At 36.1% G+C, this 72,089-nt stretch overlaps 1 pseudogene; it reads left to right on the top strand.

Moving 5' to 3' along the window:
* Positions 1-15,483: 15,483 nt before the first annotated feature.
* Positions 15,484-44,085, top strand: LOC140502312 (histone PARylation factor 1 pseudogene; annotated as a pseudogene).
* Positions 44,086-72,089: the final 28,004 nt, after the last annotated feature.

The raw sequence follows: 72,089 nt of genomic DNA, 5'->3' as shown, positions 1-72,089 counted from the left end.
CACTGAGCCACCTCCTTGGCTTATTAAGAGGATTGCATGATATCATACCACCTGCTTCTCTGCACTACCTGGATGATGCAGGCAACATCAAGGAAAAAAAATCAGTTGAAGATCTTGTTCTCCATGTTATACAAAATAACCTTACTCTCTCCAAAATGTGGTGGATGGAGGCCATGTCTAGCTTGTGGATATGGGAGGTGGGGTAGAGGGAGCAACGAACACCTTATTTAATATATCCTCATGTCTTCACCTCTTTGCTAGCAGCTTTAACACCATGGAGACAATTCCACCCTGAGGCCCCATCTGACTTCACTCCCAGCTGGACTTACCTGAACTTCACCTGTTTGCTAACAACCTTGAGTCTGTGAGGACACCTTCCGCTCATTTATTTGAACTGTTTTGTTTACTTGTGGTTGTTTCCTTAGTGATTAACATAATGCCTGACATATATTAAGTACTTAATAAATGATTTATCTTTCTGTGAGTGTATATAACATACATGAATATATGTATATATGTTAGAAAATATGTATTTCCTTCACTTTCATGTCTCATATCCAATCAGTTACAAGTCATATCTGTTTTATTAGTGTGATAATTGTCAAATAGCGTGACATAATGGTTAGAGAACTGAATTCAGACTTCACAAAATTTGGTTAGAATCTGGGTTCAAATACTGACTAGCTTCATTAACCTGGCCAAGTCACTTTATACTCTCAGCCTATGTTTACCTCAACAGTAAATACTGACAGTTTTATCACTGAATTTAAGTATTATGATGATTAATTGAGATAATACACATAAAGGACTCAGAAAACATTAAAATTCCACACAAAAGTGGGTTATTTTATAGATTCATAGATTGTGAGATGGAATTAAACTGAGATAACATTGGGTTCAACTCCTTCATTTTACAGATAAGAAAAATAAGGTATAGATAGGCTAAGCAACTTTCCCAAGATCATATAGCTAATATTTGAGGGGGGATCTGAACACAGATTTTCTTGACTTTAAATCCACTATATAACTTGCTCCCCTCAAAGCCTTCGCATTTCAACTCTGCCTCTTATGATCACTGTCTGTTTTTAAGGTTTATTTCAAGTATGATCTCTTCAAGAGATAGTTTTTAATTCCCCTACCGTTAATGTGTCCCCCCAAAAAATACTGTATTTCTTTTGTATATATTCTGTATTTAGTTATTTGAGAATAGACCATATTGTCCCTATGAAAGTTCTTTGAAGGCAAAGATTTCTCATTTTTATGTTTGTATCAGCAGTGCTTACCATATAGTGCCTAGCCTAATAAAAGTCTGTAGATTCATTGATCACTTTCCCTTGAGCTGCAACTCCTGCAGGCAAAGACAACATAATATACAGAAAATGACCACATCATCATGGCTATTAGCAGCTGCAGCAGCCCCATCATCACTGTTACCACCACCACTAACACCATCATCACCATGACGCAGGAGCAGGAAACATCAACAGTAATAGCCAGCAAAGAAAACAATATACAGAAAATAATCACGTCCTCATGATTATTATCAGCATCAACACCACCACCACCATCATCATCCTCATCATCATCATTGTCAAGACCATCATCATTATCATCTGTAATACAGAACCTAACTGTTGTTGATCTCCTAAGCCCAGAAGAGCCAGTCCTTTCATAAATACTCAGGAACTACTAATCTGGATCTTGGTTCCTCCTAGAAGTGTAGGTCATGGACTTGGCATCTGGTATAGATTGAAGCCCCTGTAGAAAGGTGCTTTTTGTATCAGCAGTGGATAGAACACTGACCTGGAGTCAGGAAGACCTGAGTTCAAATATGGTCTCAGATACTAACTGTGTGACCCTGGGCAAGTCATTTAATCTCTATTTGCCTCAATTCTTCAGACACTAGATGGAAATGTAGATAAGAATAGTACTTACCTTACAATGTTCTTATGAGGTCCAAATGAGATATTTGTAAAAAATCAGTTAGTGAATGGAGGGTATTAGGTGTTATATAAATGCTACAAAAGCATTGCCGTATTTGATCTATTTTTGTTACAAGGAACTGAAATAATCCTTTCAGCTCCTTAAGTAAAAAGACCATGTCTTATCTATCTCTATGTCACCCACAGTTTTTAAGCAAAGTCTCACATTTGCAAGGTGCTCAGTATGTATTTCCTGATGTGATTTGCATTGATCTTATTTCTTCTGCAAAGCCCCCAGGCATGTTTGCAATGCCTCCATTAAGCAAGATATTCCCAGCCAGGAACAACACACAAGCCACACACAAAACATGCACTTTTTCCATCCCTTTCCTGGCTGAGAACAGCAGAGGTGTTAACCAGTCTGTAATCAGATCTTTTCTCCCTGGTTTTGGGACTCAGTTTTGACTAGGCTTGTTTCCCTCAGGATGACTAACCTGAAGCACTATTTCTTAAAAATTCTTTTCACATTCAATCTTTTTGTGTAAGCAGCCATGACTCCTCAGGAACATTCAGACACTGACTTTGCTTTTCAAGGTTTTGTTCTATTTTTCGAGAATCGTAGCCTTGCAAAGCCATTCTAAGAATTCTAGGGTTCATTAATTCATACAATTGTTGTCTTCCCTGGGTGTGCTATTGACACATCAAACTCAACACATCCATACTGAACTCATTATTCCTCTTACAGACTTGTCCCTCCTACCAAGATTCTGATTTCCATTCCTGGCCCTGTCAACCATCTATCCCCCCATTTCAAAGGCTTAGAGTCATACATTATTGCACCCTCTAACTCGTCTTCCACATCTGATCAACGTTCAGCTCTGTCACTGCAAACTCTTTATTATTTCTGATTCCTATCCCTCCCTTCAATTCCCATTGCCACTGGCCTAGTATGGGTCCTGATTACCTCTTATTTGGACTATTGTGATAGCCTACTATTTGGTATTCCTACTTCTAGTTTCATTTCATTCCAATCAGTCCTCCATGAATTCTTCCCATATCAAAGTCTATGCCAATCCCTCAATTAAATTGTCTACCAAAGAAAATACAAATTGACATTTAGCACCTGACATTCAAGGTCCTTCAAAAATCTGACCCCAACTTACCTTTCTAGCCTTATTTTAAACTGCATTCTGACCTAACCAGACCACTTACTATTCAATTATTCTTGACATATATTATTTTTCATATATACGTATATATATATATATATATGTACACACACACACACACATATTCTACTTTGTTACTTTTCAATAAGCAACCTGCCTCAGTACCTTACAATAATATACCCAAAAACACACAATCACACAAAGGTAAGGAGAAGAAATAACTATTGTAATAGAATAGTTTTTTGTCTTTTCTCTTCTTCTGGGTGTTGTATCATTTTGCATACAGCCTTTCACAGTTGGACTGGTGTCTCCCCCCCGCACACCCTACCACCTTCCCCAACTGTATCTCTGTCTACTGAAACTTCTCCTTTTCCTCAAAGGCCAACTCTTTCTTGAATTCTTCCCTGAGCCCACAGGTTAAATATCTCATGTTATCCTTGAGAGAGGCAACAGATTTGTAGTAAAAAAAAGAACAAGATTTCAATCTCTCTTCAGACACTAGCTTGGTAACTAAAGATAAATCACTTGACTCTCTGACTCTAAAATGGTGAGAATAACAAAGTACCTACCTCACAGTGTCAAAGGGAGACTCTAATCAGGAAATGGATGAAAAGAGTTTTAGAAACATTAAAATAATATGTAACATTGCTTTTCCATTTGGAATTGTTCTACATGCTTTTACAATAGAATTGCTGAATTAGGAGAGATCTCAGACATCAACCAGTCTAGCCTGACTTGGAATCTAACAGGCAGCTAGGTGGTACAGTGGGTGGTGGGTCATACCTGGAGCCAGGAAGATCTGAGTTCAAATCCATCTCAGGTACTTCCTTGCTATGTGATTCTGGACAGATCTCTTACTTCTGTCTGCCTGTTTCCTCATCAGTAAAATGAGGATAACAGTAGCACCTACCTCCCAAGATTGTTGTGAGGATAAAATGAGATAATATTTGTAAAGCACTTTGTAACCTTCAAACACTATAAAAATGCTAGCTATTATCATAATTACATCATTTTCAACAAGTAGACATTCTGCTCTTGCTAAAAAAAAGCCCCAGTAAGGTATCCCAAGGCGACCCATTTCATTTTGGAACAGTTATAATTGTTAGGAAGTTTTTCCTTACATAGAGCAGAAATTTGCCTCTCTGATACACATTTCTCTCAAACTTTTATCCATTTCTCCTGACTTTGCCCACTGGAGTCAAGAAAAAAGAAATCTATTCTGTCTTCTCCATGGTGTCCACTCTTTCTACAATATAAATATCTCTCAGTTTGTTAAACCAAAGCTATTATGGCATGAGGACAGTAGATCTCTCAGTGGATAGAGAATTGGGTCCAAAGTCAAGAAGACTCATCGTCATGACCTAAAGTCTGGCCTTAAACACATACTGGCTATGTGAACCTGGGCAAGCCACTTAACCCTGTTTGTCTCAGTTTCCTCATTTGTAAAATGATCTGGAGAAAGAAATGGTATACTTCAGTATTGTTACCAAGAAAACTCCAAATGTGGTCACAAAAAGTCATATATAACTGAAATGAATGAACAACAAAATTATGGCATGATCTCCAGTACTCTTTTCCCTGGAAGCAGTGTGACATAGTGGGTAAGTTGGAGTTAGAAAGATGTGACTGCCAATCTCACCTTCAACATTTGCTAGCGGTGTCTTGGTCACAACTTCTCTGTGACTGTTTCTTTGTCTGTAAAAGGAAGATCATGATATCTGAAGCATTGAACATGCAAACTAGTTTTGGGGAGAAAATATATAAGTACACTGCAAACCTTGAAAGTCTATGTAAATTTCTGTTTATTATTATAATTATCCATGTTAGTTTGTCATATAATTGTTAAAATTCAGCACCTAAAATGGAATGCTATATTTCACATGTAGATTGCCTAGGACAGAATACAAGATGGCTATATATAATCCTGGAGCAACATTCTAGAAGAACTAGCATGATAGGTGTCTGTGCATTCATCTTGCCCTCTTAGTAGATTCTTTGTTCCTTGAGGGCCTCCTAGACAGTGCATTCTTTTATCATTTTATCCTGCCTGGCACCAGGTACTTGTTAGGAGCTTAACAAATATTTATTGAAATGAATCCCCAGGACTACCATCTACAAAGGTAACAAAGTAGATAGCGTGCTAGGTTTGGAATCAGGAACATCAGAGTTCAAATCCTACCTGAGAAACTGATTAGATATGTGATCTTGGGCAAATCATTCTCTCTGCCTCAGTTTCCTCATCAGTAAAACTGGGATAATAGAAGCACCTACCTTCCAGGATTGTTATGAGGATGAGATGTGATAACATATGTATCGTAGTTTTCATATATTAATGTGACATATATGCTAACTATTGTTATTATTTTATAACAGCAAATGTAATAATGGGCAGCTAGGTGGTGCAATAGATCAAGTGCCAGGTCCAGAGTCAGGAAGACTTATCTTCAGACATTTACTAGCTACATGACCCTAGGCATGTCACTTAACCCTGTTGGACTTAATTACTCATCTGTAAAATGATCTGGAGAAGAAAATGGAAAACCAATTCAGTATCTTTGCCAAGAAAACCCCAAATGGGGACATGAAGAGCTGGATATGACTGACAAATGACTAAACAATAAAATGTAATGATACCATTATTATTACAATTACTATTAGTTGTATGACCTAGGAAGGCCACTTTTTTTTTATCTTATTTCTTTATCTGCAAAATAATGCCCATACTTCATATCTCCAAAGGGTTGTTGTGAGTATTAAAATAGAATATATATATATATATTATATATAAGTATATATGAAAGTTCTTTACAATTGTTAAACAAAGTATAAATGCAAGCTATCAGCTGTTATCGATATTTTGTGGATTAGATATTCCATTTTGTTGTGTCTAGTCCTTTTGTCATACTTTATTCTCAATGAGATTTTTAAGTAGTTTATTAGACTATAAAATATTTTCCCTCATTCAGTCTAGTTTCTTGCACCTCAAAAATGTAGCAGCAAACGCTGCCCTCCTCTGCATGCAAAAGTGAGAAAGAATCATTGTATCATAGAACTGGAAGAGGTCTTTGAAGTCAAGTCCAACTTCATCACTTTGCAGATGAGGAACTGAGGCCCAGAGAGGAAAGTAATGTATCTATGATCACACATGGGTAATGAAAAGAATAGTAAATATTTGAACTCAAGTGTTTTGATTTCAAACCCTATACCCTTTCAACTGAAGATACCATGCTACCTCCAGATCTTGGTTGGTAACTTTCTTAATATGCAATAAGGCAGCTTCACGCAGTCTAAGAGTGTCTGGATCTAGGACTCTGAGGTAACTGTTACCAGGTGACATATATTCTCAATCTTTCAAGTTGCTTCAGCCCCTGAGGAAATGGAACTTTGGAAGGTTAAGTAAGACTGAAAATTGACAGATACTGGAATGGGGATTGCTAGGAGAGATCGTAAAACTAGAGTTGAAAATGACCTTTTGTGTCATATATTTATATAACCTTTGCAAAGATGAAGAAAAAGAGGATGAGAGATTGACTAATCAGCCTAATAAGAGGGGGGGGAATTTGAATTTAAATCTTTTGCCTCCAAATCAAGCCTCCTTTCTTGTGTACCACACTGACTTTCTAGATCACATACAAAATTGATAAGATAACTGTACTAATCACTTCCAAAATGAGATTCTGTGATAATATGACTGCCAATAGACACTCTCTTGGCTTCTCAAAATGACATCTCTTTGTTAAGGGGTATCTTTGGAAATTCTAAAAATATATTTATGTTACTTGACTTGTAAAAACTAACACTGCTGGCTCTATAAAGTGTTTCCTGGACAGGCTTATTTGTTCCTCTGCACATGGCATAGGCACTTCACAGGAACCCCAGAGAACTGTTATAAAATTTACAGTGATATAAAGTAAAGCAATAACAAAGGATATCAGAATGTAGATAATTGTAATTACCAATCTTCACTGCATAGGACTGATGAAAAAAAGATTCTTCTCTCCTCTCTTTAGAGAGATGGGGGTCCACAGATGTGAAATGAGGCATGCACTGAAGCATACACATGATGAGACAGATATGGTCAAGTTGTTTTGTTTTTGATAAATTATATTTCATTGTTACAAAAGAAGTAGTTTTATGATAGATAGAGGAGATAGGAAAATAAGTAATGTTACAAAAAATAGCAATAATGAAATATTAAAAACAACCAGCAGCACCATGATTTCCAGGACCACAGGTTCCTGAAAACCCAAAGGTTCAAAATCAAACATTATTCTAAAATAGAACTTCTCCTGGAATCTAGAGAATGAAATGCATTTATCTGGGCATTGATGGAGAAGTGCAACCCAAGTCCTACTTCTACTGTTACATTATTCTATGTGTGTATTTTTTCAAGAGAATTCATTTAAGATAATGGATTTTGAACCTTCTGTTTCAGAATAATTTACATCATTTCTGAAGTAACTACTCCCTTGAGTACAAGTAAAATGAGACAGCCATTGCCTGGTGCCAGTAGGAGATGTGCTACTTTCTGTTTGAAGAAGGACAGGTTTCTTCACTTATTAAATATCATTAAATATGCTGTATCTTGAAGCTGGTAATTTTTTGTAACTCATGTACAGTGGCATAAAATGATGAATTCCCAGGCTGGCTATGTACAGACAAAGGGGAAGACAGAATTTGACCCTTTCCAGGTGCTTCATTCATTTAACCCATTTTTATTAGCTGACTTAATAGCTATATGACCTCAGTTAAGTGACTTCCATTATCTGACTTCCACGTGATGAGGTGAGGTAACTTGCCTATGATAACATGGCTAATGAGGGGTAAAGCTAATACTTGAACCAAGGGTTCCTGATTCAAAGTCCAGTTCTCACCACCCTGATGAAATTTATTCTGGGATTCCAAAGAGAGGCTACAGCAGGGGTCTGGGGATTTAAAGCTATTTAAAATCACAAGAGCTGTTCTCATGCCTGGGATAACCCATAGGTATTCATGCCTGAAGACAGGATAGCACAGATACTGCTGCCTATTGATTTGACAATTTCACCTTGCACTTAACTCTTCTGTTCCTAGGTTAAGAAGGGTTACTTGACTCATATAGAGACTGTTATCACTGTAGAGAGGGAGCATGCCCATCACATAGATTTCAGGGCTTAACAGTAGAAAAACTTGGATTTAAAATCTTCCCCCTTGAAGCTTACTTACTATGTTACCTACCTACTTTGGCAAATCAATTGATCTCTTTATGTCTCAAATGATTCCCTCATCTATTAAACTGTATATACTTTTCCATCTTTGGTTGGTGTTGGTAGTTTTCAGTTAGGTTAAATAATAGCTCTTTCCTAGATTCAAGTCTGAGTGGGTGAAGAAGTCCTCAATTCATTTTGTATGCTTTCTAATGCACCAAGTAAAAGAATAATTTTGTATTTTAGTTAGGGAGGCAGATTTCAGCTCTTGATCCCTGGATGGAGTTTAAATTTCATTGTTTCAGATAACTGCCTAGAAAGAACTAAACACTGCTGTATCTCTCAACTCAACATAAATACAAACATCCTAACAACAAAAATCATCCCAAAAAGTGAGTTGTCTGGGAATAGGGGAAAGGGTGGGGAAAGAAGAAATGAAAGGGTCTATTGTTACTAGAGGTATTTAAATGCTGAAAGAAAAACTGATCACTTTTCCAGTCTGTTGTAGATAGATATTGCTTATCATGTTTCAGGCAAGGGTTTGGATAAGATGATCTATGGACCCCCTTTGGAAACAAGATTGTGAGATTCTATAGAGTAAAGAAATTAAAAACAATTTCACCTTGAGGGTTTGGAGGAGCAAAACCTGTGTGATTAAATTCCTATGTAGGTTTACTCCTCCCCTTCCCCCCAAAAAAGAGACGTTCAAAGGTAGAAGATTTAAAGTTTGAATGGAATTGAGTTCCAATTCTGTCACTAGCTGTGTAATTTGAGCCAATTCACTTAAACATTTAGAACCTCAGTTTTCTTGTCTGTTAAATAGTGATAATAATCCCTGTGCTACCTGCCTCATCATGTTGTTATGATTAAATGAGTGTGTATGAAAACACTTTGTCCCTGTGAAGTACCATGGGAATGTAAGCTATTATTATTCTGCACTGACTAAAAATAAACCAACCTTTTTAGTCTTCCAGATGTCCTATTTCATCTTGCTCATTTGCTTATAAAATATTCCTATAAAGAAAACAGTCTGTGGAGGCTAGAACAAGGAATGATGGCAGCCATGCAGAAACACAGCTTAGCCTGAGTGAACAGAGTCACTGTATGCAGTCTGTTAGCAGTGACCTAGCCTGAATAAGCTGCAATCTCCCTTCAGATTTTAATCAAGGTCAAGCCCCATCTCAATTTTCTAACAAAGGCACCATCAGTGGTGGAGGCAGGAGGCTTAGTTACTCATCATCACCAAGCATTCATTAAGAACCCAGATAGGCACGGCTCTGTACTGGCCATCACTGTCAGAGAACTGATGCTTTTGAATAAGATGGGAGATTAGGCTGATTTGGTGCCACAAATCATTGCAGTCACATAGAGGAAAGAAGTAGAAACATAGAAAGCAAGGTATTTGGACAGGGACAGCTCTACTTATGTTTCTTTTCTTGTCAATTCTCTTTTGGATGGGAGAATGGAATAAACACTGATTGTGGAATCCCAATACCAACATTTAAGTCATAGCTTTCGTATGTACCTGTCCTCCTACCTGCCAATGTCTAATGCTCTAGCTCCCAAAATGACCTAGTATTTATCCTGTTTACTTTTATATGAATAACTTGTCCTCTCAAATAGAACGTAAGCTCCTCTAAGGCAGAATTGTTTCTTTTTCCTATCCCCAACCCCTAGCACAGTATCAATAAGTAAATACTTCTCAGTTGGATAACACTAGCAGTGCAATTTTGTGCAAGAAATTTTGCCTCTCGGAGGTTCAATTTCTTCATCTATTAAAACTTGTACTATCTATCCCACAGAATATTTGTGAATAAAGCCCTTATAAACTTAATGCTGCTTATAAAAGTGTAAGCTTAACTCATACATTATTTTAGCAGGGGATTATGAAGAGCAAGGTGGAGTAAGCCTTGTCTACAAACCTCTCTGACCCCAAAATCTCAGCAAGGAAGGGAAATAAGAATTTATGTAATAACTACTGTGTGTCAGGCACTGTGTAGTTACAAATAGGATCTCCTTTGATTCTCACAATTACCATGCAAGGTAGGCATTATTATTATCCCCATTTTACAGTTGAGCACAGTGAGGCAAACAGGTTAAGCAACTTGTTCAGGGTCACACAGCAAACAAGTTTCTGAGGCCAGATTTGAACTGAAGTCTGCCTGACTCCAGTCTCAGTGTTCCATGAGCTACCCAAAAAGGAGATCATTCATGACATATGCAATAACTTCAGATGAATATAAGATAAGAAACAAAAACACTCCAACCAACAAAATTATATTAGACCAGATTTTCTGTTTCTGGGAGTTAAGATAGTGCAGTGATCACTAATTGCTCCCTCCCCTTGTTGACCTTGAGAGCCCAGAGAATAGCTCCCCAGGAAAAACCCTAGAACAGTGGGAGCACTAGAAGGGGTAAACAGACTCTCAGCCCATGAGGCTAGAAAGATTGATAAGGAGGGCTCCTCTTGCTGTGGCCAAAGGTGACCAGTGCAGGATCAGAGCTGTCTCAGACAGCCCCACCTCAAAAAACTGAGAGAAGAACCTGAGGCCCATGGGGCGTGAAGCCAGCAACTGCCAACACCAGGACCCCAGGCAGGCCTCAGCACCCCAGGAGAATCAGGAAGACAGTAGCACAGACAGCTGAGCTTGCCCATGCTCTAGCTCAGCAGAGGAGACTTCTAGCATCCAGATCACCTCTCCCCCACATTTAATGAGCTAGCTCCAGGGTAACTGCAGGGAAACCCAAAAAGACCTCACCTGGCCTCTGCTTTCAAATGCCAGTCAGTTCAGCACCAGGTAAACTGCAGCATTTTAGCATCTAGCTGAAAGAACTAGAGGCCACAACACACAAAGCCTCAAGTTTTAGGCACAAGAACTACGGGACAGAGCTCCCTGTACCACCGATGCAGAAATCTACTTGAAAAGCTAGGAAAAGGGTGATTATCATGAATAAGAAGCAGAAAAGACCATAGAATCTTCCTATGAGGACAAGGACCAAAACACAAATACCAAAGAGGTAAGCATTGCGACTGCACTCCCATCTGAAACTTCAGAAGGGAATATGAACTGGTCAGAAGCACAAAAACTTCTTGGAAGAGCTCTGGAAGAATTTTAAAACCTAAATTAGAGAAATAGAAGAAAAACTCACCAATGATTTTAAAAATATGAAAAAAAGAATTCACTGAAGAGAACAGCTCCTTAAAAAGAACAATTGGACAGATGGAAAAAGAGATGCAAAAGTTAACTGAAAAAAAAATTTGATAAAAAACAGAATCAGGCAAGTAGGAGCTAATGAATCTATGAGACATCATGAATCAGTCAAATAGAATCTAAAGAATGAAAACATAGAAGAAAATATAAAATATCTAAATGGAAAAACAACTGACCTGGAAAATAGATCCAGGAGAGAAAAATCTAGGGATTATTGGTCTACCAGAAAGCCACGATGAAAAATCATCATGGACAATATCATCCAAGAAATCATCAAGGAAAAATTGCCCAGAAGACCTAGACCCAGAGGTCAAAATAGTCATCAAAATAATTCACCATTCTCCTCCTGAAAGGGACACCAAACTAAAAACACCAAGGAATATGGTTGCCAAATTCCAGAACTATTAAGTGAAAGAAAAAATACTGCAGGCAGCCAGAAAGAAAAAATTCAAATATTGTGGAGCTGTAGTCAGGACCACACAGGATTTTTTAGCTTCTACATTAAAATATCAAAGAAATTGGAATATGATATTCCATAAGGCAAAGGAGCTGAGACTACAACCAAGGATTAATTACCCAGCACAGTTGAGCATAATATTTCAGGAAAGGAGATGGACATTCAATGAAATAAGGGATTTCCAGACCTTCCTGATGAAAAGGCCAGAACTCAATAGAAAATTTAATCTTCAAGAGCAGGTCTCAAGAGAGGCATAAAAAGGTAAACAGGGGGAAAAAAACTTGTTATGCAATGTGGGCAAACTGTTTACATTCCGATAAGGGAAGATGATACTTGTTAATCTTGAGAATTGTATATTTATTATGAAATGTAAAAGGGATATACCTAGATAGAGGAAGTGGGTATAAATTAAATGATGTGATGATAACAAATGTGATTTAAGGATGTGAAGGGATTGGAATGGGAGATATGAAAAGGAGGAGGCAGAAAAAAATAAATTCTATCACAGGAAGAGGCACAAAAATATATTACAGTAGAGGAAAAGAGGGGAGGGAGAGGAATATTGTTTGAGAAGTACTTGCATCTGATTGAATTCAAGGAGTGTACAACAAATTTAGTTAAGTATAGAAACACAACTAGCTCTATAGGCAATGAAAGGAGAAGGGGAAAAGAAAAGGCAAGGGAGGCTAAAAGGGAGGGAAGAAGCAGTAAGAGAAAAGGGGATTAAAAGGGAAGGGGACTGAGAGAAGGGAGGGAAGACTGAAGGAGGCAGTGGTCAAAAATTAAAATTCTATTGGGGAGGGGAAGGGAGAAGGCAAAACTAAAAGCAGAAACAAGGGGAAAGGAGATGGAGGGAAAGACACAAATAGTAATCATAACTGTGAACGTGAATGGGATAAACTCTCCCATAAAATGGAGATGGATAGCAGAATAGATTAAAAACCATAATCCAACAATATGTTGTTTACAAGAAACACATTTGAAATGGGAGGATGCCCACAGAGTAAAGGTAAAAGTTTGGAGCAGAATATATTGTGCTTCAACTGATGTAAAAAAAGCAGGGATAGCAATCCTAATCTCAGACAAAGCAAAAGCAGAAGGAGATCTAATCAAAAGAGATAAGGAAAGAAACTATATCCTGCTAAAAGGCACCATAGACAAAGAACCAATTTCAATACTAAACATATATGCTCCAAATGGTATAGTATCCAAATTCTTAGAGAAGTTAAGGGAATTACAGGAAGAAATAGACAGCAAAACTATACTAGTGGGGGATCTCAACTTTCCCCTCTACAAACTTGATAAATCTAACCTAAAAATAAATTAGAAAGAAGTTAAGGAGGTGAATAGAACTCGAAATAATATAGATGTGATAGATCTCTGGAGAAAACTTAACGGGGATAGAAAGGAATACACCTTTTTTCTCAGTGGTACGTGACACAAATACAAAAACTGACCAGGTACTAGACCATAAAAACCTCACAATCCAGTGCATAAAGGCAGAGATAGTCAAGGCATCCCTCTCAAATCATAATGCAATAGAACTTATATGCAATCAAAGGCCATGGAGATATAAACCCAAATCTAACTGGAAACTAAACAATCTAATCCTAAAGAATGAGTGGGCTAAGCAACAAATTATAGAAACAATCAACAACTTCATTCAAGAGAATGATAATAATGAGACAACCCACCAATCTTATGGGATACTGCAACGGCAGTTCTTAGGGGAAGATTTATATCTTTGAATGTCTACATGAATAAAATAGAGAAAGAGGACATCAATGTATTGGATGTGCAGCTGAAAAAGCTAGAAAAAGAATGAATTGAAAATCCCCAAGTAAATACCAAATTAGAAATATTAAAAACCAAAGGAGAGATTAATAAAAGTGAAATTAAGAAAACTATTTAACTAATAAGTAAAATTCTATTACAACACTTATATGCATCAAAGTCCCACTAAGTTTCTCACATCTATAACCCCCTCTGGATGCCAGAGGCAGGCAGCACAAGCAATCCCACAGGCTTTAGTTTTAGCATGAAGACATAGTGCCACCATGTCAATGGCTCAGCCCCAAACTTCCCAAATGCCCTCAAAAAGTGGTCCAACTTTTTGAACAACTAGGAGGAAGTCAGGCAAAAATGCTGACAGAACAGAGTCACTAAAAGGGAAAGCATTTCAGGGCCTAAAGGATAAGAGATTGAAAACCTTGTAGGGATCAGTCTTATCACAAAGTTTATTCATTGTAGGAATCAGAGCCAAATCCAGGTAGCCCTCAACACTTCCTAATGTGAGTGGAGATCTGTGGAAAAGTGGAAAAGGGGAGGGTGAAAGAGTAAAATGGTAAATCAGAATTAAGCAACGTCTAGATTCAAGAGAAAAAAAAATGGAGTCCAGAAGTTCAAAGGAGAAAGTTTGAGAAAAAAACTGATTCACAAACACATAAACCATCAAAAAGGTTTCTAAAGGCATAAGAATGAATGAGTAAAAACACAGAAGGACCAGAGAATAGTGCATATATACAATACAAATGAGAATGAATAAAAATTTTGTCTCAAAAAACTTTATTTAAATATCTAGAAATTATTCAACAATAGTCTTTGTTGTTGGTTAGTCATGTTAGTCATATCTGACTCTCCATGACCCAATTTGAGGTTTTCTTGGCAAAGATGCTGGAGTGGTTTGCCATTTCCTTCTCCAGCTCATTTTACAGGTGAGGAAGTTGAGACAGAGTTAAGTGACACACAAGGTCACAGAGCTAGTGAGTGTCTGAGGCCAAATTTGAATTCAGGTCTTCCTGACTTCTGTCCTGTTACTCTATCCACTGTAGCAATAAACAAACTTCAAAATACTTCAAAAGAAAAATAAAAATTTTGAAAGAAAATATCAAAAATAGCATTATTTGAAATAAGAATGTCATACTGAAGGAATTAATGAAGGAAAAATTTCCAAAACCTTTGAATTTATAACTTTTTATATTTGTATCTCCAGCACTTAACAGAAGATATTATATATAATAAGTATTTAACAAATGCTTTTCATTCATTTTTCAAACAAGAAAATGCTAGTCAATTTTGTCTCTGATTGGGCCCCAAAGGAAAACCAATGTTAAAATTATGTTTTATTATTGAAGTTTTAACATTTAACCATTACAGATATTAGACTTGAAGCTTCAACAACAAAACATAATTCTTAGAAGGAACCAGGAGAAAGACTTCTATCCAATTCAAGTACCCCAGTATTACTTCAGAGTAATAAACAAAGGAAAAGAATGGAATGATACATTCCAAAAAGCTAAAGAGCTCAAGCTGGCAACCAAAATAACATAACCTGAAAATTTGAGCCTAATCATTAAGAAAAAAAGAATCATATGAGCCATTCCTGCACATAAAAAAAAGAAGTGTTCAGGACATTTAACTTGAAAACACCCCCAAAAGAGACCAAAAGAATAGTAAATAATATCAATGTTCAGGAAAAGACTAAGTAATTAAATCAATTCTCTCATGCTTATACGTTATTTTAAAATTTTAGTTGTGATGGATAAAAGAAAGATCAAAACAGGATTTTTCAGGGACAAAGATAAGCTAAAGGGCTCCAGCTTAAGGGAACTTAATGAATCAGAAGGTAAGGAAGAATAAGTGAATTAGTACCCACTGATTGCATCCTTCAATTCCTCTAAGAGAATTGTGGTATTTTGGTGGAATGGATAATGCAGTGTGAAACTGCACAAATAGAAAACAGGGAGATAAAAGATAGAGAGCTAGGAAAGGTACATGCATACAGGCTAAAAGTGAACAAGGAAGCTTTGTATGATATTTTTCCTCTAAAGATTAGGAGGGAAGATTGGAAAATGGATAATGTATAACAGAAGAACTGTTTTCAAGATGATAGAGGAGAAGTACAGTCTATGACAAAAGGAAAAAGGTAAAGATAAATCATAGGCTAATTCCCCTAATGAATCTTGATGCAAAAATTTTAAATAAAATACTAGCATAAAGATTAAAGCAATATAACACAAAGATCATGGACTATGATGAGGTGAAATTTATACAAGAAATGTATGACTGGTTCTATATTGGAAAACCTATCAACATAATTAACCTCATCAATAGATGCAGAAAAACTTTTGACAAAATAAAACACCTATTGCTATTGAAAATACTAGAAAACATAGAAATAAATAGAGTCTTTCTTAAAATGGTAAGTAGTATCCATCCAAAACCAAGAGCCAGCATTATTTATGCTAGGGATAAGATAGGAGTCTTTACAAATAAGATCAAAGATTAAGGAATAATGTCCATTATCACCACTACTATTCAATATTTCACTAGAAATATTAAAAATGGCAATATGACAAGAAAAAGAAATTGAAGGAATAAAAATATTGAATGAGAATACAATCCTATCATTCTTCGTAGATGATATGATGATATACTTAGAGAATATTAGAGAATCAACTAAAACAACTAGTTGAAACAATTAACAACTTCAGAAAAATTGCAAGATGCAAAATAAGCTCATATAAATCCTCAGCATTTCTATAAACTTCCAAAAAACCCAACAGCAAGAAATATAAAGAGAATTACCATTTAAAATAATTGCAAACCATGCAAAATACTTGATAGTCTACTTGTCAAGACAAACTCAGAGACTGTATGGAAGTAATTACAGAACACTTTTCAGAGAGAGAGAGAATACATAAACAATGGGAGAATTATTAATTACTCAAGGGTAGGCTGAACCAATAGACAATTCTACTTCAGTTCATTTACTTAGTGCCATGCCAATTAGACTATTGAACTATTATTTTGTAGATGCAAAAAAATAATTCATCTGGAAGAATAAAAGGTCAAGAATAACAAGGAAATCAATGAAAAAAATGTGAAGGATAGGCACCGCATATTTTCAGATTTCAAACTATATTACACAGTAGTAAACATCAAAATAATCTAGTACTGCCTAAAATATAGAGGCATGGAATAAATTATCTATACAATACACAGTAGTAAATTACCACAGTAATCTAATATTTGATAAACCCAAATATCAAGCTTTAGGGGCAAAATTCATCACATGAAAAAATTATTGGAAAACTGGAAAGTAATTTCTAGACATAAACCAACATTCACACCATATACCAAAATCAGGTCAAAGTGGACAAATGATTTAGACATAAAAGGTGATATCAAAAGTAATTGGGGGGACATGGATACACGTACTTGTTATATCCATGGTTCAGGGCAAAGGTTATGGCTAAACAAGTGATCAACAGGATCACAGGAAGCAAAATGAACAATTTTGATTACATGAATGGAAAACCTTTTTGTACAAACAAAAGTAATGCAGTCAAATTAGAAAGAAATCAGGAAACTGGAAAGCAAATGATATTTTTCTAATAAAGTCCCCATTTCTCAAATATATAAAGAACTGAGGGAAATTTAGGAAAATACATCATTCACCAATTGATAAATGGTCAAAGAATATGAACAAGCAGGTTTCAGAAGAAAAAAATAAAAAATTGTCAATAGTCAAGTGGAAAAAAGTGCTCTAAATCACTAATGGCTAGAGATATGCATATGAAAACAATCCTGGAGAGGCAGAGGCAAAATGGCAGAGTACAAGCAGGGACTTACTTGAGATCTCCCCCAAACTCCTCCAAGTACCTGAAAAAATGACTCTAAACAAATTCTCAAACTGTTGAACACACAAAATGACAGTGAAACAAATCTCGAGCATAAGACAACCTGGAAGGTTGACAGGAAGGGTATATCACAACAGACTGGGAAAAGAGAACAGTCCAGTATGGGTTGTGCCAACACAGACAGGGCCAGAGCAGGCCTCTAGGGACAGAATCACTGGTAGTTGTGGACATTTTCATATTTCTCAACCCAATGCCAAAGACAACATAAAAGGTCAGTAAGGAAGTTCTGTGGGACCTGGGTGAAAAAGGAGAATTGTCTGCCTGGGATCTGACCCAGCCCTAGGATGGCAGAGGTGATGGCAGCAGCAGTGACTGCTTCCAGAGCTCTGGGACCACAAATGTTGGGGGATAGAGCAGTTGATAAAAAACCCTAAAGCCTGGACCCATACACCAACTCCCATCTACACCCCCACTGGAAACATAGCCCTACCTTGACAAAGAGTTTGAAAGTCAAGTATTTGGTGGGAAGGTGAGCAAACAGCAGGGGGAAAAATCAGACTATAGAATCTTACTTTGGTGACAAAGAAGATCAAAACATTCAACCAGAAGAAAATAACAAAGTCAAAGCTCACACATCAAAAACTTCCCAGAAAAATATGAATTGGTCATGAATTTGTCATGAGAAAGCTCAAAAAGGATTTTGAAAATCAAGTAAAAGAAATAGACGAAAAAATGGGAAAAGAAATGAGAGTAATACAAGAAAATCATGAAAAACAAGTCAACATCTTGCTAAACGAGATCCCAAAAAATAGTGAAGAAAATAACACCTTAAAAACAGATCAACCCAAATGGCAAAAAAAAAGTCCAAAAAGTCAATGAGGAGAAGAATGTCTTAAAAAGCAGAATTGGCCAAATGGAAATGGAGGTCCAAAAGCTCACTGAAGAAAGTAATTCCTTAAAAATTAGAATGGAGTTAATGGAAGCTAATGACTTTATGAGAAATCAAGAAATTATAAAACAGAAACAAAAGAATGAAAAGATAGAAGACATTGTGAAATATCTCATTAGAAAATATTTTATATATTTTTATATTTTAATATTTTCAGTTAACCTGGAAAACAAATCCAGGAGAGATAATCTAAAAATTATTGGACTACCTGAAAGCCATGATCAAAAAAAAAAACCAAACAAACCTAGACATTGTCTTTCAAGAAATTATCAAGGAAAACTCCCTGATATTCTAGAAGCAAAGGGTAAAATAGAAAATGAAAGAATCCACCAATCACCTCTAGAAAGAGATACCAAAAGGAAAACTCCTAGGAATATTGTGGTCAAATTCCAGAATTCCTGGGTCAAAAAGAAAAAACTGCAAGCATCCAGAAAGAAACAATTTGCATATTGTGAAAATATGATCAGGGTAACACACATCTAGTAGCTTCCACATTAGAGGAGCTAGGATTAAAACCAAGAATCACCTAACTAGCAAAACTGAGGTAAAATATTTCAGGGGGAAAAATGGATAGTCAATGAAATAGCAGAGTTTCAAACATTCTTGATGAAAAGACCAGAGCTGAATGGAAAATCTGACTTTCAAATACAAGAATCAAATGAAGCATGAAAAGGTGAACAGGAAAGAGATATCATAAGGGACTTATTAAAGTTGAACTCATTATATTCTTACATGGAAAGATGATATTTGTAACTCATGAGACCTTTCTCAGCATAAGGGTAGTTGGAGGGAAGAGAGAGAGAGAGAGAGAGAGAGAGAGGATAGGTGATAGATAGATAGATAGATAGATAGATAGATAGATAGATAGATAGATAGATAGATAGATAGATAGATAGATAGAGGGCAGAGGGTGAGTTGAATATGAAGGGATTATATTTAAAAAATACAATTAAGGGGTGAGAGAGGAATATATTGGAAGAAGGAGAAAGGGAAAGATAGAATGGGGTAATTTATCTCCTATAAAAGAGAGAAAAAAAGGTTTCATAATGCAGGGGAAGAGTGGGGAGGTGAGAGGGAATGAGTGAACGTTACTCACATCAAATTCGGTTTAAGGAGAAAATAACATATGCAATCAATTAGGTATCTTAACCTATAGAAAAGCAAGGGACAAGGGGATGTGGGGGGATGATAGAAGGGAGAGCAGATTGGAGAGGGGTAGTCAGAAGCAAACACTTCTGACAAGGGACAGAGTCAAAGGAGGAAATAGAATAAGTAGGGGGGAGGTGGGATAGGATGTAGGGAAATATGCCTTTAACAACATAACTATTATGGAAGTGTTTTTCAAAACTACACATGTATAACCTATATTGAACTGCTTGACTTCTCAATGAGGGTGGGTGGGGAGGAAAGTAGAGAGAAAATTTGGAATTCAAAGTTTAAAACAAATGCTAAAAACTGTTTTTACATGCAACTGGGAAATAACACACAGACAATGGGATATAGAAATCTATCTTGCCCTAAAAGATAGTAAGGGGAAAGGGGGAATGGGGGTGGTGGTAGAAGGGAGGGCTGACTAGGGAAAGGGGTTATCGGAATGCATGCTATCTTGTGGTGGGTGGTAGGGGAGAGATGGGGAGAAAATGTTGAACTCAAAATCTTGTGGAAGTGAATGTTGGAAACTAAAAATAAATAATAAAAAAAGAATAACCATACACAATTTAAAAATATGAAAAAAAACACTATTCTATTTCCCTCATTAAAAAAAGATACACATATTATTTATTGCATGAAGTAAGATTTTAAAAGTCAATGCGAGTAACAACAAATGTATTAATCTTGCAAGTACAATAGTGAGTACAGTCCAGATGGAAGAAAACATGGTCTGGAAATCAGAAGACTTGAATCTTCTGAAATCAAGAGACTCAGACAAAGCTCTGCCACTTAACCATTTGAATGTGGACAAGTCACCACCTTTTGGTTTTCTTGGTTTTCCTCTGTTATTATTATTAAAATTAATAATATTGCTGCTGTTACTTCTGCTAGTATTTTTATAGTGCTTTAAGGTTTGTAAGGTACTTTATAAATATTATTTTATTTTACCCTCACAACTTTGGGAGGTAGGTACTAGGATTAATCCCATTTTACAGATGAGGAAAATGAGCAGAAAGAAGTTAATTGACTTGATTGAAGTCACATAACTTGATCAAAATTTTAAAAGAAAGCAACTCTGAGGTATCACCTCACACCCATAATATTGGCTAACATGACAAAAAAGGAAGACGATAAATGCTGGAGGGAATGTGGAAAAATAGGTACACTAATACACTGTTGGTAGAGTTGTGTGGTCCATCCATTCTGGAAAAAAAATTGGAACTATGCCCACAGAGGTGTGATACTGTGCATACCCTTTGACGCAGCAATGTCACTACTATGTCTGTATCCCAAAGAGGTCAAAGAAAAAAGGAAAAGGTCCTATATGTATACAAAAAAAATACTTATACATTGTATTATGTATACAAATATTTTTGGTAGGAAAGAGTTAGAAATTTAGGGGATGCTCATCAATTATTGAATGGCTCACCAAGTTGTGGTATATAATTGTGATGGAATACTATTATATTATAATAAATTATGATTTCAGAAAAAATTTTAGAAGATATATAAACATACAAAATGGAGTAACCAAAACCGGGAAAATATTGTACATAGTAATGAAGATCATAAGTGAAAATAAGATGATGATAACGTGAAAGACTTAGCTATTCTGAACAATGTAATGATCCAAGATAATTCCAGAGGACCCAGGATAAAAAATGCTTTTCACATCCAAGGAGAGAACTGATGAATTCTGAATGCAGATTGAAATATACTCTTTTAAACTTTCTTCATTTTACTTGCTTAATAACATGGCTAATATGGAAATGTGTTTTACGTAATTCACATGTATACTTGATGGCATATTGTTATATAATAGATGCCTTCTCAATGGGTAGTGAAGGGACAGGAGAGAAGAAGAATATTTGGAACTCATTTTTTAAAAAATTAATGTTAAAAAAATAAGAAAGAACAATGTAACTAATGAATGTTGCAAAAAATAACTTTACACAAAACCTTGGTAAAAATATAGAATGCATATCAAAGATAAAAAGATGGTTCAATGTAAAAAACACAATTAACTTAATTATATTATATACCAATGACCCCAAACCACATAATTCTATCAATAGATACATTAAAAGCCTTAAGCAAACTGCAATGCTCAGTTTTACCAAATTTCTACAGAGTACAGGAATAGAAAGACCCTTTTTAATATCATAAATATATGTATCAAAAACTAAGAATATATACTAATAAATAGGTATAGGTATTATAATATATTAATGTGTATATTAAAACATCATTTGGAATGGGAATCATTAGAAACAGTATCAAAAAATACAAGAGCAAAGTAAGAATGACTCCTTTATTATTATTTGATGTAGCTCTAGAAATGCCAAAATTAGTTCTATTTGCAAATATTTGCTGGCCGGCTAGCATGGCCAGCATACTTTAGTGACTAATGTGCTGGTGCGATGTCAGGAAACTTAAGACGGAAATCTACTCCTGCCATTTATTGTGTGACTATATTCAAGTCACTTGGCATCTCTCAGCTTGTTTGCTTGTTCATGAGTGAATGATAAAACAAGTAACTTCCTCATAAGGTTTCTATGAAAATCAAATTGTGCACGCACGTGCACGTGTGTGTGTGTGTGTGTGTGTGTGTGTGTGTGTGTGTGTGTGTGTGTGTGTGTGTAGCATTTGGCAAACCTTACAGTGCTTTACAAATTCTAGCTACTACTATCATTATCATTTAGAAAAATACATAGAAGCAGAAAAGAAACTAATTTAGACAAATATTGACTTCTATAAAGTGTGTGGCTACAAAATGACATTTCTCCATAGCAATAAAAAAATCCAGGAGAAATAACAGAAAGGGAAATTCCATTCAGAATCACTATGGTAGGCATGATACAGTGAAGAGTCACTAATACCCCCTGAAAAAAACACATATATATGTATATATGTATTATTATATATACAAATACACATACATACATACATATATATATTAGAAAACCACTATTTAAAGAAATACAGAATAAATTAATTACAGAGATAACCATATATTATGTCTGAGTCATGTCAATATAATGCAAATGGTGGTAGCACTTAAATCAGTGTGTAGTTTTAGTGTTATACCCATCAAATTACCATGTAGTTACTTTATAGAGATAGAAAAAAATAACAGAATTAACTTAGAGAAGCACAACATTCATAATCTCAAGAGTGACAATGAAAAAAAGTAATAATGAAGGGGTCACAGTACTTGAGACCTGAAATTATGCTATAGTGCAGTAATCATCAAAAACTAGTTGGCAATACTTAAAAACAAAAGAACTGAACAGTGGAACAGTCTGGGGAAGAAAAAAATCAATCTCAATAAAACCCTGCTCAATATGTTCCAAAACATATTCTAATTGCTGTGGGGGGTGGGGGTGGGGAATACCCTCTGTCTTTGATAAGAACTGTTGCAAAAACTAGCAAGCAGTTTGGCAAAAATTGTTTCAACAATCAACTTTAGAAGATACACCACAATTTTTTTCATCAGTTCTCAATATAAATACTTTAATTAATTGAAAACAAATGGACAGGGATTTTGTTAACAAATGAACCTCTAAATCTGAGGTAGGTACTGATGTTAGCAGGAGTTACTCTAGGTACTGGGTGAAAGAGAATGTTCTGCTTTGAAAATTCACTTTGGTGTTGGGGGCCTGTTACTAGAACATGAGAATGATCAGTCACCAGCGAGCTTCTGCCAATCCGGAGGTTAAAATGTAACTATTGGGCAAGGAAGAAGTCAAAAGGAGAGTTTAGTTGGCACAGATAAAGACAAAGGAAGCTTAAAAGTACACAAAGACTTTTGGGATACCCTGTAATATTTGAAAACTGATTAGCATCCTGGCTAGTGATGTTGTACATACATTAGTCTTATTTAATCTCTTTCTACTCCAACGCTGTAATATTTTAATGGATCTTGGATTTGATCAGAGTGGGTACACCGGACAATGAGTCAGGTCACAACCCATCTCTTCTCATCCATCCTGTGCTATACATTTGGAGGATAGAATGTGGACTAGGAACTTCATGTAGAATTTGATTGGTATGAAAGAAAAACCCTTCTACCAGTGTAGGTTTGCGCTTCCTTTCCCAGTTCTAGTCTGAGAGTTACTGAGAGTAGTTAAGTGTCTTGGCCACGGTCATACAGCCAGTAAGTAACAGAGGTAGGATTTGAACCCAGGTTTTTTCTGGATTTGATGCCCTGACACTGTATACTCACAACTTACAACAATATAATGTGAAATTAAAATCCAAGTAAATGAGAATAAAAAAAGTTGATTTTTGGTGAGCATCAATGTCTTTACCTTTTTTAAAAGTGATATGTTCTATTTTATTATTAAAATAAATCAGACAGCTAGATGGTGCAGTGGACAAAGCACTGGGCCTAAATTCAGGAAGACCTAAATTCAAATCTGGCCTCAGATATTAACTTGGGCAAGTCACTTAATCCTGTTGCCTCAGTTTCCTCATCTGTAAAATGAGTATCTTTGCCAAGAAAACCCCAAATGGGATCACAAAGAGTTGGACGTGACTGAAATGACTAACCAACAACAAAAATAACAAATATCAAGAAATCTGAACATTTCAACAAAGGGAAAGTAGAATTGTATATAAAACTGAACTTCTGTTGTATTTATTATATTTATGTTTTATTTAAAATAACAGTACTCTAGATCGAACACAATTTATCTTTTTTCTTGTACAGTTCTTTTTTGTTTGTTTGTTTTTCCTTTGGCATCTTTGTCACATTCTTCATTTAGCTAAGTCCAACATGAGAATGTAATTACCATTTATGGAACAAAGAATCAGTGCCATATTTTATTGTTCCTGGATAAAGAAGAGAATAGAAGGGAGGGGGGAGGGAAGATAAAGGAAAGAGAGAAGAGGGGAGAAGAAGCCTTTGATACAAAGGTTATATATTCAGCACTTTAAGAGAGGACCTGAGCTCAAATCCAACCTCAGAGCTTAGGCATGTCTCTTAACTAATCTCTTTCTCAATTTTCTGAACTATAAAATAGGAATAATAAGAAGACCTACCTCCCAGGACTGTTGTGAAGAGCCATAAGATAATATTTGCAAAGTATTTAGCATTGTGTCTGACACAGAATAAGTGCAATTTAATTGCTTGCTTCCTTCTTCTTGTGAAGTAGATAGCATAGGTACAGTTTTCATTTAACAGATGAGAAAATGGTGACTCAGAGATGATGTAACTTACCAATTGTCCTATCTTTGTAAGTTCTCAAATGGTAGTTTATTGTTACTAATATAGTTATTAATTTTTATTTGACTTTGATGTACCCCATCTTTCCATAGCCTAAGCATGACCAGGAAGCTCTTCATGACCATTTAATGTCTTTCATTTCTTCTAGGATTCAAATATAAAACAACTGTGGCTATACAATAAGAATATATATCTTTATTCATTTTCCTTAAGGGGTCATAGAGCTGGAAGGTCACCTAGTGGTCACCTAGTCCAATGCCTCATTTTACTGATGAAGAAACAAAGGCCAAGAATAACTGAGTAACTTCTCTAGGATCACACAGGGAGGGATGGAAGAAGCCAGGGTTCAAACCCATATCCTCTGACTGGGAAGATACAGGCTCTCTATTGGTCTTTCCACTGTAAGCTTCTGCCTGTCTAATTTTTGCTACTTACCTTCTTTGCAAGTGGGTGACATTACTCAGCCAATTTCTTCCCAGTAGTCTGTTACCCACTTCCCATGAGAGCTTAGAATTTTACCCCTAAAAAGGTTATAAAGCCCTTTGGCAAAATCATAACTCTAACAGCATATAAAAGCTGCATCTGACTAATCACTTTCTTGACCAAGAGCAAGTATTGTTTTCCTATACTCATCCACTTGGTTCCCATTTCCTCTTCCTGATAGTTGTGGATCTCCTTCTAGTTGGACTTTCTCTGGCTTGACTTATTGGAAGGTGCATGCATGAGAAGTCAGATGACTTGAATTCTACTCCTAGCTCTATTATAGATTAATTATAAAACCTAGGACCAATCGTTCAGCTTCTCCAAGTTTCAAAAATTATGTTGGACATGATTTCCAACTTGAAATATCTACATTTGTCCATGTGAGAAGTGTATCTTGATGATTAAAGTTTTAGAATCCTTGTACATTAGAACTAGTCAGTTATCAGGCCTTCCTCCAGCAGATCATCTTCCATTTCTTTGGTATATACTTATTTACAAATATGCTGCCCCAGCTTCCCTTTGCAGAATGTAAACTCCTTGAGAGAGAAAGAAGGAAGCAAACATTTATAAAGCACCTACTATGTGCCAAAGACTGTGCTAAGCGTTTAGCAAATATTATGTCATTTGATCCTCACAAGTCTAGGAAGTGGGTACTATTACTATTTATTCCTGTTTTACAATGGAGGAAACTGAGGCAGACTAGGTGACTTGACTGGAATCACTCGGCCACTAAGTATCTGAGGTTTGATTTAAACTCCCCTTCCTGATTCCAGGTCCACTGTGTGCTGCCTTTAAGAACAGGAATTGACACTGTTTTTATTCAATAGTCCCACTGTGTAGTACACTGCCTAGAATAAGTGCTTGTTGATTTAATGGAGGAAACTTTGGAACACATTAGTCTAACCCACAGGTGCTGTTGCATTGGCTAGGAACCTTTCAGATGTCCAGCCATACTTGAACCATGAAAACATTCACATTAAAATAAAAAGACTGCATTTGTGTCTAGGAATTCTCAGGAATAAAAGACTTTCCCAAGCATTTCTTCATTTAATCCTCCTAACAACTCTATGAGTAGGGGCAGCACAAATTATTATATCTATTTTAGGAATCAGAAAATTGAGAATCAAAGTGTCTCTGTGATGTCCCTACAATTATAATTGGCTGAGTTCAGACCTGAGGATATCTAGGTCTTATGCTTTTTCTACTGAACCAAGGTGTCTTTTATTGGGAGATATTACTAATAGGTGAGTAAATAAAGGACTAGCCATTTATCATTAAGTCTAATTGAATCATAGAACACTAGAGCTAGAAGGGACCATAGAGAACATCTAGTGTAGCCCTCTCATTTAACACATGAAAATGTTAAGGATAAAGAAGGTAGTTGATTTGCCCATGGTTATGCAACTAGTTAATAGAGTGGTTGATTCCACAAATAATTACTATGTCCTGTTTCATTCAAAGATTGTATTAGAGATTTGCTACAATTCCAATTCCAATCTCAAATCATAGAATCTAGAATTTGGAAGGGAATTCAGAGGCCATTAATTCTAGTCAAACAGAAACAAGAATGTCATCTGTATCACTGTTAATAAGCGGTCATCTAGTCTCTACTAGGAGGCTGCCAATGAAGGAAAACCCACTTTTTAATATGTAAACCCATTCTAGTTCTGGATAGCTCTGTCTGATTTTTTTTCCCTAAAGTTAAGCATAAATCTCCTTCTCTGAGAGTTACACCACTGCTTCTTGTTCTGACCTCTGGAGTCAAGAAAAATAAGTTCAGTCCCTCTTTCCCATGATATCTATTCAATGTTTGAAGGCAGCAATCATGCACCCCTAGATTCTCCTCTTCTTCAAGCTAAAATTCAACTGATCCTTTTATAGAATAATCTCTATTTTTATCATCCTAGTCGATTTCTTTTGGTCATCAGTTTGTTTCTTTCTGTCCTAAAAGGAACACAATATTACACACACACACACACACACACACACACACACACACACTCCACAATACAATCAGCTATCTTGTTGATTCTGTCTATAAGTCTATCTCTTTTGTAACTGTAAAAACTTAACTCATTCAACAAATATGTTAAGGATTTAATATGTGTGTCGGGGCTGCTAGGTATACTGCAGTGGAGACCTAAGTTTAAATCCCAGCTCAGACATTTACAAGCTATGTGACCCTGGGTAAGTCGCTTAACCTCAGTTTGCCTCAGTTTCCTCATACGTAAAAAGAGTTGAAGAAGGAAATGATTAACCACTACAGTACCTTTGCCAATAAAACCCCAAATGGAGTTACAAAGAGTCAGGTATGATTGGAATGAACAACAATAACAACAAATACTATATTTCAGAACAATGAAGGTGCCAAATAAAAAAAAAATAATAGTGTCTGTTGTTAAAGAGCTTACTTTCGAACTTGTTGGAAAATAGTTTGCAAATAGCAAATATTTTTAGCTAAAATAAACAAAATTTAAATTGTCTCATTTTTGCCTCATTAAAAGAATCATATGAAGTGATGAATTTATTAATACTCATTTAACGGATAGGAGAACTGAGGTATAGAAGTCTGTAGTCTCTTTCTAAAGAATTCACAACTATTCAGTTGTAGAAACAGGATTTAATGCCAGGTTTATATGACATATATAGGGCAGCCTGGTTGTGCAGTAGATAAAAAGACAGGCCTGGAATCAGAAAGATCTGAGCTCAAATATATCCTCAGACACTTATGAGCTGTGTGACCCTGGGCAAGTCACTTAACCCTGTTTGCCTCAATTCTTTATCTATAAAATGAACTGGAAAAGGAAATGGCAAACCACTCTAGTATCTTTGCCAAGAAAACCCCAAAAGGGGTCACTAAGAGTCATATAAGACTGAAACAACTGAACAATATATAAATAATATTGCATACATATATACTATATATATGTGTATACTTACCACTATACCTCAGTTACCTCCATTTGAAATGAGATAATTGTTTTAACCAATCAAGCACTGTGAGCATATGTATATACACGCAACATAGGATGTGAAGATGTAGAGTTGAGCAATATCGTAGAGATCGTGTTGTCTAATCCCTTCATTTTATTGACAGGAAATGGAGATCTAGAGAGAAGGTGATGTGGTCAAAGTCAAAGGGTAGTGGGTAGCAAAAGGAGGATTTGAAGCCAGATCACCTCAATCCAAATCCACGGCATCATTTTCAGTGTGTATACCATTTCTTTATATCAACATGCATTCCCGTAAGAATCCTTGCTAAAAAAAAAAACAAGAAGCAGAAATTTCCTTCAGGAACTCTCTTAGTGCAGACCATCAATCAAACCACACTTAGCATTCTGAGAATGGACCCTCCCAGCCATGATCAATAGTAATAAGCTTCATAAATGTCAATACGCTGAAGGCCTCTTCTTTCAGAAATAGCACAATACAGGGACCGTTTTGTTCTATAAATGGTAATTACATTCTCACATTGTGCTTAGCTAAATGAAGAATGTGACAAAGATGCTGGAGGAAAAAAGTGAAGTATATAAAAAAGGTAAATTGTGTTCAGCTTAAAGCAAAATTATTTTAAATAAAATAAATTCTATAACAGAAGTTCTAAGTTTTATATGTAATCCTACTTTCTCTTTCTATGATCAAATGTTCATTATTTGTATTTTCATAACAAATTAAAAAATATAACCTTAAAAAAGGTAAATGTATTGACAGAGTCTCACCAAAGAGCATCTGCTTTTGGTACTAGTTAATGTACCAATTTTGATTTCATATTGGATGTTGTATGTTGACACTGTTATCTAATGGATAGAGAGGTAGCATTAAAGTCCAGAAGACCCGGCTTCAGTGTCTCGCTCTCATGTATACTAGTTGTGTGACGCTGGGCAAATCTTTTAATCCTCAGGGCTTTAGGAAACTCTCAGATTATAACTTGAAAACAAAGTGCCAACCTGCACTGGTCAAGGGAGTTTCCTGACCAGGATTTCTTTACACCAATCACTCTCTATATTCCTTCCTGTCCCTAGTCCTGTTCCTGTATTATAGTAAAAAGATAGATATAGTAGTGGCAGAAAATTAATAGTCAGTCTATGTGTGCCTGAAAGGTCCCTGGCATACAGAGTGAAGCCTCCTAGACTTCTAGCAGAACATGAATAAGTGTTGCACAGGATGGGGAGGTAGAAATAGGTTGTGGGCTGACTCATTCTCAGCTGTATTCACTTTGATCAAATCACGGATTCATTGAAATATTAGAGAAATGGAATAGAAAGAGATAAAATGAGAGGACATATGTGTAGCATCAGTAGCCAATACCAATCAGTTTTCAAAGCCCTGTTTTACATGGTGTCCCAAAATTATTAGTGCAGTTTTAACTTGAATATCTTTTGAATAGGATAAAATTGCACAAAGACTTGTGGGACATACTGTAAGTTAAGGAAGGGAACATTTTGTAGCAGAAATCTTATAGAGAGAGAAACAACTGGGTTTAAGTCTTGCTTCTGACACATACTAGCAACCTTCCAAGAAAACACTGTAGCAGAGAATGCATCAACCTGTATTGGCTATGGGAGTTCCTCACCAAAAGCTCCCCACACTAATGAAATCCTAGGAACAACTCTTATCTTTAATCTTTGTAAAGAACTGTACAGCCATTAATGTGCTATGCCAATGTCAGCTATATGAAAACTGTTGAGCCAGGAGTCAAGAGTCCTGAGTTCCAGTTCCAACTTGCCTCTTACTAGCTCTGGGACATTTGGCAAGGTATGGTACTTTGTCATCCTAATAGCCTCATGTCACAGGGTTGGTTTCAGTAAAATTTAGGATAATATGTGAAAAAATTTGAATATCAATCTTACACAGCCTTAATTTATTTACAAATTAAGGAGCCAATTTACAAATTGGCTTAGTGTCAAATTGATATTGTTTGATCTTCAAAGTTTCATCAAACTCAGATATTCTAAAACAGCATCCTGTAGTGGAAAGAATGCTGAATTTAATTTGAAATCAATACTGAGGACTATTGATCTTCTATTATTATGCTGAATATTGTAAAATGTTCTTAAGCTATCTGGTACAGAAATAGATACAATATTGCATTTGTTAATTGGCATGTGTATAAACAAATGCACATATGTGCACACACTTGATAATAGAGATTATTTGAGCCTAGTTTATTTAGCTAGGATGAATTTTATTTGATCCTTAGAGAATATTAAGGAAGAAAATATTTCCTATTGCAATGTCCAAAATTGCACTAATTATCTTTCCCCTTAAACCCTCCTCCCTTCCAAACTTCCCTGTAACTAATGAGAACACTACATCCTCCCAGTCTTCCAAGGTCACAACTTAGTAGTCTTCCTGGGTTCCTCACTATCTCTCATCCCCTGTATTCAGTCTCTTGCCAAAGTCTGTCAGTTTCCCCTTAACATCTCTTGAATATGTCCCCTTCTCTCCTCTGATACAGCTACCACTCTGGTGCAGGCCCTCATCACCCCATGCTTGGACTATTTCAATAGCCTGCAGATGGGTCTACCTGTCTCAAATCTCCCTAACCCATCCTTCATTTAGCTACCAAAGTGATTTTCCTAAATCACAGTCCTGATCATGTCACCACCACATATATACCCTGCCCATTCAGTAATCTCCAGTGCTTCCCTATCACCTCAAGGAACAAATACACTTCTATGTTCAAAGTCCTTTGTTACCCAACCCCCCCCCCTTTCTAATCTTCTTACACCTTATTCTTCACCCTGTACTCTGATCTGGTGACACTGGCCTTGCTGTTCCATGAACAAGACACTCCATCTCTTAATTCTGGCCATTTTCTCTGTCTATCTCTATGCCTGGGATGCTTTCTCTCCTCACCTCTGCCTTCTGGCTTCCCTGGCTTCCTTTAAGTCCCAGCTAAAATCTCATCTTCCACCAAAATATTTTCTCAATCCAACTTAATTTTGTTGCCTTCCTTTTTTCTAATCATTTCCTTCTTATCCTGTAAATAGTTTATTTGTGCACATTGTTTGCTTCTTACTGTCCCCATTAGATTGCACACACAATCACACACACACGTTGTATGTCTCTCTACTAGACTATAATCTCTGGTTTTTCCTTTTATCTTCCCGCAGCACTCAGGTAAGTGCTCTGCCTTTAGAAGTCTCTTTAAGTGTCTGTCGAATTCTTACTGAATTGTTACTGTATATTTTGTTGGGCAGGGGCACATCTCATCTATTCCAAAAGAAAAGACATTTCACAGAAAGGATGTATAGCTTGCCCAAAATGTACAGCTGGTCGATGGAAGAATTGTTAAACAAAGATATAAGTTTTTCACCTCACTGTCTAGAAATCCTCAGAGATAGTTGATGGCACAGGGAATAGAGTACTAGAATTGGAATAAGGAAGACCTGGGTTCAAATCTGGCCTCAGAAACTGTTCAGTTTTGTGACATTGGTCAAGTCACTTAATCTCTGTATTGTCTCATTTTTTTCAACTGTAAAAAATGGGGAAAACAATAGTACCTACCTCATAAAGTACCTACCTCATAGAGTTGTTGTCAGGATCAAAACAAGATAATATATGTATTTTTATAAGCACTTAGTACAAGGTATGGCATATACTTGGAATTATATAAATGCTTTTTTCCCTTCCCCTATGTTTACCATCCTCCCTCAAGGGCAATCTTTTGCCTAATAATATAAATAATAGTTAATATTTTTATAGAACTTTAAAATTGACAAAGTACTTTACATATTATCTCATTTGAACCCCACAACAACCCTGTGAGTGTGGTGCTATTTTACAGATGAGGAAACTGAGGCTGAGAGTAGCTTAATGACTAGCCTATGGTGCCATGGCTCCTAAGTGTCTGAAGCAGGATTTTAATGCAGGTCTTCTTGATTACAAGGCCATCTCTGATACCTACCTCCTTTAAATTTCCTTCTGGGGCTTTTGAGACCTTTCACCATTTGGTACCACTCCACTTTTCTAGTTTATTTCATGGAATACTCCACACAGTTTTTTTCCAATGAAATTAATTCTGCTCTATTTTCTGAACATGCCTATCAGCTCCATGACTTTGATAATGCTGGTTGGTCCTTATGTATGAAATGTTTTCTCTCCCCTCTCAATTGATCTCGTTTGAAGAATGAGATTTAAATCCTAATTAAAATACCACCTGTTCTTAGACTCCTTTTTAATCCCTCCAATTAGTAACAACCTTAGACCATATCACTTTATTTCATAATGTATCTGATCAAAATCTCCTATCATTCCATATTTCCCTTTAGTTTATTCCTCCCCAATCTATTTTTCATCCTTACTGTGTTCTATAATCTCACTCCTCAGTACTTCAGGTCATCATCCCAGCTCTTCCTTCCTAGCTTTAATTCATTAGTAAATCAGTCCACATCTATACTATCCTGTAACCACGAATCCCTGCTCCATCATCCTATTACCACTCATTCCTTGCCCAAGCCCAACACTAGGTTATTTCTACAATTTTCATCATCTACTCCCACTCAAAAAATGTGGAATGGAAGTAAAGGAAGTCATGTAGTTGTGTTGATTGTGTCAATAATGATGATATGTAATTAGTTCAAAACTGAATCCTCACTGTAGCAAAGTATTCCTTTCTATCTTCCTAAATTGACTTTCTACTTTACTCTCCATTAGGATTATTTGAGACCTTTTCTTCTGTCTTCAAACATCCCTCAGTAGCCCTTTCACTCATCCTGTAAATTGAGATATTGGTCTCATACTTTACCCAAAAAGGCAATACCTTTCACCACGAGTTCTGCTATTTCTCCTCTTCATCTCATGACCTTTTAACATTTTCTCCCCCATTTCTTCCTTTCCTCCAGTCTTTCATTAAAAGCTAGGGCTTCTCATCAGCAAGGTTACTCTCTCTACTTATATACTTATATTTTTGATTCCATCTCTTCCCATCTTCTCCAATAGATTATATCACTATCATTCTGTACCTCTTACTCTCATCTTCATTTTCTATCTATTGGTTCTTCCTCAGTGGGTGAGATATAGAGAGAATATATGTACATTCTTATATAGGTATATACATATATGCTTACATATGTGTGCATATATATGCATGTATATCTAGAACAGAAATGATAATATATTATATAAAATATAAAATATATTCTCCCATAAATTTATCACTGTGCATATTCAAAGATTCTGCTATCCTTTACCTGTGTTTTTTTTTAATGTGAAATAGACACCAATGGAGTATTATAATGTCAACATGATACCCATAGCAGCTGCTATGAATATGCATACATATTTCCAGGATAAATTTGCAAAATATAATAAATATAATAAACTCTCTTCCTCAAAGGCAAAACCAAAATATGTATTTAGAACATCATTATTAATACACCAGGAGGAAAGATTTCGCAAAGTATTCATCACCAATCCAGAGAGTGCTGAAATCTTAAACATTCTTTCTAATTAGGCTTCCCCACAAACAAGTTCCACTAGGCAAAATTCCTCCCTCTGCCAGTTCAGGTTTGCTTCTCTCTCCCCAACATTCTATTTCAGTTAACATTCCAACATTCCAAGCTCCTTCCACAATAGGCTCCATGTGACCCAGGCTCCATGTAACTCAGGATGTATCACAGCTGTGAGCTCGGCCAGAGTTCAATGAAGGTTACATAAACCTATTAACAGATGGGGAAGATTTTCCTATTCCATTAACATTACAAGTATTCAGGTTTCCCATAGATCATCTCTTCCTGATTTTTTTTTCATCACCAGTATATTTTTTCCCCCAGACATACAGTTCATTGATGGTATACTTTATTGAATTCCTTCTGCATAATTCTATATATTATAGTCTAGTATCACCACTGCATGCCTCTCCTTTGCCCTCTGGGTGATTTTCAGTTTCAATTCTTTAGAGACTATGGTGTTACTTGACTTATAGTCATAGAGCTTCATCAAAGGAATATTAACTTTAAGAGGACCAAGCCTTTGTTTCAGAGATAAGCTAGAAGTGAATAGAAACATTTTGCACTTCCCAAAAGCATTGCATCACATTAACTTCATGTACTTGCAGTATCTGTCCATGATATGTATACGTGGATAGACAACCAAGGTCTAGACAATAATCTTTCTTTATTCACTTAATTTTTCCTTATCTCTTATCTCCATGCCTTCACAAAACCTATTCTCCAGAGAACTGAGAAGCTCTCTTCTTCATCCCTCTCTTTTGTGATTTCTAACCTTTTTTGCAAAGTTGCACTCATATAAAATCTCCTAAAATTCAATAGTGATAAATCCTTACATCTGGGTTTAAAAAAAAAAACTAAAAATTAAAGATGACTGGGATATCAAGTAGAAGTTGTTTTAGAAGAAAAACACTGAATTTGAAGTATTACAAGTATAATCGGAATTAGCAGTGTGAAGTTAGGACCCAATAAACTAATGTGATATTGAGTGACATTGAGAGGCATAGATTCCATAAATATGAATGCAATGACTCCTTGATACTCTTCCCTGATCAAAACACATCTGGAGTATTACTATCAATACTGGTGTCCATTCACAAAGAATAGCAATGACCTGGAAAAAAATTCAAAGAAGTCCAGCTAGGGTAGTAAGGAGTCTAGAGTTCATGAAATATGATAATTCATTGAAGAAGTTGGGAATGTTCTCTTGGAGAAGGGATGACTCAGGAGGGACAGCATAGCTGTCAGCAGTTATTTAAAAGACTGTTATGGGGAGCAGAGCCAAGATGGCGGAGTAGAAAGACACACATATGCTAGCTCTGAACCCACAGTCCATAAAATATTTGTAAAAAAAGAACTCCAAACAAATTCTGGAGCAGCAGAAGCCACAGAACAATGGAGCGCATGAGATTTCTGTTCCAGAGAGCCTGAAAACCTCTCGCAAAAGGTCCGTCAGGCTGTGGACCTGGAGTGGAGCCCAGCCCTCCTCGGCTGCACGGCGCCAAGAGGAGCAGATCTGAGCAGGCTTCAGGGACAGAATCTCCAGCAGCTGCGCGGGTCCCTCCACCCACAGGTGACAAGGGTCGGTGAGAAGGTCTCTTTGGCAGGTCGAGAAGGGAGTGGGGTGCCCCCATAACTCAGGCCCCCTCAGGAGGCAGCAGTGGAGGAGGGAGCAGACCTGGGCTCCCCAAACAGGCAGGAGCCTGGATCCATTGTTGAAGGTCTCTGCATAAACCCCCTGAGGGAACTGAGCCCAGTGTGGCAGCCCTGCCCTGACCTGAGCACCTGAACTTGATCTCACACTGAATAGCAGCCCCCCCAACCTACCCCCCCCACCCAAAGCCCTGAGGCTGGGAAGCAGCATTTGAATCTCAGACCCCAAGTGCTGGCTGGGTGGATCTGGAGACCAAGTGGGTGTGAAGAAAATTTTCAGAAGTCAAGTCACTGGCTGGGAAAATGCCCAGAAAAGGGAAAAGAAATAAGACTATAGAAGTTACTTTCTTGGTGACCAGGTACCTCCTTCCATCCTTTCAGATGAGGAAGAACAATGCATACTGTCAGAGGAAGTCAAGGCTTCTTCCTCCAGTACCTCCAAAATGAATATGAAATGGGCTTAGGCCATAGAAGAGCTTGAAAACCAAGTCAACAGCTTGCTAAAGGAGAACCAAAAAAATGCTGAGAAAAATAACACCTTTAAAAATAGGTTAACTCAATTGGAAAAAGAGGTCCAAAAAAACCAATGAGGAGAGAAGGCTTTACAAAGCAGAATTAGCCAAATGGAAAAGGAAGTTCAAAAGCTCATTGAACAAAATAGTTCTTTAAAAATGAGAATGGAGTTCAGGGAAGCTAAGGACTATATGATAAACCAAGAAGTTGCAAAACAAAACCAAAAGATTGAAAAAATGGAAGATAATGTGGAACATCTCATTGGAAAAACAATTGACCTGCAAAATAGATTGAGGAGACACAATTTAAAAATTATGGGACTATCTGAAAGCCATTATCAACACAAGACACTAGACATCATCTTTCACGAAATTGTCAAAGAAAACTGCGCTGATATTCTAGAACTAGAGCTCAAAATAAATATTGAAAAAATCCACTGATCACCTCCTGAAAGAGACCTGAAAAGAGAAACTTCTAGGAATATTGTGGCCAAATTTCAGAGTTCCCAGGTCTAGGAAAAATTATTCCAAGCAGTTAGAAAGAAACAATTTGAGTATTGTAGAAATACAATAAGGATAACACAGGATCTGGCAGCTTCTACATTAAGGGATTAAAGGGTTTGGAATAGGATATTCCAGAAGTCAAAGGAACTGAGATCAAAACCAAAAATCACCTACCCAGCAAAACTGAGTGTAATACTTCAGGAGAAAAAATGGTCATTCAATGATATAGAGGACTTTCAAGAGCTGAATGGAGAATTTGACTTTCAGACACAAGAATCAAGAGAAGCATGGAAAAGTAAACAGGAAAGAGAAATCATAAAGGACTTTCTAAAGCTGAACTGTTTACATTACTACATGGAAAGATAATATTCGTAACTCTTGAGACTTTTCTCAGTATTTGGGTAGGTGTAGGCATTACACACACATACACACACACACACACACACACATATAGGCAGAGAGTACTGGTTGAGTTGAATCAGAAGAGGTGATATCCATAAAAAATAAAATAAAATAAAGGGGCAAGAGAGGAAAATATTGGGAAGAGAAAGGGAAAAATGAAATGGGATAGACTATCTCTCATAAAAGAGATAAGAAAAATCTTTTTCAATGGAAGAGAGAAGGGAGGAGGTGAGAGGGGAAAAGTGAAGCTTACTCTCTACACATATGGCTTAAGGAGGGAATAACATGCTCACTCAATTTGGTATGAAAATCTATCTTACACTACAGGAAAGTAGGGGAAAAGGAGACAAGTAGGGTGAGGGGGATGATAGAAGGGAGGGCAAATGGAGGAAGGGAGTACTAGAAGTAAACACTTTTGGGAAGGGACAAGGTCAAATGAGAGAATAGAAAAAGAAAGGGGGGACAGAGTAGGATGGAGGGAAATATAGTCTTACACAACATGACTATTATGGAAGTCTTTTGCAAAACAACACATATATAGATTGTTTTGAATTGTTTACCTTCTCAGTGGGGATGGGTGGGGAGGAAGGGAGGGAGAAAAGTTCGAATTCAAAGTATTAGAAACGAATGTTGAGAATTGTTATTGCATATAACTGGGAAATAAGAAATATAGGTAATAGGGTATAGAAATTAATCTTGCACTACAAGAAAAGAGAGAAGATAGGGATAAGTGAAGGGGGTGTGTGTGATAGAATGGAGGGCTCACTAAGGGAAGGGGTAATCAGAATGCAAGATGTTATGGGGTGGGGGATGGGAGAGATGGAGAAAAAAATTGAAATTCAAAATTTTGTGGAAATAAATGTCAAAATCTAAAAATAAATAACTAAAACTATTTTTTAAAAAAGAAAATTAGTACTATCTCAATATCGGTAATGTCCTTCAAGAGACTGAGTTTTTGAAATCAGGGTTTAGTAAAAGGGAGGAACTATGATTCTCCTTAAGTTATTGGCTATTAATAATAATTTTTTTTTTCTCAAAAGAAAGATTTGAGCCAAATTTCAGTGCTCTTTAAATTCCAAATAGAAGAGTTCACAATTCGTTCTACTGGTAAGAAGGGGTCATTAAAGGCTCTTGAGTAGAAGTTACATGATCAAACTTACAGGAATATCCCTTTGGCAGTCATAAAAGATCTATGGGAAATAAGTTTTTGCTTGCGGGGGGAGGGAAGAGAATGGAAGCAATGAAAGCAATTAAGATTAGCATTGTTATTAATTCATTTTCAGTATCTTCCTCTCTGTGACCCTATTTTGGGTTTTCTTGGCATAAGATACTGGAGTGGTTTGCCATTTCCTTCTCCAACTCATTTTACAATGAAGAAACTGAAGTAAGCAGGGTCAAGTGACTTGCCCAGGGTCATACAGCTAATAAATGTTTTGGACTCAGGAAGATGAGTCTTCCTAACTCCAGGCTCATCACCCTATCTACTGTGCCACCTAGCTACCCCCAACTATTGTATTAGGCCATTGTAAGAGACAATGAAGTGAAGAGCCCCAGAACCACACAATAAGTTTGAACTATAATAAGTGATGGTTGGGGAGACGAATTGTAAGGATAAAATTAATCACACTTGTCAAAAAATCAAAATGTGGGGTGGTGGAAGACTGCCCCTATAGTTTAGAATGGAGCATCATCATGGAAGGAAAGATCTGAACCAACAGTCAGGCAGATGAGATTGGAATGTGTATGCTGGGTTCAAGAGAGAAGAGTGCTGATCACAGTGCTCTTTAGAGACAAGATCAGAGAGCTTTTCTTTATTATGCAGAGTGTTGGGTAGCTGAGTCATTCATTCATAACAACTGGCCCAGCTCCTCTCTTCAAAACTGACACTTGGAATATCTATTAGGACATCAGAGAAAGGTGTTAACTATTTAATGGCAGTTAGAGCCCCCTGCATATCTCCCTGTCACAAAGAGGCAGCTTTAGCTTTCTGAGAAATGCCACAGGAGACATACTACAAAGCAACCTTTCAGCTATTTCTGATACAGCCCCAAATGTTAATCATTTGCCTGAAATGAGCAGTTGACTTGTTTGTGTTCTGCTTGTCATAAATCAAAGACAACAAACCTTTATCCAATTTCAATGTGAGCCAGTTTTATTTTTTTCCCAAATTGACTCCTGCATTTTGGTTGTGATTATTCAGACCTATGATTTCATCTTTTTAGGGAGCTCCTCATGAAGAATTTTCTTTTACCAATGAAGAATAACCACCATTCTCTTATATGATGACTGGGACACTGAGAGATCAAATGACCTGCCCAGGGGGGTTTGAAATATGTCTGTTGAAGGAAAGAGTTGAATTTACTTACTTTACCAGCTTGGTTTTTGGAGGTAACTAGAGGAAGTTTAAATACAATTTAGTTTCTTTGCAATTTTTATTGCAATAATGAATGTTGCCTCAAAGAAAAAAGTAATTGACACAAATACATAAGCACAAGAAATATTCTCCAATATGTCAATTGTCAAAGGTAATGAACAGGCAGTTCTTAAGGGAAAGACCCAAGTTATCCAACTCTGAGGTTCTACCTCACATTTATCAGAATGTCAAAGGTGACAAAAGAGGAAAATGACAACTGTTGGAGGGGCTACAGGAAAGCAAGCACATTAATATACTGTTGGTAGAGGTCTGGATTGGTTTAGTCATTCTAGAAATCAATTTGGAATTATGTACAAAATATTTTTGAACTGTTCATAACCTTGGATCTAGCTAGATAATTACTAGGATTATGTACAAAGGGGATGTATGTGTGTATGTATGTGTGTATATGTATATATGTATGTATGCATTTCTTTTAAAAATTAAGCTTCTGAAATAATATTTCAAATGACCATTTGATTATGTATGTAAATTGTTGAATATTTCTGACTTCTGAAAGATATTTCAATGCATTTTGAAATTGAATGGAAAAGTCTCCAAATATATCCTGGTTAAGAATCTGAGAGTATCTTATTTAGCTTCTTTAGGACAGGATGATTTTCTATTTTTTCCCTCTTACCCCTTTTCATCAAAATCCACCCTTTCCATACTTTTGTAGTTGTATTGAGGTTACTACCATCTTTCTGGTTGCTTAGGTTCATAACTTCATAACCATTCTTTACTCTTCCCTCTCCCTTACCCCCACACACACCAGATCAAGGATTAGTACCTCTGATGTGGGGGTTTGCTGAGCCCTTTACAGGGTTGTTCATCTACTTTTGATGTCCACTTGCTACTCAGCTCTCACCTTTGGCTCCAAGAAGCTATAGCATGCACAACAGTAAATTGTCTCTGAAGATGGGCTAAACCAGACTGAGAGTAGCTAAAGGGACTCAAACTCATTGGTGAGTTGTGGGGGAGGGGCAGAAATGTCTATCCCAAGCATGTGAAGACTTGCCCCAGTGGAATGGATGGATGAGCACAATTTGCTCTAAGACCCCCAAAGGTTGCTAAAGTGGGCACTGTGGAGCACTTAAAGTTAGGTCAGAGGTCAAAGAAACCAAGGTCATTCACCACGTCCTAGGCCATCACTAATGATCTTGAATTTTGCCTTGCCACTGGCCTTTGATGGAAATCCATCAGTCTCTGGAAAAGAGATACAACACATAAATATATACATATATGTACACATATATCTGTGTATATATACGCATATATACATACCTATACATGTATGTGTAACTATGCATTGTATAGTTGCCAAAATTTAGAAATTAAATGGGTTCCACTCTTTGGGAAAGGATGAAACAAATTGTGATACATAAATGTGATATAGTATTATTTTATTATATAACAAAATGGAAAGTTGCAGAGGGAAATGGAAATGATGCAAAGTAAGCAGAACTAGGAGAACAATTTGTACAATGACAATATTTTAGAGAAAATGTTCAAACACTTTAAAATTCTTGTTAGTGTAATGGTAAACCATGAAGCTAAAGGACTAAAAATGAAACATGCCACCCACCTGCTACCAGAGAAGTGATCAACTTAAAATGCAGAATGGGACATGCATTTTTAATTCATGACCAATAGGGGAATTTGCCTTGATGGACTATAGAAGGAAGGCATGAACAACCATTTATTGTTTCTTATGAAGGTTTTATTTTCCATTATTTTTAAATTGTTGATTGAGAAAGCAGTACAAGGATTGATAATAAATGCTCATAACAACAAATATATAAATTAATGATTTTTAAAAATCTAATTAATCAGTAACAGTGAAAATTGCCACAATCAATAATATATGAGAAATGAAAATCAAAAGAACTCTAAAGATCCACTTTACACAAACAAAATTGGCAAAAAATAAGTGAAATATCAGTTGTTAGAGGAGATCTACAACACCAAAGGCACACCATTCATAAAGCTATGAACTGATCAAACAATTCTAGAATGTAAATTGGATCTATACCCCAAAAGTTATTAAATTTTACATGTACTTTGACCCAGTGATGCAATCATTAGAAATATACCCCAAGGAAAGGACTAATAAAGGTGACTGGTGAACATACATAGACTAGAAGAAGCTGGGGGGTCTGCATCCAGAAAGGGAAAATGATAAGTAATGACAGCAGCCTGTTTTCTGATTTGGAATATGTGAAGATATTCTGTCCACTCATCATGTGTCAAAGACAAACCTTTTTGATTCAATACAGAGCCTGGACTGGGGACATTCAAAAGGTATGAATCACCAAAGAAACTTATGTTTTTCTGACTCTTTCTTGTCTGGTGATGAAGTTCTCTTTCATTTGAATGTGGCAAGAAATAGACCCCATGGCCTTCCTGTTGCTTCTGTCTCTACAGAGACTCTTCTTTCCTACTTTTAATTGAAAGGGCCTAGAGGTAACTATGTCCTTGGGAGACTTGAAAGTTCAGGATAGTGAGCCACCAGAAACCTAGGAGCTGAAATCCAGGCTGGATTTGCCAGAGATAGTGGAGCAAAATACCAAACAACATTTTTTTTACCAGTCTTACAATTGCAGAGATATTGACTGATTCATGTTTGGCTATAATGTATTTGAAAATGAATTTGGTAAGGCAAATGTTATATAGAAAAACAAACATTAAATTTAAGCCTACTCTACCCCATGACTGAAATGATATGAGGGAGAGTATATCTCCATGTACTGGGAGAGAAATATGAGGACTGAACGGAGGCCTGGTATGTACACTAGAGAATAAAGAATTTAGCACAAAGGGATTAGACATTTTGCAGGAAGGAATAGGTGCCTCCCAGAAACTCTGTCACTCACATACAAGAGCTGGGTAGCAGATCCAATGAGAAGTGAATAGGGGAACTTCATTTACCTAGTTGTGGCAGGCCAGAATAAGGGACGATGACTGGACTATGTCTGTATACTGGACAAGGAGCAAACACAGAAAGGAGGAGAGCAGTTTGGTTATCACCTTAGCAGGAAGATGGGGTCTCATATTCAGATCCTAGGCAAATCTAAGAATCAGAGCAAAATAACCATGGCAGGGAGGTCAGAATAAAGGGGCTTTTCAGTTTTGTCCGTCTGAACCTGCTGATACTTCAAGCTAGCTGATAGTGGTTAGGTCTAGAAGTAGTCTATTAGAGCTCTAAACAGGGGAAAAACCCACAGTTGTGTGCCTTATATCCCAAACCTGAATCAGAAGTTTGAAAAGCTCAGACCAGGAAGCATCAGTCAGACTTCACCACAGATAAGACCTCTCTAAGTGAAATGAAAGTTTTCAGGTACCCATCCTGAGTTGTCTAAGATCTATGAAGAAAATAGCACTTAATACCCCTAAAAAGCAGCAGCATGGCTCAGCACAACATTAAACAGGTCCAAGAAAGTCCCAGACATTACTTTTACAAGTACATAGAGCCTGGACTTAAAACAAACTCTCAGTTTGGGAATTAAAGTTAGAATAACTAATAAATCATGAGAGAAAGCTACCATATTTCTTAGAAGCAGAGGATAAATGAAAGCAAAAAAGAATTCACAATTCATTTCCTAAAAGAAACTCCAAACTGAAGACATTTTACAGGATCTTAGTCAAAATCTAGAGCTTCCAAATCAAAGAAAAATACTATAAGCAGTGAGAAAACAGGAATTCAAGTACTGAGGAGCCACAGTCAGAATTGCAGATGATTTAGCAGCAGTCATATAAAGGAGTAGAGACCTTGGATGCAATGTTAAAAAGAAAGAGAAGATTTATCATTGCAATTAGAGTGAGAGAAAAAGACAACAGGGAAGAAAAAGTAGATCAATTTTATAAAATTATTTTTTTCACAAACAAATTCAATGCAGCTAAAATCAGAAGAGAAGAAGGTAACTGGAAAAAGATATTAAGAGCAAGTTTTACTGATAAAGATCTAGTGTCTCTGGAAAGCACAAAGTGGAAAACAAATCAACAGACATAAATTTTAACTTTCACTGGAGGTTGTACTACGATCCTCCTGAGTTCCAGACTATTGTTAATGGAGATGACAAAACTCAGTTTCACATGGGGTATCTCAGAGACTCACCTGATGAACTTCCCATATATGTTGGTGTAAATGCGGCAAAGATAAATTGTACAATTGTTCAAAATGGAGACAGTGTGTTCACTGCCGTCAAATTATTTTTGGTGAAAAAAATTCAGGAGGAAATAGATAAAAAGAAAATTGATCTTTTGCAGAACATAAATGAAAAACTAACAGAAGCTGCCAAAAAACTGGGTTATTCCTTGGAACAAAAAAGCATGAGCATGAAACAGAGAGATAGAAAAGTAGTGACAAAGACTTTTCACAGTGCAGGTCTCGTTGTCCCGAGAGATAAAAATGATGTTGGGTACAGAGATCTCCCTGAAACAGATGATAATCTTAAGATAGTTTGCAGAATAATTGTTGAGTCTTCAAGTGATGATCAGAGAATGAAAGCATTTGCCCCCCTTCGGGAAATGGTGACTTTTATTCAATTTGCTAATGATGAATGTGACTATGGAATGGGACTTGAGCTAGGAATTGACCTTTTTTGCTATGGCTCCCAGTATTTTCACGAAGTTATTGGTCAGCTTCTACCTCTTGCCTATAAGCTGTTGAAGAGGAATCTGTTTGCAGAGATCATTGAAACTCATGTGACCAACAGAAGCAAAGGAAATGTAAATCAACTTGCAACATGAAGGAGAAAAAAGATGGTACAAAGCAGTATTGTAAAATGTTAAATGTTTTATAATGTTAGGAGCACTAAACTATTAAGTAGTTTTGGTTTGGGTTTTTTCTTTTTTGAAAGAATTTAAAAGCTATGATTAAATAAAGTTTATACAATTCAAAAAAAAGATCTAGTGTCTAAGATATATGGAGAACTGACTCAAATTCATTAGAATAAAGGCCATTCTCAAGCTGATAAATGATCAAATGATATGAACAGGGAGTTTCCAACAGAAAATTCAAACTGTCAGTAACCATATGGAAAAATGTACCAAACTATTTATAATTATGACAATTAAGATTAAAATAAATCTGACACTACCTCACACCCAAAAGATCAGCAAATTTGGTCCCTCAGAAAAGAAAATGACAAATAACCCAGAGGCTGTTTTTTAAAAAAAGGTACAGAAAGATATTATTTGCAATTATTGAGAGTTTTCTCAGTGTTAGGGTAGTTGGAGGGAAATATATATTTACAGATTCAGAGGAGGGCACAGGGTGAGTTGAATTTGAAGAGATGATACCCAGAACAGTAAAATTAAAGAATACGTTGGAAGAAGATAAAAGAGAGAAATAGAATGGGCTAAATGATCTCACATAAAATAGGCAAGACAAAGCTTTCACAATAAAGGGGAAGATGAGAGGGAATTAGTTGGTGAAGGTTACTCTCATTGGATTTGGCTTAAGGACAAAATAACATGCACATTCAATTTGGTATGAAAATCTACCTTATCTTACAGGAAAGTAGGGGGGAATGAAATAAGAAGGAGAGGATAGAAGGGAGGGCAAATAGGAGGGGCAGTAATCAGAAGCAAACACTTTTGAGGAGGGACAAGGTCAAAAGAGAGAACAGAATAAATGAGGGGGCAGGATAAGAGGGAGGGAAATTAGTGTAATAATTAGTGAAAGACTAATAATTAGTCTTTCACAACATGACTGTTATGGAAGTATTTTGCATGACTACACATCTTTAACCTATATCAAATTGCTTGCTTTCTCAATGGGGGTGGATGAGGAGGGAGGAAGGGAAAGATTTGAAACTCAAAGTTTTAAAAACAAATGTTAAAATCATTTTAAATAAACCTGGAATATAAGACATATAGACAATGGGATATAGAAATCTATCTGGTCCTACAAGAAAACAGAGGGGAGGAGGTAAGATAAGGGAGTGTGCAGTAAAAGAGAGGGCAGACTGGAAGAAAGAGTAATCAGAATACACTCTGTCTTGGGGCAGGGAGAGAGGAGAGATGGGGAGAAAATTTGGAACTCAAAATCTTGTGGAAGGGAATGTTGAAAACTAAAAATAAATTAATTAATAATAAAAAGCACATTAGTACACTATTTTTGCAGCTATGAATTGGTTCATCCATTCTAGGATGTGAACTGAATCTTGAGTAACAGTGGTAGTGGCAGGAGGAGGAGGAAGAGGAGAAGTAACAATTATAAAATAACAACACCTATAGCTAACTTTTATAATGCTGTAAGGTTTGCAAAGTACTTTATAAATATCACATTTTATCCTCACAAAAAACTCTGGGGTGTCAATATAATTATTATCCCCACTTTGCAGATGAGGAAACAGTTTCCTCAGAACCAGAGGTTTTGACTTGTCCAGGGACATAAAGTGTCTGAGTTAGGATTTGAACTCAGGTCTTCCTGACTCGAGGTCTAGCCCTCTATCTGCTACACCTGTGCCTTTGACTCATCTATACCACTATTCATATCCCAAGGAAATCAAACAAAGGGGGAAATGATTCATATGCACAAAAGTATATCAGCCCTTCTTGTGGTGGCAAAGAACTAGGAATTTAGCTGAACAAACTATGACATATTAATATAACAGAATGCTAGCGTTTTAAGAAATGATGAAAGGAACAGTTTTAGAGAAACCTCCAAATGATCAGTTTAGAATAGTACCTGATACATAATAGGTATGTAGTAAATACTTATTGGTTGATTGAAAGATTTGAATGAACTGATACATAGTCAAAGTGAGCAGAACCCAGGACAACAAATTATGCATTAACAACACTGTAAAAAAGTGAATTATTCTGAAAAACTTATAAACTCTGATGAATGCAGTGGCCATGATAATTTCAGAGGATTCACAGTGACATGTAATATTTATCTCCTGACAGAGAAATGCTGGTTTCAGGTGTAGATTGAAACATATTTCTTTGATCATGAGAATTAATTTTGCTTGACTAAGATTTTTTCCTAATTGTTTCATTTTTCTTTTTTTCAACTGGTCAGGGGTTGAGGGAAGGAAAATAGAAAAATATTTTTGCTAATTTAAAAATGTAATCAAATTTTCAAAAGAAATTTAAAGTATAAAAGGGCAAAAGGGTAGAAAAAGCCATGTTGTAAAGGGCATTAAAAGCCAAACAAAAGATTTTTATTTGATTCTGGAAGTAATAGACAAGCACTGGAATTTACTGAGCAGGGGGCTGACATGATCAAAGTTGTGATTAAGGAAAATTACTTTCGTGATTGAGTGAAGGATAACTGTAGCAGGTAGATGCTTGAGACAGGAAATCTAATCAGAAAACCATTGCAGTAGTCCAGCAATTAGATAACAAGAGTCTGTACCATGGAAGTGGCTAGGACAAAAGAGAGAAAGGGATGCATATGAGAGGTATTGAGAAGGTAGAAATTCAAGGACTGGGCACGGATCATATTTATGAAGGGAATGCATAAGAAGAAGAGTCAATGACAAAGTTATGAATTTAGGAGAATGATGGTGCATTCCATAATAATGGGAAGTGGAAAGAGGGAAGGATCCAGAGAAAAGACTGTGTTTTAGATTTGCTGATTATGAGATGCCTAAGGTATATCCTGTTTGAGATGTCCAAGAGGTAGGTGGTGATGCAAGGCAGGAGGTCAGAAACGAGGTGAGGTCCAGATGAATAGATGTAAGAATCACCTGCAGAGATAGGATAAATGACTCCATAGGAGTTAATAAGATCATCTAATGAAATAGTATGAAGGGCAAAAGGGGAGGGCCTAGAACTGAACATTGGAGGTTCCCACACTTAGGGAGTGTGACCTCGAGGAAGAATGAGCAAAAGACATAGAATGAAGAATCGGATAGGTAAGAGGAGAACTAGGAGAGGACATTGACTTGGAAATTAAATAGAAAAGAATATTTAAGAGAAGACTGTGATCAAAGTGCCGAAGACTGCAGAGGTCAAGATGAGGATTGAAAAAAGGCCACTAGATTTGTCAAGAAAGGGGTCACTGGTGGCTTTAGAGAGATAATTTCCATTAACATGATGAGGTCAGAAGCAAGACTATAGAGAACTTAAAGTGAGAAGAGAAGTAGAGGCACCAATTTTAGAATATTTTGGCAAGGAGCTTACCTAGGAAGGGAAGGAAAGATATAGGTCAATAGCTAGCAGATAACATGGGATTAACAAATTGTTTTGTTTCAAGATGAGACAAGCATGGATTCATTTGTGGGTAGCAGGAAAGGAGCAAATAGAGATACACTAAAGATCAGAGATAGTAAGCATCATAAAGGATCAATCTGCTGGAGAAAATGGAAAAGGATGGGATCAAGTATGCATATAAAGGTGTTTGCTGGGCAGAGTAGGGGCATCTCTTCCTCATAGACAGAAATGGAGGAGGAGATCTTAGGGGAAGACATTTGAGTAATGCAACATGAATAGGTAGAAAGAAGAGGAACCTCTCATTGAATGATCCCATTTTTTTTAATGAAGTGTGACCTAATGTACCAAGTTGAGAGCATGGGAGGAGAGAATGCTGTTAGAGGCTTGAAAACAGATGATGTTAGAAATAGGAATGTGATGGAATTTTGTTGTGCCATGAGAAACAGCAAAGGGGGGGAGGGTAGATTCAGAGAAACCTAGGAATACTTGTATAATAAGCAGAACCAGTAAAACTATGTTATAATTACCAAAACAAAGAAAGAAAAGGAAATCTGAAAAACTGCAGAACTCTGGTCCGTATAAAACGACCAATCACTAGTCCAAAACAATGCTGATGAAGTACATTTCTTGATGTAGAAAATAATGTATTCTTAACACAATTTTTTTTTTGCTTGAATATACTCATTTGTTTTAAAGGAGGGCTTTTGTTTGAAATTGGGGAGAATCGTGGAGAAAGTGGGTGGTAGTGAGAGTGATCCAAAAGATGAGAAAAGAAAGAAAAGAACATGAATGAAACATTTTTGAAATGCATAAAAGAGAGCAGAAGGTAGTTCAGAAAGGGACATAAACAAACAAGGCAGTTGTTAGCACACCTTTAAATTTAATAAGGTAGATATTGACTTGTGATTTTATTGGCATAGGGAGATTCCAAATAAGGAAACTCCCATTACCAATGTAAGTTAGTATCTTCTCTAAAAGTTTTAGTGCTCTGACTAGAGCATTTAAATTTAAGTGCCTTCCCCCAGGTCACACAGGGAGGTTGTTTCAGAGCCAAAACTTGATCCCAAATTTCTCTGGCTTTGAGTAATTCTCTCTGTCCTGAAAGTTATGATGTCCCTCCTAAGTTTAATATGTAATTCAGCTTAATATGTATCGATGAAAATGTATTAAAATAATTCCATATATATTCCTTTATTCTTTGTGTATGACACCATACTGTTTGAAAATTTTCTAGTTGATAATAAAAACTTGTAAAGAGATAAATAAGCATAACCACCCTAAAAAGAAATAAAAATTATATCAAAGCCCACTCTTCCCATGAGAAAAATATACCTTACAAGGAGCAGTTGAAGCCAGAAGCAGGAAGCAGATGGCATCTCCAGTAATGTGCACAATGGGATTGCGTTTAGCACTATTTGGCAGAAACGGACATGTCCAGTTAAGTAGCATTAAGGAGAACTATGTATGGCAGAGACTAAATGGGTAGCAGAGATTAAATATTCAGGGGATTAGTAGCCAGGGGTGATTACATGTCCAGAAGACAGAAATGGAGAAGAGATTTTGTGGGAGTAGCTTGATGGCATTAGCAGAAGTTAACAGGAGCCCTAGAGTGGAATGGCACGAATTGCCCTCAAAGTGTATTTTTCATACACACCATCTTTTTATTAATAGTTATTAATAGTTAAGTAATTATTTATGGAAAAACGTGTCTCAGATTTATTAAGAAAATATCTTACTCACAATGTCATGTCATTGTTTTTCCTTTGTATTGTGTTCCCTTGTTGATTGTTAAAAGTGAAAGCAAACATTACTACAAAAGATTAAGAATATATTTTCATTATTTTTCTAGTACTGTCTTATGTTAAAAATTTACTATTGAAACTAAAAAACATTAGTAGGAGCTCATAAACTATGACTATGATGCAATAAAATGTTACTAAATACAGATTTAAATGGAGACTTAATAAAATCCTAAAAAACAAGTCAAAGAACAAATCATAAAAATAGATATGTGCAAGATAACGATGAGGCAGAACATCTAAACTGCTGTGGTGTAGCTAAAACAGGTCTCAGGGGAAAAATGCATCCCTTAAAATATATTAACAAATAGGAAAAGAGATGATTCATTAATTGAATATTCATTTTAAAATAGAATACTAACAAATAATATCAAAATGAAGAAAAAGAGTACATCTTGAAAATTAAAGGATAAATAGATAAACTGAAAACCAAACAGAAAAAAATAGTAAATAAAATTAAAAACTTTATAAAAATTAATAAAATTGATAAAAGTATTTACAAAGAAGTAAGAGAAAAATGAAATTCTGTCTACATAAAATCATAATAAAATCAAAAGAAGCAAAAAAAATTATCAGATGTTACTATGCAGTTACATGCCAACAAAACTGAGAAACAAAAACACATGGAAATTACTCACCAAATAAAAAAATATCAGAACAAGGAACTAGAATAGCTCTAAAGGGCCTATCAAAGGAAAAATGAAACAACCTACTACAGAAAGATTTTGAGAAAAAAATCCTATTAAACTTATAAAGAATAATCGATACCTATACTTCATAAAATATTAAAAAATGAGAAAGAAAAGTTTCTAACCTCATTTTATGAGATAAATATGATCTCAATACCTAAAGGAAAAAAAGAAAAAAGAAAAATGACAGAGCAATATCCTTGATGAAAAATGATTTTTAAACCTTAAATAAAATTCCAGAAAAAGAGACTTCAGCAATTAATTTTACAATAATCATTCACTTTGATCCTCTTTAAACTTTACTACAGGTCCAAAGATGTTTCAGAAATAGGAAGAAAATAGTTTAATTAATTATACTACAAATAAAATATCCTAAAATGATTATATGAGTAGATGTAGAAAAAGTCTTCGATAAAGTACAGGATTTATTCATAATTTTTTTTAAAAAAACCCATAAAGTATAATGATAGAAGAATCTCTTAATGTTTGGGAAAATAAGTATTTACCTAAAATTAAAAATTAACATTCTATGTCATATGGAAATGCTAGAAGCTTTCCTAATAAATACCTGAGTAAATAAAATTCCTGATTCCTTTGCAATTATTTGAGATAGCTTTAAGAATTCAAATTACTGCAATGATAAAGAAAAACAGAGAAATTGATTCCTGTTTTCTGATTATATGATGGTTTACTTAGAAAATCCTAGGGAATCAAAAAACTAATTAAATATAATTAATTAAATTGTTTATTATAATATAAATATAAATAATTGATAGTTCCAGCATAAAGTTATATAAATAAATTATTAATAGCACCAGTAAAAACTTATAAACTACAAAATAACCCACAAAAATGTACATTTCTACACTGCAGTAACAAAATCTATTTTTGCTCTTCAACAGTTTTTCAGTCCCATCTGACTATTCATGACCTCATTTGGATTTTCTTGGCAAAGATACTGGCACAGTTTGCCATTTCCTTCTCTAGTTCACTTTACATATATATGTAAATAGGTATAGATATATAGATATAGATATCCTATAGATATAGATAGATAGATTGATAGATAGATAGATAGATAGATAGACAGACAGATAGATATAGATGTAGATATATAGAAATATATAGAATAGAGCAAAACAGGACTCAATGACTTGCTTAAGGTCACACATCTACTAGGTATCTGATGCTGGATTTGTATTCATGAAAATAAGTCTTCCTGATTACAAATTCAGTGCTCTATCCATTGAGCCACCTAGCTGCCCCCAAATTGGAAGTGACAACCCTATGTTGCAAGTTTTATTCAGCTGTGTCCAACCTTTTGCGACCCCATTTAAGGGTTTCTTGGCAAAGATACTGTAGTGCTTTGCTATTTCCTTCTGCAGTTCATTTTACAAATGAGGAAACTGAGGCAAGCAGGGTTAAGGGATTTGCCCAGGGTCACATAGTAAATATCTGAGGCCAGATCTGTACTCAGGGAGATGAGTCTTCCTGACTTCAGACCAGACCCTCTATCCATTGTGTTACTTTCCCTTAGTAATATAAGCAATAATAGAAAAGGAATTCCTTTTTAGAATAACTAGAAAATATATTTAAAAACAATAACAATATTAATAATTAGGAAGTGATCTATCAAAGAACACTCAATACATTTTAAAATGTTCTATAAAAAATGAAGAATACTTTAAATAACAAGAGAAACATTCAGTGTTTATGGCACTAACATTAGTGAATTTCTCCCAGAAATTCCATTTTTAAGAAGGGAGCAAGCCAGAGATCCTTCTTTTCTCTCTTGACTCTACTCCTAACTTTTTGGAGCTTCTTGACCATACCTCAGCCATCTTGTCATCCAAGAGTTCCCTCAGTACCTGTGGCCTCCTCACCCTGAAACATGCTTCTGTTCCTGTGATCCCCTTTACTTATTGGTGAGTTTGTCTCTTAACCACCTCCACAGGCTTTGTTTCCAATCCTCCCATGTTCTCTCTACTCCATCTCTCTCTCTCTCTCTCTCTCTCTCTCTTTCTCTCTCTCTCTGTCTCTCTCTGTCTCTCTCTCTCTCTGTCTCTGTCTCTCTCTGTCTCTCTGTCTCTCTTTCTCTCTGTCTCTCTCTCTCTTTCATCTTTTATTTGTCATCTTTCTACATCAGAATGTTAGCTCTTTGAGCCCTATCTTTCTTTTGTTTTTTATTTGTAGACTTCATACTTCATGTTTAGTTTAGTACCTCCACATAATAAATTCTTGTCATTGACTTGACTCATGACTGGGCCATGCCAATATCATAAGAATACAATACAAATGATGTTACCATATAGATTTGGATGCTATATAGAGCTAGTCAATATTATAACAAAATTTACTGGAAGGACAAAAGTTCTAAAATGTTAAGGAGAATATTTTTAAAAGGTAGGAATAAAGAAAAAATAGCACTTTCAGACCTCAAACTATGGTGTAAAGCAATAATCATCAAAACCATTTAGTACTGGTTTAAAAATAGAGCAGTAGATCAATGGAACAGACTAGACAAGGAAGAATCAGGAATAATTGAACTGAATAACTCAGTGTTCAATAAACCCCAAACATAAATTACCTAAGGAAGAACTTCCTATTTGACAAGAATTACTATAAAAAACTATAAAGCAGTCTGGAGAAAGTTCAATTTAGATTTCGTATGTATTTGCATATAAAATACATTCTAAATTATAAATAATTATATATGATATCCTACAATAAATTCAAAATAGACAAGTGACTTGAATGTTAAAGCTCATATGAAGAATAACTAAAGAAAATCAAATCATATATCTCTCACAGTTTGGGGAGTGATTTTTTTTTAATTTTTTTGCCTTTTACAATTTATACATTTCTGGATATATCCTTTCACTTCCACTACTAATCAAGATTTCACTTATAGCAATTTAAGTAAGGAAGAGTTCAGCAAAATCATTCAACTTACCAACCATATCTGACATGTCTAACCCTAAATGCAATGTGCCACAACACTCTTCCATTACATCTATAGGTGAATAAAGGGAGGTATACCAGGGCCAACTTTGGTTATTATAATTATACAACATGGTTTCATTTTATTGTTCTGGTCATTGTAGATATTATTTTCCTGGTTATACTTAATTTCCTCTTCATCAGTTCATCTAATTTTCCGATATACCTCTGAATTCTTTAGAAAGTTATCTTTTTTTGAGATATTTGTATTTTGAAATATTTTATTCTGAGTAAGATAGCTAGAATTCATACTTCATCAATAATGGGTAAGTTAGCTCTCAAATGCATATATTGAAATATCATGATTAAGTATAGCATAGGCAGGGTACAGGTTATCAAGATGGCATCCTAACATAGTTATTGTTCTTCTTTTGATGGGTTCAGTTAAACTAAGCTGATATTTACTAAGTGCTTACTTTTCTTCTCAGATTCAGAGGAAGAGATAAATTAAAATAAATAAAATAAATAAATTAAAATAAATAAATTAAATAAACTATAAGTACAGTTAAGATATCTTGAGTACTTACAAGGTGGTAGAGCTTAGACGGATAAGAAATGCCTATGGAGACCTATAATAAATGGTAGAAATGTACAGAAGATATGGCAGATAATCTTTCTGTTTAGATCCAGCTGTGGGTTAGGGGAAAGATTATTTGGCTTGAAATAAGATGATCCAACCCTGGCACATCCTGTATAGTTGTGAGAAAATCACTGAAATTCCATGAGTCTCAGTTTCCTCCTTTCTTAAAATGAAGATAATAGTACCTAAACTTCCCAGGGTTTTGATGAGAAGAGAATGAGATACAACTTTAAAGTAATATAGCAATGAATATTATTGTTTTATTTAGAGATACAAATAATGTCCCAAATGTTTGAAGGAGGGAATGGATCCCTATTTATTTTGTTTGGATTAAGTGGAGTTTGGGTGAAATCAGCATTCCTTTCATAGTTGTTCTTGACTTATTGATATTACATTATCCATACCCAAGGATTCTTATGTTGTATCTACCCAAACAAAAGCTAAAGTAAAAGCTGAGAAAATCCCTTTCATTTGAAACCAAGAAAGCAGACCCCAAGCCATGTTACCCTGTCCCCATCCCTTTTTCTTTGTAATAAATTTTAAGGTGAAACGAGACTCTCTTTCCCTGGATACTGACTTTTAGCTCTCCATTTTGCTGTGTCAACATAAGAATGCAGTAGGAAGGGCAGTGAAAATGGAATCTAAAGTGTGTGAGCTTAGATAGCCTGCTTGCCCACTCGGAGCCTCAGGTTCCTCATTTATAAAATAGAAATAATATTTCATTGTCAACACTCTTGATACAGAGTTGTAAGGTTCAGATAAAATTATTTAAAGCACACCACAACCATGATTCACCATATAAAGATGATTATTATCGGTATTAAGAAAATAGCAAAGGCCATTTGTCCATCATAGAGCTAAATTTAGAAAGAATATTCTGATAAGCATCAAAATAAATCATTCCCTAACCATATAAATTGTCTGTTTGAATTTCATCTCTGGTAAGATAAGACAAAATCAAAAGTGACTTAAAAAGCTAGAAATTATTCTTGATAGGTTAAAAACTTATCTTTAATTTAGGCCCCTACTGTTCCTTATAATCAGCTACTTAGCAAAGTTTTACTTATTCAGCTGCTAACAAGGAATGTTGCTGAATAACCAATGGGAGCCATTTGGAGGAAGGACAGCTGCTCAGATAGGTAAGTTAATTTATCCCTGGACAGTTCTGATTTAAAGGTTAATGCATTCAGTATCTACACTGGAAGTTTTGCAAGGATAATTCATAGTAATGAAAGGAGAGCCACCCAAGTTTTTTTTTTTTTTTTTTTTTTTTTTTTATTAATTTTTTTATTTTTTTTAATGTTTAACAATCACTGCCATACAATTGCGATTTTATCCCTCCCCACCCACCCCCCACTACCTCCCTCCCTCCCCACGACTGCATACAATTCTGTATAGATTCTACATATACTTTCCTATTGAGTATATTTTCACTATCGTCATGCTATGTAGTCAGACTAAGATAAATGAAAGAATCCGTATAACAAATCAGAACATGATACACAAACAGATACACATACACAAACATGATCTGCTACATTATGTGAGTGACTTCCATATTTCTCTCTCTGAGTGTGGAAGGCTTTTTGCCTTGAGGTCCACCATTGGGATTTTTTTTTTTTTCAGAAGTTCTTGTGTTATTACAAAAATCTAAGTCTACCAGAAAAAACTCTCACACACTGTGGTTGTTGCTGTGCATAAAGTTCTCCTGGTTCTGCTCCTTTCACTCAGCATCAGGTCATATAAGTCCTTCCAGGCCTCTCTGAAGTCTTCTTGTTCATCATTTCTTATGGCACAATAGTACTCCATTACATTCATATACCATAATTTATTCAGCCATTCCCCAATTGATGGACATCCCCTTGACTTCCAGTTTTTGGCAACTACATAGAGTGCTGCTATAAATATTTTTGTACATGTGGGACCCTTTCCCATTTTTATGATCTCTTGGGGATATAGTCCTAGTAGCGATATTGCTGGGTCAAAGGGTATGCACATTTTTGTAGCCCTTTGGAGCCACCCAAGTTTTGAAGCTATGTGAAATTGCATTCCTAGAAGATCCTCACAAATGTAAGTCATCAATGGTCCCTATCAGAGCATTTCTAAAGAACTGTTTTTAAATGATACGTTTCTTTTTAATAGAAAGATTCTAAGTTTGGGAAGTGAAGAAAGTCAGTCAATTACCATTTATTAAGCACCTATTGTGTGTCAGACACTATGCTAAGTGAAGGTATGGAAATGGTTTCTGGTTCTATGTTACTCCTACTTAAAATACACATACATAATAAAGGTATACAATAAGCCTTGGGAGGAATATTCAACTTGCATTCATAAAACTATTGTGGCATAACATTGAATACACTGAGTTTAGAGCTATCCAAAAGTAGAATGCATTGCTTTCGTTGGTAACACAAATTGGAGGCCTTCAAGCAAAGGGTGAATGACTACTTGTCAAGGATATCATACAGAGGATTCCTATTCATGTATTAGTTGGCATAGGTGATACTTGAAATCCCTTTTAAATCTGAGATTTCTTGATTTCATTAATCAAATTCTATCTACGTCAATTGCTACCTCTCTTCACTTTTATTCCTTGAATGTTACCAATTAGAGTCAATAATTCAATTAATTCTAATCAATTATCATTAAGCACCTACTATGTGCTGAGTACTGTACTATGCTTGAAAAGTGGGAAGTAGAAAAAAAGGATTAAATAAGGTATTTTCTAAGATTCCTTCCATCTCTTAATCCTATTATTCTAACCTGGCCCTGTGACCTTGGACAAGTCAGGTGACCTCTATGAAATTCTGTTTCTTCACCAGACAAATGAGGGGTGTAGTACAGATACTCTTTCTCTCAGGATTGCCAAGGAGGCCAATCAAACAGAATATATGTATAATATTTTAGAAGTTTTAAACAATATATAAATGTTTGAGGAGAAGGGGTAAAAGGAGGAGAAGAATGTTAATAGTTATTTTGACTGGGGAAGGTCAATTAAGGTATGGATGTGAAAGTGCTTTTAACTACAATAGATGTATAAATGGGAATTTTATTACAAGTGATAACCAAGAGCCTCCTAAATAATCAGACAAACTTTAAAATTGGAACTCATCATCTTTCCCCCACATCACCCCTCTTCACTGCTTTCCTGCTTCTGCAGACAAAACAATAATCCATTCTGTCACCTAAGTTCACCACCTTAGAATCATCTTTACCTCTTCACTCTCTCTCACTCCCTCATCCAAACAGTTGCCAAGCTGTCAATTCTACATCTAAAACAGGGATTCTTAACATTTCGTGTGCCTGAACCCCTTTGGTAGCCTGGTGAAACCTACAGACCCCTTCTCAGAATAATATATTTAAATGCATAAAACAAATATATAGGATTATTAAGAAAATATATACAATTACAAAGGGCAAAATTATGTAAAAATACAGTTATCAAAATATTTCTTAAACATCCCCAGGTTAAAATTCTTTGAACTTAAAAAAATTTCTAATTCTCTCTCCTTTCCTTATCCCTCTCTTTCTCCCTCTCCCTGTCTCTCTTCCTCTCTGTTTTTATCTGTTTTTCTGTCTCTTTCTCTGTCTCTTTCTCTATCTCTGTCTCTCAGTCTCTGACACTCTATGTCTTTGTGTCTCTATATCTGCATGTCTCCCTGTTTCTCTTTCCCTTCTCTAGCTCATTTTACAGATGAGGAGACTGAGGCAAGCAGCGCAAAATTACACTTGCTCAACGTCACACAGCTAGTATTGTCTGAGTAGTAGTAATGTCAGTAGCAGTGTCTGAGACCAGTTTTGCATCCATGAAGATGAGTCTTCCTGAGTCTAGGCCCAGCACTCTCTCTACTGTACTACTTGGCTGCCGTCTGGCAAGTAATACCTGCTTAAAAAATATTTTTAGTTGATCAATGTAGTTGATTAATAGTGATGACAAAACCTCGATATGTATAAAATGTTTAAATCAATGTCAGAAAACTTCCCAATGGCAGGAACTCTGTCTTCCTCATCTTTGCATCCACTACAGAGCCTAACAACAGAACTCAGTACTATGAGGTGTTCAGTAAGTATCAGAACAATCTGTTTTTCCATTTACTGGTACAATTGACATCTAAAAGATAGGCTAGAGTAGTCAGGAGAGGCATCACGGAGGAGGAAGGCTCTGAATTACACCTTGAAGGGTAAGTAGAAAAACCACAACTCCCACAGAGGAAGTATTGTTCCATGGCCAGATTTTCATTTTTCAAAGCAGTTGGCACAGAAAGAATAATTTGAACTTATTCAATGTTTGTGGAACAGGGAGTTAGGTACATCCATCAAATAAAAGGGTGCAGAAGTGACAAGCTTTCACATGAGAGAAAGATGTATGGCTCTTGGGTAGTGACTTGAGTACTTTCCACTACTGGTCTTGGATATATGGACTATAATAAGTAAATAAAGTCCAGTCATCTCAGGTGGGGCAAGGCAGACAGTCTTGGTTTTCAGGAGTCAGTTCAGTAATAATGGTCTCACTTCTTACTAGCTCCCTGACATTCTTTTCATCTGATCCTCACAAGAGCCTACTAAGGTAGATATCATTATCTCCATTTTAAAGATGAGGAAAGAAGCTCAGGGAGATGAAGTCATTTGCCCATATTCTGTTCAGTGGCATAAATGGATCTCAAAATAACCCAATCTAGTCAAATAAGCATTCATTAAACAAGGCACCAGTCTACACTGTGGATATAAAAACAAAACTGAAACAATCAACAATAAAAAGACCTTCTGACTTCAAGGAAAGAAACAAGAAATTACTCAGCACTTCAACATTACAGGCACTCTTTATAAGTATTATCTCATTTGTTTCTCAAAGAAGTAGGTGCTATTATTATAATACTCATTCTATAGCTGAGGAAACTGAGACAAATGAGGTTAGGTAACTTATCCAGGGTCACGTAGTAAGTGTCTGAGACAGGCTCTGAACTCAGGTATACCTGACTCCATGCTCAATGATCTATTCACTGTGCCACCTTCTTATTCCTTTGAGGAATTTACATAGAGATAGAACATGTAAGAAGATAAGTATATATGAGATACTTTGATGTAAAGAAAAGATTATATCATAGACTTAAACCTGGGAGGGGCATTATTACCTATCAAGTTGAACCACTTATTTTAAAGATGAGAAAGCTGAGCTACAGGGAGCTTAAGTGATGAATAAAAATTAATAATAGCTAACATTAATATAGCGTGTAGGGGTTTCAAAACACCATACATATTGCCTTTGATCTTCACAGAACAAATTGAATTCTCCTTCCACCATGATAGACCTTCAAATCCTTGAAAAGAACTCAAACCCTCTCACCTTCCACTGCTGTTAAGTCTACAGGTTAATCATCCCTAGTCTCATCCTTATACATGGAATTAAGGTCCACAACCATCCTATAAGTCCAACTCTGGATGCCCCAGTTTATACTAATGTCCTCATAAAATGTGATGCCTGAAATGTAGCAGGGATGGAAAGAGCACTAACCTAATCTGACCTAATCGAGGTAAGTAACATTATCTCTAATTTATAGATTAAGAAAGGGAGGCTGAGGGATGTTAAATAACTTACCTACAGTGAAACTCCAGTACTCTAACCACTAACTACACCAAGTAAGTGACTTGCCTGGGGGCACTAGCTGGTAACTATCTGAGGCAGAATTTGAACCTGGGTCTTCCTGTCTCTATGTCTAATGCCCTGACTACTACATCACACTCTCTAGAATTCACCCACACCTTAGGAGATCAGAAAAAGACTTCATAAAGGAGTTCATTTGATTACAAGTGCTGTGCCCCTCTTACTCTACCTTCCCTCACTTTTTGCCTCACCCAAAAATCTGGTGATGAGGGGAAATACATTCTGGAAAACTGACTTGGAAATCTCAGCACAGTCCCTCCCTTATCATAGTTATTCAATCACTTTCAATTTTGGTGGACTTGTGTGTCAGTCCTCATCACAGTTTTTAAAATCTAAGTATGAAAGGTATCATCAATATCCCTGGTAACACTGGTGTCAGATGATTCTAGTGCTAGGTGTCAGGCACTGTGACAGGACAACTAGGCCACTTGGGGAATTGGAGTAAACAGATTTCCTGAAAGAATTCAAAGGTATGGCAGGATCCTGTCATTTCATAAATAAACACCTGGCTATTCAATTATGTACTCCAAACTAATTTAAACAGAAAAAATTAGTAGATGAATAATTTGTGATATGGTTAACAAATGAGCCAATTATAAAAAAATAGTGAAACCATTTTAACATTAAAAAATATAGAAAAATTGCAAAACAAGTTGAAAACCCTTAAATCTCTCCTTCTTATAGTTGTATTAAGAGGTCTTTTAAAATATATATACATATCTGTCACTAGTCACAGCTCTCTCATTGAGAAATCCTCCTCTCTTCTTGGACAAGAATCTGATAAAAGGCTTGGTGTTCTTTGAGATCTGATGCTTGGAATGCTGAAGAATCTTAGATGGAGAAGGGTACTTATAGATCATTTAGTATACATGAATGGGCCCCTTTAAGTAAACATAACAAGTATTGATCTACCCAGAATTCCCTTGATGATTTCCAGTGGCCATGACCTACCACTTTCTTAAGCAGCCTATTTCACTTTTGAATACTTAGGATTGTTAAGCTTTTTCTTCTTTATATCAGCGTCAGATGTCCTCTTTGTAACTTCCATTGATTTCTCCTTGTTCTGCCCTTTGGGACAAGGCAGAACAAATTCAATTCCTCCATGAAAGCCCTTCAAATCCTTGAAGAGAAAGACCCTCCATCACTGCTAAATCTTTTCTTCTCTAGGTTAAGCATCCATACATCAATTATTATGGCATAGACCTAAGGCTCTATCCTATAAGCCCGCCTTTGGACCCTTTCCAGTTTATTAATGTCCTCTTAAAATGTGATACCTGAAATGCAGCAGGGATAGAAAGAGAACTAGCTTCATCTGACCCTAATTAAGGAACTTTATCTTAATCTAGTTAAATTTATCCTCTTTCTGTGGGTATCAGTCTCTAATCTAGAAATGGACATTTTTGGAGTAACTTGTCAAGGTTTCCTTTGCAACCCTCTTCTAAATGGCTTTTTCTGAGAAGCTTATCTCAAACCTTCCTCCATCCAATTAGCAAATGGATCTATAGAGGAGGAATTACACTTGGTCTGCTTGTCCCCAAAAGACAGAGCAAAGGGCAAGCTTCAGAGACAGATCCTCAATAGACTCCATATCAGGAACACCAACAAAAAAACCTCATAATAGTTAATCAAAATTCAAATAGGCTACCATGGGAAAGAGTGAGTCCCTATTCATTGTAGGCATTCAAATAAAATATAGACCATATCTTGGATATCTTTATGTATCACACACCCTGTACATTAAAGTAAGCTTAGAGAGATAGTGTGGTGTAGTAGAAAGAATGCTGGACTTGGGAGTCAGGAGATCTGAATTCAAATCCTGCCTCAGACACTAATTGGCGATGTTACCAAGGACAAGTCAGAAAACTTCTCAGACCTCAATATAAAGCAAAATTCCACCTTTCCAAAAATTAAATGGGACACCTAGAGAGGTAATGGATAGAACTCTTTAAGCAAAAGTTAGGCAACCATTTGAGGGTGTTACACACACACACACACACACACACACACATACACACACACACACACACACACACACACACACACACACACACACGTTCAGTTCCAGGTTGGAATAGATGACATCTGAGGTTCATTCCCACATTGAAATACTATGATTCTCTGATTTCTCCATTGGTGCCAAAGATGATCACTAGATAGAATACATTCTAAGCTTAGTTTCTGTCTGATCTTGCACTTGAGTTCATGCTTCAAGTATCATGATTTCATTTAGGACCTTGTAGTATAAGGGCAAAAACAAGCTAAGTGTCATCAAAACTGGGATCTTGTTTTCAAGTATAGTACCACCAGTCACTGTCTGATAGACAAGTCAGGTGGAACAAAAGGGAGAACATGAGAAGGAGGGATCTGAGTTTTGGCCCAGTTTACTGAGGCTGCTATTTGCACTAAAAGCAATTACACATTGGCAGGAATCAGCTAATTATGGATTATAAAATAGAAGTAGAAATAAATGAAGCTCCTGAGCCCAAATGGGCTGTGAACATTCGTAGCCAACAGACAACCAGGTTGTTTCCCAGAGTCATTAGCAGTGGAAAGAACAGTAGGTATGGAAGAGGAGGGACCTGTTCTGTTGATTTATATCAGTATTGCCACCTTTTTTGGCTTTTTCCATGGACAACCACCAAAGCTATATGCAGTGACTACAAAAAAATTTTTGCTAAATGGGAAAGGAAGGATAAGAGGGATTCACAGATGTCCTCAAGAGAAAGCAATATGTTATTAGAAGTGTCCTGGTGACTCTCTCCTGAGAGGTACTAAAATAGTCATTTGCTAATGTGGCATGAATATTCAGGAAGTTGACTTTCTCCTGGAACTTGCATTCTGGATATACCCTGAAGACTAAATATATACTACCAGTGATCCACCTGGGAGTACATTGTATTTCCAAAAAGAAATAGGAAAGAATCTTTAGGGATAATAAAAACCGGGGCATGAAAGTAAAGGACTTGGAAGGAAAGGTGATTGCATTTATTAATGTTACTCATTGAAGCTAAGGCTCTTAGAAGAGAAAGTAGGATTTGAGAAATGAACAGCTGAATAAGTACATGGTGTCAGAAAATTAAATGTGAGTCTCTGCCTCATGACAGAAAAATAGTGAAATCATGAATTCTTGGCCAAGGACACTTTACAGCTAAAGAAGAAAAGGTACAATAAGCTTACTTGAAGATGAGCTGTTCTCATTGTTGAGATTTGAAGCTGAAAAGAGAAGGGGAAGAGGGAAAATATACAGATAGTAGAATAGCCCTTAAAGCAGAAAGAATAAGAGCAGTGGAGCTGCTATGCAACTCCCAAGAGGTAATGACAGAGAAATAAAAATATACAATCATATAGTATATAGATGAGAAATCAATTGAGCCAGATAGCAACAAAAAGAAGATTAATATGCTTTGTACGCATTACCATGACTTGAAAGGATGAGACATATAGTATATCCTTTTTAGGCTAATAAATGCTGCTTGATTACTTGATTGACTAGAACACAACCATGGAAGAGTTGTTTAATCGTTTTTTAGTCATATCCAACTCTTCATGACCTCATTTGGGCTTTTCTTGGCAAAGATACTAGAGTAGTTTAATGTTTCCTTCTTGAACTTATTTTACACACGAGGAAACCGAAGTACATGGGGTTAAGTGACTTACCCAGAGTCACACAGCTAATAAGGGTCTGAGGCCAGATTTGAACGTGTCTTTCTGACTCCAGACCTGGTGATCTCTCTACATCCTGTTTAAAAGGAACAGATTAGGTAGAAGGGGAAATGGTTTTATATTATTTATCAAAAAGATATTCATTTCTCTGGAAATACATAGACCTGAAGGGGTAGGTACAATGGAGAATATTTGAGTGAAAATAAAACGATGGAGAAACAGTAGGGATATCAAGACAGAAATATACTGTACGAAACAAGAGAGGTGATATAGTCTCTAAAGTACTTCTGTCTGCTCAGAACACATCCAGAGTTTTGCTCTCTCTTCTAGGGGGGCACATGTAGGAAACTAGAGCATGTGCAAAGGAGGGAAACAAAGAATATAAAAGGAATCAAAATCATGTGAGAAAACTACCAATTGAAGGAAATAGGGAGATTTAACCTGAAGAAGAAAACAGTTAAAGGAGAAAATGTACTTATCTTTAAGTATTTGATGGGCCATCATTTGGAAGGGGGATTAAACTCATTCTGCTTGGCCATGGTTAGTGGAAAATGCAAAGAGAGAGAGTTTGATTTGATATAGGGAAAGAATTCTGAACATATAAATGGTCATACTTAGAGGGAATGGATGGCCTCAGTGTATGTTCAAGCAAAGAATAGATGACCACTTATTGTGTATGATAAGATGAAATTCTTCATGTGTGACTTGGACTAGATGGCCTTTAAAATCTCTTCAAACTCTGTTTTTTTTTTTTGCATCAAGCGTAATACAGGTTGCCAGAATGACCAGAGAAAATGCTCAGTTCTTGAAATGCTCTTTCTCCTAGTCTCTCTCTACTGGCTTCCTGAACTTTTGTTAATTCCCAATTAAAATCCAATTTTCCATAGGAAGCCTCTCTCAACTCCTCTTAATTCTTTCTAATTAAAACCTTCTTAATTCTTTGCTAATTATTTGCTAATTATTATTAATTATTTGCTAATTATCTTGTATATAGATTGTGGATACGTATTTGTTTATTGTCTTTCCCATTAGATTGTGAGCTTTTTGAAGGCAGGGACTGCTTTTTTTTTTGCCTCATTTGTAATCTCTAGCACTTCGCATAATTCCAGGTACTAAATAAAAGTATAGGTGCTTAATATATGTTTATTGACTGACAAACTGAATGATTGGTTAGCTGATATATATCATACAGCTGTCTGAGAAGGAAGGAAGAGTTGTCATAGAATCCTTCCAACCACTTGAACATAGACTGTGTGTACTAAAAGCAGAGCTTCTGAGAGACTCTTAACTTCTTAGAGGTAATTTCATCACTCAGAAGGTGGAGAAATCAAGGAGTATTATTGTACTTCTGGACCTAATTATAAGGAAAAAAAGGAATAACTGATTGATGAAATAAAAATGACTAAACCATGTTACAGTTAATCACGAATTAGGAGAATTCTGTCATATCTTCATGTGTATCAGAGAATTTAGCGCAATCAATTTAAGAGTTTGGGGAAAGAAGAGGTAGGATCCTAGATAATTACTAAGGTCATTTGAATTCTAAATCTGTGATCCTGGGATAAACTATTGCATTTCCAGTAATTTCATGAGTAAAGCAAAGATGCCCATTATTGTCACTAATATTCGATATAGTGCTTTAAATGCCAGTTACAGTGATAAGTGGAGAAAAAGAAATTGAGAAAAAACATAGGCAAAGATGAAAGAAATTATTACTTTTTGCCAATTATTTGATGATTTATATAAAAAGCCTAGTAAGCCAACCAAAATTAATGGAAACATTTAATAACTCTCTTAAAGTCGCAAGATATATAATAAATACTCATTTCCTCAGCATTTCTAGATACTAACAACATCTGCTATGTGGTATAGTAGACATCTGCTAGTAGAGATACCATTTAAAATAACTACAGAACGTGTAAAATTTATGGAATTATACCAACCAAGATACACACAGGAAGATACTATCTGAATATTACTACAAATACCATATGAATATAACTGCAGAACACTTTTTACAGAAATAAAGACAAATAAATAATTGGAGAACTATTAATTGCTCATAGTTTGAACGAGCCAGATTAATGAAAATGGCAAAACTCTTTAAATTAGATTGCCTTTTTAGTTATGTAAGAATCAAACTTTTGACAAAGTAATTTTGTATCACAAATGATTACTTTATTAAGCTAGAAAAAAAATGAAATTCATCTGAGGAAACAAAGGTCAAGAATCTCAAAAGGAAATAATGGGAAAAAGTTGGAAAGAAAGAGATCTAGCGGGACCAAGTCTCAAACTATGTTACAAAGTAGTAAGTGTATAAAAGCAATTTGATACTGACTAAGAAACAGAAAGGTCAAGCATTTGAACATATTAGATGCACAACACATAGAAGCAAACAGACATAGTAGGTTAGTGTTTGATAAACACAAAAATCTGAACTACTGGGGTGAGAACTCGCTATTCAATGAAAAAAACTGCTAGAAAAAACTAGAAAGCAGTCTGGAAGAAACTTTGTCAATCAACATCTTATACCATAAACCAAGATAAGTTCCAAACAAATACATGACTTAGATATTAAAGGTGATTGGTTGGTTGTTGTCCTTCGTTTTGGAAGAGGACCGAAATGACATCACCATTGTAACGTGAAATTTCAGTGTGTCCAACTATGGCTAAGCAGACAAATATGAGCTCGGAATGTTCTACCACAGGTTGAGCACAGACAATCCATATGAATTTTGGAGGTGGATACTCCAAATTTGCTCATCCTACATTTACTTTATACTGTCTCAATTCTACTTTGCTCATAGAGCACAGCACCCTTTCTGATGTGGGCACACCATGCTGAGTGGTCCTGTGCCAGTGTTTTCCATGTTGCACAGTCAAATCCATAGTTCTTGAGAGAGACCTTGAGAGTGTCCTTGTATCGCTTCTTCTGACCACCATGTGATCACCTGCCCCATATGAGTTCTCCATGAAACAGTCTTTTTGGCAAGTGTACATTTTGCATTCGAACAACATGGCCAGCCAATCGGAGTTGCGCTCTCTGAAGAATAGTTTGAATACTTGACAGTTCAGCTTGAGCAAAGGCTTCAGTATCTGGTACCTTATTCTACCAAGTGATCCTCAGAATCTTCAAATGGAAGCAATTCAGTTTCCTGCCATGGTGCTGGTAGACTGTTCATGTTTGCCAGACATACAACAATGAGGTCAGCACAACGGCTCTGTAGACCTTAAGTTTGGTAGTCAATCTAATACTTCTTCTTTCACAAAATTTTCTTCAGAGTCTCCCAAACACTGAGCTAGCTCTGGCAATGTGTGCATCAACCTCATTGTCAATGTGTACGTACCTGGAAAGTACACTACCAAGGTAAGTGAACTCATCCACAGCATTCAAAACTTCTCCATTTGTTATAAATGATGGTTCTACGTATGGATGATGTGGTGGTGACTGATGGAGCACCTGTGTTTTCTTGGACAGTGGACAATGCTCTCTTGCCTTCCCAGTCACTAATGGAGTGAAATAGGGCTGTATGCTTGCTCCTATGCTTTTTAGCATGATGTTTTGAGCCCTTTTGCCAAATGCTTTCAATGAGAATGAACACAGCATCAAGGTCAACTACAGTACAGATGGTAAGTTCTTCAATTTGAGAAGGCTACAAGCCAAGACCAAAGTGGAGGGAGTGCTGGTGCATGATGTTCTGTTTGCACATGATTGTGCACTCAATGCAGCCTCTGAAGCTGAGACGCAATAAAGTATGGATCAATTCTCTGCTGCCTGTGCTAATTTTTGCCTAATTAACACCAAGAAAAATTAAAGGTGACGTGAAGAAACCAAAACACCAAGAAATTACTTTTAAAAACTAAACAAGAAATAATGAGAAACATAGAAAATAAAACATGTAATTTTGGCTACATAAAATTAAGACGTTTGTGCACTAACAAACCTTTGCAACCAGAATTAGAAGGCTGACACAAAACTGCATAGGAGGGAGACAAAAAAGCCTTTCATTAATTGTCATTTTCAAGGTACATTAGAAACTGAATCAAAACTGTAGGAACAAGATCTATTCCCTCAATTAATAAATGACTAAAGGACATCAACAGTTTTCTAAGGAAGAAATTCAAACTATCAATAGCCATATTTTTAAAATGTTATAATTTGCTAATAATTAAATAAATGCAAACTAATACAATTTTAAGCTTTACCTCACACAAATCAGATTGGCAAAGCTGCCAAAAGTAAAGGAAAATGGCAAGTTTTAAAGTGCCTTCAAGAAAACCATCACATCACTAAACTGTTTCTAGAATTTTGAATTGGCCCAGTCAGACTGAGAACTAACTTGGAACAATGCTTTAAAAATTACTAAAGTGTACATGTCATTTTAAAAGAATTAATATTTTATTGTTGCCCCATTAAATGTTAAAACAATTTTTTTAAATTTGAGTTCCAAATTCTTTCACTCCCCCCTGCTCTCTCCACCTCACTGAAGAAGCAAACAATTTGATGTAAATTATACATGTGAATCATGCAAAATGTCTTTCTATGTTAGTCATGTTGTGACAGAAAACACAGACCAAAACAAAATCAAGAAAAATAAAAGTTTGGAAAAGGGTGTTTCTATCTGTATTCAGACTCCATCAGTTCTTTCTCTGGAGGTGGATATCATTTTTCATCATAAGTGCTTCAGAATTGTCTTGGATCATTGTATTGCTGGAAATAACTAAGTCATTCATAGTTGATCATTGTACAATATCGCTGCTGCTATGTACAATGTTCTCCTGGTTCTACACATTTCACTTGGCTTCAGTTTATATAGGTCTTCCCAGACTTCTCCGAGAGCATCTTACTAGGCATTTATCATAGTGCAATAGTATTCCATTATAATGATATTTCTACAAGTTGTTCAGCCATTTCCCAACTGATGAGCATTTTCTCAGTTTCCAATTCTTTGTTACCACTAGAAAGCTGTTATAAGTATTTTTGTACATATAGATTCTTTTTATTTTTGTTTCTCCTCACCACCTAGTAGTCGTATTGCTGAGTCAAAGATTAAGCACGATCTTATAGTCCTTTGGGCATACTTCCAAATTCCTCTCCAGAGTGGTTGAATCAGTTCACAACTTTACCAACAATGATTTTTTTCCCACATGCCCTCCAATATTTGCCATTTTTTTCCTTTCTGTGATATTAGCCAATCTGATAAGTGCAGGGTGGTACCTCAGAGTTGTTTTAATTTGCATTTCTCTAAGCAATAGTGATAGAGCATTTGTTCATAACTTTAATTACTTTGTCTGAAAACTGTTCATATCACTGGACCATTTATTAATAAGGAATGGCTCTTATTTTTATTAATTTGACTCTATTCTCTATATACTTGAGAAATGAGATCTTTGTCAGAGAAATTTACTTCAAAAACTTTACCATTTTAATTACTAAGCATGCATTTCCCTCTATTCCTATTTTACCCTTGTTTATACTTCTCTCTCTCCTTTCACTCTGACCATCTTCAAGAGTGTTTTGCTTCTGACTACCAACTTCCCCAATCTGCCCTCCTTTCCGTAAGTCTCTCTTCTTGTGTATACCACTTGATTCATCATTTCCACTAGTAATCTTCAGTGAGATCAAGGAAAGATGAAAGGACCCATATGTCCAAAAGTATTTAGAGGTGAAAAAAGTGGAAACAAAGAGGTGCCTATCAATTGAGAAATAACCGAACAAATTATGGTGTATAAGTGTAATGGAATAGTATCGTGCCATATGAAATAGTGAAGGGGACAGTTTCAGAGAAAACTGCAAAGGTATATGAACTGATTCAGAGCAGAAACAGGAGAACAATTTATATAATATTATAAAAGCAACTAACTTGCTTTTGAACCCTTATTGCAGATGATCAGTGATGAAGCATGCTACTCACCTCCTGGGAAAGTGTAGAATGATAGATATACGTTTTGAAAACAACCAGATTTGGCATTTGTTTTGCTTGACCTTGTATTTTTGTTATATAGGTTTCACTTTTCAATGATAGTGGGGGTAGAAGGGAAAGTAAATGAAAACAAAATATAATCAAAATTCAAAAATAAACTTCATATCTATGATATTACAATCCCTTAGCATGAGAGTCTAAAAGAGAAATCTGCTCAATAGGTATGTCAAACTCCTAAGAGCGAAATTTAGTTGATTTGGTTATAACTGATACTAGTTAAGAGGAAAAGCCACAGGTAGCTAAAGGAATGGATGTAGATCCATGGGCCATCTCCAGTCATCCTGATGTATATCTTGCCACTGGCTACAGATGACTTCAGAGAAGAGAGTGATGCTGGTCATTTTGCACAGTCATCCCTCACCTAAATCACATTCACTTGCAAGTCACAGCATCATCTTCTTGATTTCATTTTAAGAACAAACCAAGGACAAACAACAACAACTCTCTCTCCTCTCCCTCCCAACTCTCCTTCCCTCTGCTCCTTCTATCCACCTGGGAAATCATATCCTTAGCTGCAGGTACTCTGCCCAAAGGAATATAAATTTTGATTGCTGAAACCTCAGAAGATATCTTGGTGTTGATGGGCTAAATTTATTTGAGGGGCCATTCCTTAAACCTAAATCACTATGATACTCATTGAAAATGGCCAACAATAGGTCCCAATCCAATCTTCACTCGGTCATCTTGGCTCCAAATGCAGGTGCCATTCCCAATGCTTCATTCTCTTCAATCCCACCATATCCAATCTGTTGCCAAGGTCTGCCAATTCTACACTCACAATAGTTTTTCATACATGCCCCCTTCTCTCTTCTGACGTTATTACCTTCCCTCTTCACCTCACTGTCAGACAATTGCAATAACCTATTGGTTTGTCTTCTTGTCTGAAGTCTCTCCTTCCTCTAGGCCATTCTCCATTCAGCTACCAAAGTGATCTTTTTAAATCACAGGTCTCACTATGTAACCCTCTACTCAATAAACTTCAGCAGCTCCCTATTCCTCAGAGGATCAAATAAAAATATATTTATATATAAATATGTACATATAATATGTATATGTATATATATGTAATATATTATATATAATATTATAACATATATATATATATATATTCCTCCATTTGACTTTTAGAGTCCTTTACAACCAGGTCCCTTATTAATTTTGCAGTCTTCTCACACTGAACTCCTCTCCACATACTAAATAATCTAGTAATGTTGGCCTCCTTGCCTTTCCTCACAGCTCTTTTACAATGGCTGTGTTTCATTACTTCCCTGGCTATCTTCAAGGAACTTAGGTGACAGAGCAGAAACTTGGACCTGGAATTAGGAAGACTTGAGTTCAAATCCATCTTTAGAAATGTAATCAGCCTGACCCTAGGTAAGTCATTTAACTTTTGTCTACCTCAATTTCCTCATCTGTAAAAAGAGGACAATAATTGCACCTACTTCCTGAGGTTGTGAGGATCAAATTATGTTTGAAAAGCACCTTATAAACTTTAAAGCACAACGTAAATTCTAGCTTTTATTAATTCATAATAACAATTAACAATAACTCAAATCCCACCTTCCACACAGGATTTCTTGGTCTCCCTCATTACTTGTGCCTTCCCTCTGAAATTATCTCCAATTTGTCCTGCATATATCTGTTTACATTTTTTCTCCCCCACTGGACTGTGAGTTCTTTGACAGTAGGGAATATTTTTGCCTTTCTTTGTACCCCTGATACATTAAATTGCCTGGCACATAGCAGGTGCCTAATAAGTGTTCATTGATTTGTTTTGGCTTGAGGTCTTGAGCTCCATCCATTAGATCATGTTGCCTCCTAGTAGAGAAATAAACTCCTATTTGTGAAATTCCAATGGTCTGACTCTAGTTATCCAATCATATTTCATCAACTGCAAAACCAGACAGAGTCTGTCTTAAGCCTGTCTCTTGTACTTGGAGCTGCCTGGACCAACGGCCCCACTTCACCTCACTCTGTCCTTAACACAAGCCTCACCTTCTGTCCAGTGATACAATGGTGCCAAATCAATAGCTGGGCAGCTCCTCAGAGGCAGTGTTGACCATCTGTTATCCTTACCTGTATTCCTCTTACTCTCCAATTCATCTAATTTTTTAGACCACAAAAAATAATAGAATTCTAGAGCTGGAAGAAATCTTAGACATTATCTCATCTAAGTCCTTCAATTTATAAATGGGGAAACTGAGATCTAGAGAGATGAAGAGATTTGCCCAAGGTCACATAGCTTCTCGGAACTCATTCTCCCTGAACCTGCACTGCTTAATTAGCTATCCCCAGGCACCAACATTATTCTATTTTCTGTAAATGGGCATCACCTGCTTGGCATGTGGGACTACACATTTGTATATGAAAAAAGAAGGCATGAGGTTACTTCATTTGTGCTGCAGTAATTATCTGGGTAATTACTTCAGTCTTTGTGGTTGTTGTACTGTAATTTGCAGGTGGCAAGCTTTGACTTAAACATTTTTTCAACAATTATCTGAGAGAACAGCAGTGTCTGGGTAAATAGAGGGTGAAATAATGAATGGCAAGAGAGCTGGGAAGTTCTCTTCACCCTGCTCTGCCATGAGCAAAGTTCCCAGGCTTTTCACATTCCCAGAGGCTGCAACTGCAGTGATGATACCAGTGTGCCAGAGATTTTACTGAGCAGGGCCCCATTACAGAATTATCCTTAATACCAATGCAGCAGTACATTTTTATAATTTACAAGGTACTTGCCCCTATATTATTTCATTTTTTGCATAGAAGCAGTAATGATGTAGAAAGCACTAGTGGATGTGGAAATCCCCCTAAGCCACTTACTAGCTGTATGTTCTTTGGCAAATAACTTAACCCATTACGTCCTTCTCATCTATAATATATGGTGGCAACTATACTTTCAACTGTACTATAAACATGAGAGACAACTCACCTACCACTGAGAGGTTTAATAGAAAGACCATTAGATTTGGAGATGGAGAGCATGGATGCTAAATCTTATCTGTTACACTTCACTACATTGGTCATCTTTGGAAAGCCATAGACCTCAGATTCTGGACCTCAGATTTCTCATTTGCAAAATGAGGGAGCTGCTGTTGATGCCCTTGTGATCTTTTCTGATGATTGGTTGGGTCCTTCCAGAAACTCCAATTTAAAAAAAAAAAAATGCCTAGAACTGCCTTATCTTCATTCCTTTCCAGGTTCCATTCCTGA

Source organism: Notamacropus eugenii, chromosome 4, assembly GCF_028372415.1.
Source record: "Notamacropus eugenii isolate mMacEug1 chromosome 4, mMacEug1.pri_v2, whole genome shotgun sequence".
Taxonomy (NCBI): domain Eukaryota; kingdom Metazoa; phylum Chordata; class Mammalia; order Diprotodontia; family Macropodidae; genus Notamacropus; species Notamacropus eugenii.
The sequence above is the reverse complement of the archived record's forward strand: the minus strand, read 5'-3'. Positions and strand labels throughout refer to the sequence as shown.